Raw genomic sequence first — 72,089 nt, 5'->3', positions numbered from 1 at the left:
TGTTTAAGAGCCTCAAACTCAAGTTGTATGCTAGCGCATGATCAAGGAAACTTAGGGGATGTAAGATATGACCTTGGAATAACGTTTTTGACCATTTTTCCTGGGAGTGTGCGGCCGCACACTCCATGGCCGCACACACCACGCCGCACACCCAATGGGCAGCAGACCTGGTGGCCGCACATGCCCCTGTGTGGCCATACACCTAGTATATGCAACCTTTAGTGCTTCTAACACTTCAATCTAAGTGTTTTCTAAGTCCTAGGGTGTTTTCCATTCACTATTAGTTGTATAAAGACTGATTATATGCATATATGTGCCAATATATGCTTATTAAGATCCGTTGTGCTCGAGTCTTCACTTGGCACTTTGCATCCTACAAACAAAACTTTCATTCGTACCACTCACTGTAGGTGAGTTCATACCCCTACATTTTCCGAGTTTTTAATGTTTTCAGGGGGGAATACAAGTAAAAGCACAAGTAATCTTGTGTTAAAGATATAATTTGGTTTATTTTTGTAAGTCCCTAAATACTTGTGTATCAATCAGATCCGTTTGATGCTGCGGAATCCCAATCAAAATGATGATGTCAGATCAAATAGAAGAGAAGGAGAAGAAGAAGATGATGAATCTTGTATGTATTGATATGAATGAAGATCCGAATACTAGATTCACACACACTAACACACACTCTCTTTTCTCTCTCTCTAGAACACCTTCAAATGCACACACATAAGCTCCTCTATTCTTATGGCAATTATGCACTCCTCACCCTATATATAGTAGACATGAGAAACATGGGCCGTAAATGGGTTTACGGTCGTAAACCTGTTTACGGCCGTAAACACTGACCGTAAACACATATATGGCCGTAAACACTGAGCTGTTTACGGTCCTAGACATAAAAATACATTTTCCTAGAAAAGCAAAGTATAAACCATATTTTTGACCCAACAATCTCCCCCTTGGTTTATAGCTTTCTTTTCTTAATTGACCCAACAAGCTCCCCTAAAAAGTAGCTGGCTTATCTTGTTAATCTTCAGTGTTGGAGATTGGCTTCAGCGTTTATCTTCGATTTCTTCACAGCATCAGGATGAACATATGAATCTTCCATGAATGACTTCATCTTGAGCAGTTTGGGCATTTTCTTCAAAATTTTGGCATTGAACGCCCATTGGGTGAGGAGGCTTGACGTACTGATTCTTGAAAGATAGCGCTTTCAGCTTGAGAATCTTTAGAGAGAACGTCAGAGAGAACAAATCTTCTGGATCACATCAGCAGGTTCAAGATAGCAGCAGACTGATTGAGGAGGCTTCAATGCAATCCGTCACATAATCTTCAATTTCAGCTTCACCTTGCTTCTGGGGTTGAAGGATTGAATGTTGAAAGAATAATGTTCATTTCTTTCTCCTTCGAATGAGAATTCTTCGATGATCACGGATGAAACTTTGGCTTAGAAATATTCGACACAAACTCCATGAGTTTCATCTTCACCTGAATTCACTTTTCAAGACAAAACAAAACTAAAAGAAAATTTAGCACACAATATTTTTGGGTTTTTCATATTTTCTGAAAAATAAATAAAACATAAATATTTTTAATTTTTTTTTTTAATTTTTTTGATTTTTGTTTGGTTTTCGAAATTTTTAATTCTCCCCTAATATTTAAATTAGAAGAAAACTATGAACAAATTTAACAAAAATAAAAATGATATCTAACTTTAAGAGTGATTTGGGATCAAAGTTGTTAGACAACCTTTATCCGTTTATCAGTACCTCTCCCTTCATGAATAGATCTGGTCAATCGTCGGTATTGTGGTCCACTTAAACACAAGAGATTGTGACAAAATTAGGACATACTATAAGTGACAAGACAATGTGATCCTAAGTTCCTAGATAATATTCCTTAAGGATCATTCAGTTGACGACGACCAAAGATATTGTTGTCCACCTAAATTGAGCAGCGAGATCTACAGACAACCTAGTGATTGTTCAATTTTAAATGTACTAGAACATGTTTCCCACTTCCTGACATACCCCAATAATCAGGAACTTCCAAAGTACTCCTTACTTTAGGTGAGCAGACAATTATTATGAGAGAAGTCAGATTTAGAATGCATATGCTATACACCCAGGTCGGATCTCTTCCAATCTCGTGGAGGGTGAAACATATGGCTAACCAAATTTAGAGGGACTGAGAAGTAGAATGGTGCATATGCTGTGTACCAGGTCGGATGTATTTCAATCACGCAAAGGAGACAGCATATGGCTAACAGGCAGGAAGAATTGCATAGATAGAAGATGCATAGAAATAGAGTTGCATATGTTACAGTCCAGGTCGGATGTATTTCAATAAAGGAGGAGGCAACATATGACTAATAGAAAGAAAGCAAGAAAATAATTTTCTACAGACCTACTTTATCGGAATACCCCAGTCGCCCCATCAATACCGGAAATAAGGACAGAGTCCGTACATCGAGGAAGAGTTAAACCACAGTTCTAGATACGGATTACTTTAATGTGACCGGTGGATTATTATGTATATCTCCCTGCTCAACCTATCTGAGTGTCGTATTGTCAGTCTAAATGGATCTATCTAGGTCAAGATTTTTCACGTCTCTAGATTCCTTAAGTTCATTAATGCCTAGTCAAGTCCATTTTAATCTCTCGTGCCTACCAGCGCATCGAACAAGGAGCCTAGACAATTCAGATTCAGTCCCTTACACAGATTCAGATTGCCTGTTATCACGTGATTATATCACTTCCCATCACATCACCTGCAAGCACATTCCATAACCAACATATTTTTGGATTTTTTGATTTTCTAATGTTTTTGGATTTTTTAAAATTTTCTAATTTTTGTTTTTTTTATTTCTCCCCCTAAATTTGTGCATAGGAGAGAAACGAAAATAAATGCACAAATTTAAACTATCCTAAAACAAAAATTAGTCTTTAAAGCGAAGCAGCTTAAGAAGAACTCAGGAGTATCGAGAAGAAAACTTAAACCGTAAGTCGCCGATTGAATTTGCATCCAGAAGGTCTGAGAACAGCACGCATAATCTCAGAACAGATCCAAAAATTATTCACATCGTTAAGCACTAACCCCATGAGTGATCCCTTCCTTTCTTCCCTTCCCGTAAAGGACACATACTCTCAAATAATGTTCTGAGTGTTGTACAGTTGACAGATGTCCCCTATCATGTGCCTGGAACAGCCACTACAAACAAACCGAAGTATGATGATATGCCTCCATAGCTGCTACGACACAGAGCAGGATTAGTTGGTCTTTGGAACCCAGTCCATTTTGAAATTGGGTCGACCTTTATCATCATTGCAGGGTACTCTCTCCCATGACATATCATGTTTATCACAAACAGAAGATGAAGAAATATTAGAATCGTTAGAAGATTTGGGAGAGTGAGCCTTTGGAACCCATTTGTAGTTGGGTTTAACCCATTTCTTTTTCGATCTGATGGGTGGCTCAGTACTTGCTTTTGATCTTGATGTCGTCCGTTGAGATGACTTTGATTTTGGCTTCACGGGAGCATCTCTTGGATTTGTCTTCTTGGCCGGCATTCCCTTCTTGCCCCTGGGATTCGGATTCTTGGCCTTGTGGGTTTGATTCTTGGCCTTCTGCGCGTTCCAATCACCATTGTCTGAACATGACCTTGAGGGGTGTCTTTTGGAGTATCTCCCTCTTGGCGCGTTCTGCCAGCCTTGTGCATAGTAGGGAACATATGCGCGATTAGGACAATTTCTGGCAATGTATCCAGGTGTTCCACAGTGAAAACATGTCTTTTTCTTCACTGTGAAGTTGTTTCTTCCTACCCCTGGTGGCGTGTCCTTGCCTTGTCTCTTATTGTTCCCACAAGCACAATTACAATAGGCACTCTGTTTCACTAGAATTGGTGGCCTGTATTTCTCAACAGCAGGTTGATCAGAAGCAGCTGAGTTCGAAGCAACAGATTCAGGGCTCAAGGAGATGTTGGTTTGTTCAGTGGTGTTCTCCTTGTTCTCATCCTCTGCTACTTTACCAGCACATGAAGTAGATGTGCTAGAAACAGGAACATCAGTATTTTCAAACAAATAATCAAATATGTCAAAAAAATTTAACTCAACATGATCCGATGCAAAAGCATCAAAAACATCACAAGATGTATCATCAACTTTAATATCAGAAACAGAAGATTTTTCATTGGAAACAGAAACATCAGGTTCAGGCTCAGTTTTGTTATCAGAAACAGATCCTTCAACTTTGTGCTTTGACTGATCTAAGGATTGATCTGCAGGGGAAGTAGACACGTTACTACTTTCAACATTATTAAATCCTCCTGAAACAAAACCAGATGGCTTGCCATAAACCATGAATGGTTCGTTGGCAATCTCCTCTTTTGACAAAGGTTGATACTGATATGTATGATTAAAAGGAGGAGATACATTATTGTATCCTAAACCCTTTTGCTGGTTTCGTTTGAACACTGCAGGCAATGGTCAATCATGTTGGCAACTACCTCGCTTGATACATCAAACCTTTTAAAATCAAAATTTGCAGTTTCAAATTGTCTCTTTAATGTATCAAGCTCAGTAATTAACTCATCATTCTGTCTCTTAATATAATCATAAAGTTCACATTTTTCACTGTATTCTGTCTGAATTCTCTTAAAGTCCTTTATTTTTGTTTCTAATTGGGCCTTAAGGGGTTTATGTCCTTTCCTGAGCTGATATCCTTTATATCTCAGGTCCTCAACTTCTCTTTTTAATAAATCAAATTGTTCCCGATAAATTTAATCGTAGTTTCACAAGCTAGAGTACATGAAATTTTATTAACCGGAATGGATTCGGAACTCATTTTTTTTGTTTTATTTAATTTTATATATATATATATATATATATATATATATATATATATATTATTTATTTTTTAAATCTTTGACTAAAAACTCAAAAGTCAACCTTAAAAGTCAAATTTAAAGAGTCAAACTCAAAAGTCAAACATGAAAAGTCAAACTTAAAAGTCAAACCAAAAAAGCTAATTTTGAAAATTTAAAAGTTAAATGAGAAAGTCAAAGTTTAAAGTCAAAGGTCAAACTTGACAGTCAAAGTCAATTTTTGAAGTCAAAAGTCAAAAGTAAAAGTAAAAAATTAAACACTAAAATTTTTGGTTGAAATTGGAATTTAAAATAAAAGAAATTGAATTTTTTGGGCTAAAAGTGTCAATTTGCGAAATTAGGAACCGAAGGGGAGTCCTTTTGAATTAAAAATGGAAGTAGGATATCATCTCGCAATGTAGTTAAGCTGGTAACGCGCTTGGTTGTATTGGCAGGAGACCCCGGTTCGATCCCCGGCACCTACAACTTCGTTTCCTTTTTACTGATGTGAGGATGCTGAGTGCGAAGCCTGTCCGAAGTTGGAACCGATGCTAAGCCGTGAACGAGGTGAGGACCGCAGACTACGACCGTACACATGCGAGCCGTAAACTCCGAGGGCCGTAATCTCGGACCGCAAACTCCGGTCGGCCGTAAACTCCGGCCAGAAACTCCGGCGACCGTAAACTCCGGGAAACCCTAGCCGTAAACTCCGGCCGTAAACCCTTCGCGGATTACGTGAAAAACAACGTTTTCCACCCCTTTTGATCAAAAACTCGATCAAAAACTCGTTTTTATCAAAAACTCGGCCGTAAAATCCTTGTTTGGTTGTGGGCTTAGGGCGGAATCACCCAATCGACTGTCTGTCCGATCTAGATTTCTATAACTCGTATGTGCTAAGTGATCGCATGAGGGTATTCACACTACGGTATTCATACAAAGGTTTTCATGAAAAGGTTTTCAAACAGAAAAATGCTTAAACAACATTGTACCCTACTATATTAAAACAGATAATTCAACAACTTACACTTAGGGAAAATATAGGATTTTCCAGGGTAAACATCCGTACTTTATAAACAGTTGGTTCATTATTCAACTAAACGAATATTCATTATTAATTCCATGACTCCTTAGTTTATGCATCCAGGTTACGTATGAAGAATACCTGATAGACTGTGGAATGTGTGGTTTCCGCCTCATTCCCTGTTCCTTGTTTGGTTGTGGGTTTAGGGCAGATCCACACAACTAACTGTCTATCCGATATTGGTTTATACATAACCAGTATGAACTAAGAAGTCATAGAAGGAATGGGTTAATTATGCTTTACATAAGAAAATATTGGATTTTCTTGAGAAACACTTTCAACAGACATCAAAGAAACATTTTTACTTAACATTCATTACATCAGAAAATATAAGGTTTTCAGGAGAAGCATAACGTACTTTTCGAAAGAACAAAGAATAGTTTTCTAAAACAAAACGCTTATGAATTCACCAGCTTTATGCTGATACTCTTTCAAAACCTACTTGTATTCTCAGGACAGTAGTAGACAGGTACACGCGCCGGGTTCATGAAATGGAGCATCGTAGTTCGAGTCTTTACTTGTTATTTACTTTTGGAGTCAATCATGTATGATTCAAATGTAATGTAAAAACAATACTATTAATCCAATGGTTGTTGTTGCTTTGATTACTAATATTCAATTGTTGTGATACTACGCATGACGTCCTCCGCCCCAAAACGTTTCCGCCGTTCCGGTTTTGGGGTGTGACAGATTGGTATCAGAGCATTGTTTATAGTGAACTTAGTATATCAACCAGTAAAAGATATACAGCTATAAATACAATGGGGCCGGGGTGCTCTGACTAAAAGTATGCTTTTAAAATATAAGTATTTTACGATAAGTATACTAATAAGCATACACACTAATAACAAGTATCACGATAAGAACAAGTAAGAAGAAAACGAATAAAAGTATTTAGATGTTGAATGCTACAGTCAAACCTAAGCAGTTATGTAAATCATATCTGGAATAAATATAACTAAGTACCTAAGAACAACACAATATAAGCACAATAAGTTGTGAAACAACAGAAGTAAAGGGTACGTACCAGCCACAACATCCAGTGCCGCGCGGACCTCCTCCGCCATCAGCTGAAATGCTCTCCCACGGACTCTCGATGCCTCGGCCTTCACCGGCCAACCATCAGTAACACGCAAGGCAGCAGGCACAGATCCCTATGTTGATCCCTGGACGAGCTGTGGACACTCGACCTTCCTACGACCGGTCTGGTTGCAGTGAAAGTAGACTGCAAACCCCTTGGCGCAATCCTTTGCCATGTGCCCTTCCTTGCCACACTTATAGCAAGAGACTGCTCGACAGATCCCCTCATGACTCTTGCCGCACTTCCCACAAGTGCGGCCCTTCTGGCCTCCCGGTCTCGAATCAGCGGGCTTAGCCCGCTTGGCTGCCGGCTGAGACTGTACAAACCGCCTATCCCTCCCCTGAGACTCCGCCTCCTCCCTGGCCTGAGTCTTCAACTCAATCTCTCTTTTCTGGGCATTTTCTTGAAGCTTAGCAAATGTCCGATAATTCGAGTTCGCCACGAACGCACGTATATCCCTCATCAAGATGCTTAGATACTGGCTCATACGGGCCTGCTTGGTAGACACGTGCTCAGGGCAGAACATCGCCCTCTCGTGGAACATCCTCATAATCACTGTCACCGACTCTGTCTTCTGCTTGAGAGACAGAAACTCGTGGGCTAATCGTTCCCTCTCCACATGGGGAACATACTCGACTCGGAACATCGCAGTAAAACTCTCCCAAGTCACTGCAGTGTGCTCTGCAGGAGTAAAATGAGTTGTCACAAACTTCCACTAGTCCTTCGCTCCCAAGCGAAGCTGGTTCAGCGCGAACCGTACCCTCAAGTGCTCTGGGCACGAACAAGTGTAGAAGCACCCCTCGATATCAGAGATCCACCTCATCGCAGCAATCAGATCCTGAGTCCCATCAAACTCTGGTTGCTTCGTGTTGCTGAACTCTCAGTACAGCAACGAGGCACTCCCATGTGGCTTGCCAGCAGCGATAGCTGCGTGGCTGCAGCAGCAGCCGCCTCGGTAACAGCAACATATCGCTCGTCAAACGTCTCTATCAATGTGGTCTTAATAGACCCAAACATCTCCGGTATCGCATCTCGAATAGTTGCGACCACCTCCTCGTGGATCATCCTGCGAATCTCCTCGTCACTGGTACCACTGGTACCGCTGCCCCCTGGGTTGTGGCGCGAAACCACCATGATGTCTCTGAAACACAACATAAAATAATCAGAGACTCGCTCGAGTATACTCACACTCGATCACTCGCCCTACTTGTTCCTTAGCACCCTAAAGATTCTTACTTAGACTGCTCACCGATCCGGTATTTCCAGTAGTACGGGCCCAATACTACCTTCCACACCGCATCCATGTTCATCCCAAGTTTTCCTCCTAGGATTACAGATCACAAGCACTCTATATCTCGTCAAACACAGACTACTCTCTTAGTAGACCTCTCATAAGCTCATCTCTGCTACATACTCGCACTCAAAGCAAATCACAGGTAGCAGTAACCCCTAGGCTAAGGCATCACAAATCAGGCCACTCTAGTCCTAAAATATGAAATACCTAGCCTACTATCTAGCATGCATAATATATCTCATAATATCTCATAAATATCTCATAACACAGAAAGTAAGGGTATGTTGGGAAATCACCGTTCGGGCTCTGGCTGATTGTACACACTGATCTTTCTCCTTTTTCTCTTAGAAACTCTTACTCGTTTTTAGAAAAATCGTTTCTCTTGAAATTTTTTCTCAAATCCTCAGTTTGAGTCCAGACATACCCGAAGGGGCATCCGAATCCCTCAAACCAAGGCTCTGATACCAACTTGAAATGACGTAAAACTTTCAAACCAATTTTTTTTCATTTTTCAAACACGATAAATCACATGTCACATTTTCCAAAAGCCTCAATTATCAATGTCAAACATAATTCAAAAATTGTTTATCATAAATCCAGGATCCAAAAATAAATATAACTCTAGCTCAGATGTGTGTGTACAATCAAGCCGGTGCCTTCCCGCGATCCTCAGAAGTACCTGAAACACATAACATATAACACGGTAAGCACGAAGCTTAGTGAGTTCCCCAAAATACCATACATAAATAATTAGCCACTCGAGGCTATAGCTCTGTAAGACCCTCTGGTCAATGTGTCTCAGTGGGACCCTTCAGTCCCACAACTCTGATGGACCCTCCTGTCCTAACTCTGTGGACCCTCCGGTCCTAACTCTGTAAGCTTAGAATATAGCATAAATATCACGTAGACAAAATGCATAATATCACATAACTCAAGTAAGCACATAAGACCCTCTGGTCACACATAATTACCACTCTAGGTAAAGTATAGTGAGAAGACTCACCTCGTAGCTAGCAATTAATAGACACGTACTCGGAAATCCCGAACTAGCCTCCACCTAACACATTAGATAAGCATAACTAATCAATATCTCACTCTTACTTAAATACACCAAAAGTTCTCTTACTCTCTTTCTAACCCTTCGAATGGGTAAAAGACCATTTTACTCTTCCATGGTCTCAAATGCTCATTTTTGGCCAACCATAAAGTCAACAGAAGTCGATACGAGTCAACAGTCAAAGTTGACCTGACTTGCTGAGTGCACTCTTGTGACTCACCGAGTCCACTCGTATTCTCATAAATCTTGCTAGGGTTTCACTCAGCTCGTCGAGTTGACCCCAACTCGACGAGTTACCACTGGGTCAAGAACGCTGGGACAAACCCGATCCGGCTCGTCGAGTCATCTCATAGACTCGGCGAGTTTAATCAATCGGATTTTTCATTTGGGCTCTTGAGAGCAGCTCTGTGACTCCAACCTCTAGATCTAGCCTCCTAATGTCCAAAAGTCACGTAAAGGTTTGATCTTGATGACCATGCATGGCATATAACGCTCTATATGCCATCACTACTCCATTGATGCTTCCAACACACAAAACTCTTTGGTTGATCAACTATGGTTCTGAACTTTTGGACTCTCTGGACCTCGCAAGGTCCAGATCTGAAGTCTAGACTCAACAAGGGGCTTGATGCATCCAAAGCCCCATCAAAAAGGTGTTACAAGCCCTAAATCTTAAGAACATGAGATCTAATCATCCTTCAAGAAAGGTAAAAGCTTTTTACCTTGATCTGAAGCTTGAGATGAAGAAGAAGCAGATCTACTGGCCCTCCCTTCTTGATATTTGATGAACCTTCCTTCCTTTTCAAGGAAATGAGTCAAAATGAACTCAAGATTAGCTATCCTCACCATTCTAGCTCACTAAGGATGTTAGAGTTTCTCTCAAGGGTGCAAGGGTACTGGTGAGACAAAATGGAGGCTATAAGTGTCCTTAAATAGGTTACAGGCCCGAGAATTTAGGGTTTCCTTCAGCAGCGCTGACTCGGCGAGTCGGCTCACAGACTCGTCGAGTCAGCTCATTAATCCACGTCACCAGCCGCGACTCTACTCGACGAGTTGAGGCACCGACTCGTCGAGTTACTCAGCAAACTTCAAAAATAAATAAATACAATAATATACCTGGGAATCTGGATATTACAATTTCACATTGGCATATATTCCTTCTATAAATCCTTACGATTGGATTTCTTTGCTCAACAATTTTGTCAAGGATATTGGGAAATATGAACCAATTTATCATCATTTGAGGATGAGGACGCGAGCATACATTCTTGAAGTTGCAAAGATGGTGTTAAGGTCGAAGACAGTTGTGAGGTGTCGAATTCTGTCTAAGTCATTGTATGTTTCGAAGTGTGTTTGTTTGTTTATTATAAGGGCATTATGATTCGAAGCTTAAGTCTCTTAGTCCCTTATATTTTTTGTACGCTTTTCTTATCCCTATAAATATGGGATGAATACTAGAGTTAGAGAGTAGCTTTTGCATTCGACTTGTACTCTCTGATACTTCTCTGTATTCTCTGAAAGCGTAATTGAGCCAACTAGATTATATTTAGGTCTTGTGCTCTTAATTCTTACTTTACTCCGATCTCGTATTACATACTCGGTTAAATCACAACTACAATTGGTATCAGAATAGGATTCATTCAGTTTTGATCTTATTTTCTTAAGATTTCAAAAGTTTTTGAGTCTCATTTCAGATTTAAAATTTTAATAGCTCTTTTGATTTAGAAAATCATTGTTGATCATCTGTTTTGATTCGATTCTACATTTTGTTGATCAAATTGAATATTCGTTGTTGATTTCTAAAAGTTTTCATCATTAGATCTCAATTTTTGAAGCATTTCTCAAAATCCTTCCGTACAACAATGGCAAACTTTAACATGAACACCATGACTTCTTACTCTCATCTTATTAGTTCTTCTACTAAGATTCCTATGTTGATTCCTGAGTAGTACGATCAATGGGCTAATCGTATGGAGGACTATTTGAATGAAATATATGAGGATCTCTGGAAATGCATTATTGGTGATGTTCATCCTCCTACTAATGTACAAAGTGTTGGAACTGCTGCTAATAATCGAGATGTTGCAGAACATGCTGAGAAGCTCCAGAAAAATGAAAAAAAAATGTATGCGTGAACTTCGTGGTGCTCTGCCTCCAGTTGTATACAATTATGTGCGCAGTTGTAACACATCAAAGGAGATTTGGGATACTTTGAAGGAGAAGTATCAAGGTAGTGAGAAAAAAAAAAGATTAGCTCAGTCAAACAATGTTTGTTAGAGTTGGGAGAGTTTACGCAGAAGGAAGGAGAATCCATTGAGCTTTACTATGCCCGTCTAAATGAGCTCATTTATAAATGTAACAAATATGGAGTTTCAAGGTCAACAATGTAGTTCAATTTGACATTTATTATGGGTCTTCGAAAGGAATGGTGTAACATCAGCTTGATGTTAAAAACTCAACAGAGCTTCGATTTATTTTCTCTAAGTGATTTGTACAATGTGTTGAGGACACATGAAAGTGAAGTTAATGAGATTTCTGAGGAATCAAGGATTAGTTTAGGAGGTCCTTTGGCCTTGATTTCAAAGGTTACAAAGAAGAAGGTTGAGAAAGAGGCAGCTGAGAAAGAAGGTTCATATAATGAAGGCTTGATCATTAATTCAGATGATGAAGCAGTGGCTTTTTATTCGAACAATCGAGTAAAGAAATTTTTCAAGAGCCATTTAAAGCGAAGCCAAGAGCAAGTGACGCAAAGGGAAGTTTTTTCTAGTAAGATAATGAGTGAGGAAAAGAAAGTAGAGAAGAAGGATGTTCAAGCTGAGGAAGAGAAGAAAGAGAAAAAGCTTAAATGTGATTCTGGATTCGACTGCCATTACTCCAATGGAGCAAATCATATGGCTAGTGATTGCATGTTGTGAAAGAGGGATGAAAAGAAGAATAGGGTTACAGATGAAGCCTATTATGTTGAGAGGTTGGAAGAAGTGAGAGAAAATACAAAGGGGATGTCTCTTGTGGCAAAGGGAATGGATGAGGAAAAAGGCATGTACCAAATCTGGTCATCAGGTTCTGATGATGAAGAAATGTGAAACCCTACTCATGGGGCAATGTTTGCAAAGTATGAGGAAGAGGATGAGGAGAAAGTCATTGGGAGGTGTCACACCCCGCTAAAGCGGAAACATAGGGCGTGGCAGTACAAAGGGTTTCATATCAAAAGTTAAAAGACAACACCAACCATTGTATTAAAAAGCATTACAAATTTACAATGAGTTTGAACAAATTTATAAAAGAAATTACAATGTAAACTGAAATACAACACATGCGAATGCTCCTAAAAGTGAAGTGTCCCTAAGTGCCACTTACTCGATGATACCTGAAAAAGCATTTAAAATGAGCGTCAACTATAAAAATAGTTGGTGAGTACTCACATGTTTATAACATAATATAGTTTGAATTCATGATAATCAGAATATTGATAACAGTTTCCATAAACAATGTTGATTTCTAAAATAAGTAATTAAGTTTTCATGAATAGAAATATATTGCAAAAATGAGTAAATAAGTTTCCATAAACAAAGTTCGTTGTCATCAAGAGAGATAAAGTATGTTGCCCAAATGATATGCAACGTTCATATTCTCATGGGAAATAAAGTTCGTTACTCAACGAGTAAACAAGTTTCATTGCTAAAATGAGCAATCAAGTTCGTTGCTACAAGGAGTAAACAATTTCACTGCTAAAACAAGTATATAAGTTTCCAGTAATAAAAGTTCGTTGTTGTAATGAGAAACAAAGTTCATTTCTATAATGAGAAAAAAAGTTCATTGCTATAATTAATAAACGAGTTTTTATGTATATAAGAAAACAATAAGTTCACAACCAAGCCTATGACTGATGCCGTATCAAGATCTATGCTTATCGTTCCATAGATTATATGGTATCATGCACTCAAGCAATCGGGCGAGTGAGGAGTTGTTAATTCCTAATAGCGCTATCCATAATGACCATCGTCTCAAAGAGTTAATGGTTGGATTAAAATGTAAGAGAAGGGACTTAAGCCGATAAGGCCTCATGTTTCGTATTGCATAGACATACATAGTGTTGGAATATTTGAGTTGTAGATCGATACATTCCAAACAGAAAAACAATATTTAATCAAGTAAAGAAGACAAGAATGGATCAATGGTGTCGAATGATTAATAACTCACACCTCAGAAGAGCTCGATGAAGAACTTCAACTGTAGAGGTGTGCTAGGGTTACAATGCAAGTAATTAATGAGAACGATCCTTATAAAAGCTATACATGCATGCAATATTTATCTGCTAACCCTAATGTTTATCCACGGTTGGACAGGACCAAACCGGGTTAACTAAATGGACTTATAACCGAGCCCAAAGACGCAACACCCGACCCAACAATCTCCCCCTTTGCGTCAATTGAGGCGAGAGACTACTTCGGTTGAGTGACCTTGGTTTTCTTTACAACCTTGAACAGCCGAGGGATGATCGCAAGAAGCGTCTGTTGAAACTGAATATACCACCGAAGCATATCAGTGAACAACTTCTTGTCAGCTTCACTGTTCAGATTACACCTATGTATGATCTCCAAAATATGCTCCAAACAGGAAGTGGAAAATAGGTGTTTGTCAATCAGAGCAAATAAGCATTTCTAACCTTCGCTTCTCGTGAACATAACTATGTGAATCGGCTTCACAATAGTCTTCTTGTGAATAGCGGAAGCGATCTCCTGATCCATCTTCGCGGCCTCATGAATATAACAAACGAGCATACGCTTGATGTGATCGATGATGGGCTGATACTCCTGTGGATTGGTCAGCAAAATATTATTAAGGAGTATCCATTCGTGAGGGTTAAAGTTCGTCAGGTCAGCCAGGGAAATCATATGGACCGAGCTATCAGTGCCTCGGGTCACTTTGAATTTAATGTTGATAAATTTCCCTGCCGAAGTGGGCTTCAACACCTTGACCGTTGTGATTTTCTGAGTGCTCCAGGTCAGGTATTGTGGCTGAGCAAATCCCGATCTACCTTCGGGTCTGGTGTAGCACCTGGTTCCTGGTATGTATTTTATTTAAGTATTTTTGCATTCTTGACCTTGGACTCGGCGAGTTGAAGGACCAACTTGTCGAGTAGAAGCGGGATGAGACGCGGGATTTAAGTGATGGACTCGTCGAGTCGGGTCCCGGACTCGACGAGTAGGCTCTGTATGGACAAAACCCTAATCTGAGGGTTTGCACCCTATTTAAACAACCTTATACAGCCTCCATCGCCCCTTTATGCTCCCATAAACCCTCTATAGCAAACCCTAAGTGTTTTGGTGCAAGATTTAAAGCTTTTGAGTGATTTTTGGTGGTTTTGTTCACAAGGAAGAAGGAAGAGCATAGAAGGATCAAGAGGAGACTGAAGGATTCGAGTTTGGCTCATCATTTGCAGTCTTTGAGAGGTATAAAGTCTGTATCTTGCTCTTTCATTTGATAGATCCCTTTTTGGGGAGATTTAGGGATTTTATAAGCCATTTTGGTAACCAACCATGATTGCAAACATGGTTGGGGGTCAGGACTTCGGATCTAGCACTTGGGAAGAGTCACAAGGCAGATTTGGGTTGCTTTTACACCCAAGAAAGGTCACATGTATCATAGGAGCTTATTTTATGTCCTTTTGAGCTCAAAGTCCCATGCTTGCACGTAAAGTTTGTAACTTTACGTGCTAGAACGATTGAAGGAGCTTAGATCTACCTTTTGGTCAAGTGTTGTACATCATAAATCGAGGATTTAGGGTGTGGATGTCATCGACTCGGCGAGTTCGTTCTTGGGACTCGACGAGTCCAAGGCTTTGAGTCCCATATCTGTTGAGGGTCAAAAGGACTCAGTTGGGTGTTAGAAGGATTGTAGTAGGACAGAAAGATTGACCCAACGCATTGGACTTAGTTTTAGACCTGGAGTTCATGGGACTCGACGAGTGCTAGAACAGACTCGGCGAGTCCAAGGCAATCTCCTTATGTTTGAAGATGAACTCGACGAGTTATTCATCAACTCGGCGAGTCAAGGTCAGGACTTGTTCATCGGTTGAAGGTGAACTCGACGAGTTGTTCATACAACTCGGCGAGTCGGATGAAGGTTCATTAAGGTTCGTAAAGAAGGGGAACTCGTCGAGTCGTTGCCAAACTCGACGAGTCGAGTCGTGGATAAGGACTAGTGAGGGGAAGGGACTCGACGAGTTGACGGCCCAACTCGGCGAGTCGGGTCAACTGGAAGTTGACTTTGACTTGGACTTGGTTGGGGGTAAAATGGTCATTTTACCCTAAGAGTAGATATCAGTTTCTAACTGAGTGTTTTGTGGGGATTGTAGCCGGAGGATTTCCGGAGCAGCAGCGGATGAAGGTTTCCCGCACAGATTATCAGCAGCTTCTCGTACGAGGTGAGTTACCTTCCAGCAGGGGTGGGTCTAAGGCCACAATGCCGGCCCACCATGGAGGAGTATTTAGAAGATGATTGTCTTTGTGATAATTATCTTAGTCTGGTTATGTGCTTTGGTCACGAGTTTTATCTATATGATATGTTGCGTGTATAGTAGGGATTAGTTTCCCTGATAGCGGTCCTTTGGACCGAAGGGTAGGTCAGTACCCGGATATGCCTGACTATATGTTTGTACCTTGCTATTGTATGCTAGTGGTAGGGGTGGAATAGTCCCCAGTTACCGGTTGAAAGATATCGATGACAGTTACCGGTTGAAAGATACCGATGATGATTACCGGTTGAAAGATACCGAAGATGATTACCGGTTGAAAGATACTGACGATGATTACCGGTTGAAAGATACCGATGATATGGTATGGTATGTGGTATGATGGGGGAACTCACTAAGCTTTGTGCTTACAGTTTTAGTTTTGGTTTCAGGTACCTCTTCGTCTAAGGGGAAGGATCCGGCAGTGTAGCAGCGCATCACACACTCACATGATTTCCGCATGGAGTTTTCTGGGATTGTACTCTAATATGCTATTATTTTATGACTTGGGTTTTCAGACATGATACATTGTTTTACGAGATGATGTGTTTTCACAGTATTTTCTTATGAATGTTTTTATGAGTCAGTTAATTTAAAAGAAATTTTTGGACTTGAAAATTGGGATGTTACAAGTTGGTATCAGAGCCCTGGTTTGAGGGATTCGGACACACCCTCGGGGGTGTTTGGACTCAAACTGAGGAGCTAAAAGGTTTTTACAAGGAAAAATGATTTTCTAAAATCTAAATGGAAGGATTTTAAGAAAGAAGAAGTGTGTGATGCATGCGACCGGCCGGGCTCATGTAAGTTTTCCCCAAGATACCCATACTTGCTATGTTATGCTATATGGTTTTGATTCAGAAAATTGCATGCTAGAATAGGACTAAGGATCTAGGAGGATACCTTGTGTGCCTGATATATGATTCTGAGAATTGCATGCTAGTTAGGGCTAAGGATCTAGGAAGGATGCCTTATATGCCTGTTGTATGAGCTGTATGCTAGGACTGTTTAGTCAGCAGTAGGATGGCCAATGTAGGTTATGCTTGATTTGGGTACCCAATGCACGAATGCTGTTTGCTTTGTGCTATGGGGGTTCGGGCCATCTTCAACTAGCTAAGGAACGGATATGTAATAGTATCTGCAAGTTATTTAGGGGGAAGTGGCGGGGACTCCTAGTGCAGTTGATGGCGGAAGGGTAGGTCGGAGAGTGCCCTAGGGAAGCCTAGGATGAGGTCAGTGGAAAGGGATATTGGGCAAGGGACCTGGTGAAGTCGAGACAGTCCTTGAGGAAAGTACGGATAGATGTGAAAGGTAGTATGGGCCCGTACTACTGGAAGCAGAGGATCTGTACTCGAATCAAGGAAGGTTGAGACAGAACTGGGAACCTTAGAGAGTGTGTTAGACCTCTCGAGAGTATGTATGATCCTGACATTTATGTGTGTATTTTCAGCATGGTGACCACACGACATGGAGCAGGAGGTTCCGGATCAGGATCAGGATCGGGCTCGGGTGCAGGATCCGAGCAGGTTGATGACGGGCTGCCGCATCGCGTCTGAGATCACGAGAGGCATTCTTGAGATCACCGCCAATTTCCGGGAGAGGGCATTGCTGGTGCCCCAGTATGCGGGTGATGAGGACATGAGGAGGACCCGCTACCATGATATGTTACGAGCTGACATCCGGGAGCATGTCAGTTTCTCAGCTTGCCCTACCCTGGATTCCATGATTGCCAGGGCTAGGGAGAGGGAGATTGATCTGGAGCACATCCGGAAGAGGAAGGCAGCGGAGGGGTTGACGACGGGGGCTTCGGGGAAGAAGCCCAAGGGATCCGATCGTAGGCCGAAAGGACAGTCAGGGCGGGACCGCTGTGGGAAATGCGGTCGGTCACACGAAGAAGCTTGTCGCACTGGGCCGGGTTCAGGCTGCTATAAGTGTGGCAAGGTTGGGCATTTTGGCAGAGATTGTACTGCCCCTACTCCTGCGATTCAGATATCAGACCTGATTTGCTTTCATTGCAATCAGAAGGGCCATAAAAAGACCAATTGCCCTAGATTGACAGCAGCAGCGGCGCCGGCAGTGGCGCCCACTCCAACGACAACACGGGTTGTGGATGGCCGGAAGGCCAAGTTGGAGGCTCCAGTGGTTCGGAGCCGAGCATTTCAGCTAACAGCGGAGGAGGCACGCGCTGCACCCGATGTGGTGACGGGTATGATTTCTTATTTGTATGCTGTTATGTTATGTCGTTGTGATTTTGATATTATGTGCCTTGCTTAGGATCGTTCCATGTCAACGGTATCCCAGTTCAGGTGTTGTTTGATTCGGGTGCCACCCGATCATTTGTATCTCTTGCGCTTAGCAAGAAGTTTCTTGAGTCGTCAGGCACGTTGGATTGCCCTCTAGAGGTCGAGATTGCGAACGACCGGTCAGTGCGAGCATCAGAGGTCTATCGAGATTGCGTCATGCGACTGTTTGAGGAGCGTTATCTGGTAGATCCGGTTCCCATACCTTTGCGGGGGAACAAGGTTATTATCGGCATGGATTGGCTAAGCCCCAATGGGGCAGTGATTGACTGTGCGCAGCAGTTGGTGTGGATCAGGACCCCAAGTGGGGGAGAGCTGGTGATTCAGGGCGAGAGGCCACAGCAAGGACCAGCTTTATGTTCAGCAGCGAGAGCTAGGCGTTACCTTCAGCAGGGTTGCATGGGATTTGTCGCCTATGTTATGGATACCCGGGAGGCAGGTAGGACGACGGTGGGCGACGTGCCCGTGGTACTAGAGTTTGCGGACGTATTCCCCGAGGATTTGCCTGGGATACCTCCGGAGCGACAGGTGGAGTTCAGGATCGACCTAGTCCCTGGTGCGGCTCTGATAGCCAAGGCACCGTATCGGTTGGCTCCTTCTGAGATGCAGGAGTTGTCTACACAGCTGCAGGAGCTGTTAGACAAGGGATTCATTAGACAGAGTAGTTCTCCCTGGGGAGCCCCGATTCTGTTTGTGAAGAAGAAGGACGGGTCGCATCGGATGTGTATAGATTATCGAGAGCTGAATAAGGTAACAGTGAAGAACCGTTACCCACTCCCGAGGATTGATGACCTCTTTGACCAGCTACAGGGAGCATCTTGGTTCTCCAAGATTGATTTGCGTTCAGGGTATCATCAGATGAGGGTCATAGAGGAGGATGTGCAGAAGACGGCGTTTCGGACGCATTATGGTCACTATGAGTTTGTGGTGATGCCTTTCGGGCTCACCAATGCTCCTGCCGCGTTCATGGACCTCATGAACCGTGTGTGTAGACCGATGTTAGACCGGTCTGTGATAGTATTTATTGATGATATCTTGGTTTACTCCAAGACGCGAGAGCAGCATGAGGAGCATCTGCGAGAGGTTCTGGAGACTTTGAGGAGGGAGAGCTTGTATGCTAATTTCTCCAAGTGTGAGTTCTGGTTGCGCGAGGTGCAGTTTCTCGGGCACCTTGTCAACCAGAACGGGATATCGGTGGACCCGGCCAAGGTTGAGGCCGTGATGAGGTGGGAAGTCCCGAGGTATCCATCTGAGATTCAAAGCTTTCTGGGTTTGGTAGGCTACTATCGGAGATTCATTCAGGACTTCTCCAAGATAGCCGTGCCCCTGACCAGGCTGACGAGGAAAGTCATGGTCTTTTGCTCGGGGCCTGAGCAGCAAGCCGCATTCGAGACACTGAGACAGAGATTGTGCGAGGCGCCAATCTTAGCCATGCCAGAGGTCATGGAGGATCTTGTTGTATATTGTGATGCGTCCATATCAGGTTTAGGCGCAGTATTGATGCAGAGGGGGCATGTCATTGCTTATGCTTCGAGGCAGCTGAAGCCTCACGAGGAGAACTACCCGACTCATGATTTGGAGCTGGGGGTTGTGGTGTTCGCCCTCAAGATTTGGCGTCATTACCTCTATGGTGTTCGTTATACCATCTACACGGACCATAAGAGTTTGTGGTACCTCATGGATCAGCCTAATCTAAACATGAGGCAGCATCGGTGGTTGGATGTGGTGAAGGATTACGATTGCGAGATCCTTTACCACCCGGGGAAGGCCAATGTCGGGGGCGACGCGCTTAGCCGCCAGGAAACGCCGATCAGGGATATCTGTCTGAGGATAACAGTGGTGACTCCGCTGTTGGAGCGGATTCGGGAGGCCCAGCAGGAGGCCATGAAGGAGGAACATCGGAAGAGCGAGCGGATTGTGGGGCAGGTTTCCTCCTTCGACTATGATAGCCGAGGGTTATTGACTATTCACCATAGGGTGTGGGTCCCTTATCATGGAGGCATGCGCCAGATCCTGATGGAGGAGGCACACAAATCCAGATTCTCTATCCATCCCGGAGCGACGAAGATGTATAGAGATCTTCGTCCTGATTATTGGTGGCCCTACATGAAGCGGGACGTAGCATGGTATGTGGAGCGGTGCTTGACTTGCAGGAAGGTCAAGGCCGAGCACCAGAGGCCACACGACAAGATGCAGCCGTTGGATATCCCGCTGTGGAAATGGGAAGACATTACGATGGATTTTATCACAAAGCTTCCCAGGACCGCGCGAGGGGTGGATTCGATTTGGTTCATCGTCGATCGATTGACCAAGAGCGCTCATTTTATTCCGATTCAGGAGAGCATCTTGGCCAAGAAGCTGGTCGACATTTATATCAGAGAGGTGGTGGCGAAGCACGGGGTGCCAGTGTCGGTGATTTCAGACAAAGATGTTCGGTTCACTTCCAGGTTTTGGAAGAAGTTTCATGACGAGCTGGGTACTCGCCTGCATTTTAGCACTGCCTTTCACCTGCAAACGGATGGTCAGAGGGAGCGGACCATCCAGACGTTAGAGGATATGATGCGGGCATGTGTTTTAGACTTCGGAGGTAGCTGGGATGCCTACCTTCCGTTGGCGGAGTTCTCGTATAATAATAGCTATCATGCGAGTATTGACTGTCCTCCCTTCGAGATGTTATACGGGAGGAAGTGCAGAACCCCGATATGTTGGGGTGAGGTTGGCCAGAGGGTCATGGGGAGCACCGAAGTGGTGCTCAAGACGACAGAGAGGATTCAGCAGGTTCGGAGCACACTTCAGATTGCTTAGAGTCGGCAGAAAAGTTATGCCGACAAGCGCCGATCGGACCTGGAGTTTCAGGTCGGGGATATGGTTCTCCTGAAGGTGTCACCATGGAAGGGCGTCATCCGATTCAGGAAACGGGGCAATTTAGGTCCCATGTATATTGGACCCTTCAGGGTTATAGCCCGGGTGGGCAAGGTGGCATATAGGTTGGATCTGCCAGCCGAACTCAGTCAGATTCATAGCACTTTTCACGTCTCCCATCTACGGAAATGTTTGTGGTGGACGACTCGGCAGTGGTACCATTGGAGGATATTCAGGTCGATGACAGCCTGAATTACATTGAGCGGCCTGTAGCGATTCTCGACCGGAAGTCGAAGGATTTGAGGAACAAGAGGGTAGAGCTGGTGAAGGTGCAATGGCAGCACCGGAAGGGCTCGGAATGGACCTAGGAGCCGGTGGATGAGATGATGGAGCATTACCCAGAGCTACTCCAGGATCGAGCAGCAGACTTCGAGGACGAAGTCTAAAATAAGTGGGGGAGATTTGTAGCACCTGGTTCCTGGTATGTATTTTATTTAAGTATTTTTGCATTCTTGACCTTGGACTCGGCGAATTGAAGGACCAACTCGTCGAGTAGAAGCGGGATGAGACGCGGGATTTAAGTGATGGACTCGTCGAGTCGGGTCCCAGACTCGACGAGTAGGCTCTGTATGGACAAAACCCTAATCTGAAGGTTTGCACCCTATTTAAAAAACCTTATACAGTTTCCATCGCCCCTTTATGCTCCCAGAAACCCTCTATAGCAAACCCTAAGTGTTTTGGTGCAAGATTTAAAGCTTTTGAGTGATTTTTGGTGGTTTTGTTCACAAGGAAGAAGGAAGAGCATAGAAGGATCAAGAGGAGGCTGAAGGATTCGAGTTTGGCTCATCATTTGCAGTCTTTGAGAGGTATAATGTCTGTATCTTGCTCTTTCATTTGATAGATCCCTTTTGCGGAGATTTTGGGCTTTTATAAGCCATTTTGGTAACCAACGATGATTGCAAACATGGTTGGGGGTCAGGACTTCGGATCTAGCACTTGGGAAGAGTCACAAGGCAGATTTTGGCTGCTTTTGCACCCAAGAAAGGTCCAATGCATCATAGGAGCTTATTTTATGTCCTTTTGAGCTCAAAGTCCCATCCATGCACGTAAAGTTTGTAACTTTACGTGCTAGAACGATTGAAGGAGCTTAGATCTACCTTTTGGTCCAGTGTTGTACATCAGAAATCGAGGATTTAGGGTGTGGATGTCATCGACTCGGCGAGTCCGTTCTTGGGACTCGACGAGTCCAAGGCTTTGAGTCCCATATCTGTTGAGGGTCAAAAGGACACAGTTGGGTGTTAGAAGGATTGTAGCAGGACAGAAAGAGTGACCCAACGCATTGAACTTAGTTTTAGACCTGGAGTTCATGGGACTCGATGACTGCTAGAACAGACTCGGCGAGTCCAAGGCAATCTCCTTATGTTTGAGGATGAACTCGACGAGTTGTTCATCAACTCGGCGAGTCAAGGTCAGGACTTGTTCATCGGTTGAAGGTGAACTCGACGAGTTGTTCATACAACTCGGCGAGTCGGATGAAGGTTCATTAAGGTTCGTAAAGAAGGGGAACTCGTCGAGTCGTTGCCAAACTCGACGAGTCGAGTCGTGGATAAGGACGAGTAAAGGGAAGGGACTCGACGAGTTGACGGCCCAACTCGACGAGTTGACGGAGGATTTCCCTAAGATTAGGTTGACTTTGACTTGACTTGGACTGGAAGTTGACTTTGACTTGGACTTGGTTGGGGGTAAAATGGTCATTTTACCCTAAGATTAGATATCAGTTTCTAACTGAGTGTTTTGTGGGGATTATAGCCGGAGGATTTCCGGAGCAGCAGCGGACGGAGGTTTCCCGCACAGACTATCAGCAGCTTCTCGTACGAGGTGAGTTACCTTCTAGTAGGGGTGGGTCTAAGGCCACAATGTCGGCCCACCAAGGAGGAGTATTTAGAAGATGATTGTGTTTGTGATAATTATCTTAGTCTGGTTATGTGCTTTGGTCTCGAGTTTTATCTGTATGATATATTGCGTGTATAGTAGGGATTAGTTTCCCTGATAGCGGTCCTTAGGACCGAAGGGTAGGTCAGTACCCGGATATGCCTGACTATATGTTTGTACCTTGCTATTGTATGCTAGTGCTAGGGGGTGGAATAGTCCCCAATTACCGGTTGAAAGATACCGATGACAGTTACCGGTTGAAAGATACCGATGATGATTACCGGTTGAAAGATACCGACGATGATTACCGGTTGAAAGATACCGACGATGATTACCGGTTGAAAGATACCGATGATATGGTATGGTATGTGGTATGATGGGGGAACTCACTAAGCTTTGTGCTTACAGTTTTAGTTTTGGTTTCAGGTACCTCTTCGTCTAAGGAGAAGGAGTCGGCAGTGTAGCAGCGCATCACACACTCACATGATTTCCGCATGGAGTTTTCTGGGATTGTACTCTGATATGTTATTATTTTATGACTTGGGTTTTCTGGGATTGTACTCTGATATGTTATTATTTCCGCATGGAGTTTTCTGGGATTGTACTTGATGTTTGTCTCACAAATGGTATATTGATAATTATGTGTAGAATATTGAAAAATATCTCTGTAATAGATATATTGTAAATATCTCATAAATTGTATTTAATATAATTTATATAGTTATTTTCATAAGTTACTCTGAATATATAGAAAGCATATGTATTTCCATAGTGTATTGATAAATATGCATGAATCATAAATTATAACTATTATAATCTATATGTTTATTGTTGTAATAAATTCTGAAGCGGTAAAATAGTTTCTTTATAACAATCGTAAACTAAATGAATAAAATTTGTTGTTTATACGAGAATTCTTTGTAATTTACGTGTATTTTCCCCCTTAAAACATTAAAAAAAATAGTGAAAACATAGGGGTATAAACTCACTTGATAGTAGTGAAGAATTAAGTAGCACTTTGTTGCTAGAAAGGCTTTATTTATGAAAACCGGGCCTTGCGTGGGTCGGGTTTAGAAACCGAAAGACTATTTTTGCTGACTTCTGGCGTCTCGGGATGTTCTTCGAGTGTTGGATATGATATTGGGGTTTCGGGGGGTTGTAAGGAGGTTTATGGAGGTGAAAGAAGTGAAAGAGTGTGAAAAATGGAGTAAAAGTGGTGTAGGAACCGGGAGGGTTCACACCTTCTATTTATAGCTGCGAGAGTTCTCGGTCGGAAGGGATAAGAAGCCACGCGTCGGACTCGGAAGGGAGGTACGCGTCGGACCTCGGACTCGCCACAGAAGCAACACGCGTCGGATCTGGATTGGACCTGCACTTCGGATACGTCATCTGGTCGGAACACGGGGCGCCTGTGAGGATCAGGTGACGTGGCCGGTTCCTAGCCATGCAAAAATTCCCGGTTTTCGTGATTTTTCGGTTTTTGTGCCCAAAACTTCCGAAATTCATTTCTTTCGCATACGAGCTCCGTTTTCGACGTTCTTTATATTCACGCGTAGGCTAGATTATACTCTACAACTTTCGTTTAGACCCTGTCGGCTAATTTTGACTTTATTTTTAATATTATTATTTTTAACAGACCGGGACAGGAAAATCCGTTAAAAATTCTTAACTTCTTCATCTGTTGTCCATTTTCGTCTGTCTTTTTACCGTTGTAATACTATTGACGAGACCTTCGATTCTCGTTTAGGTTGTGTCGGCTAAATATCGTTCGATTTTTATTTCGAATTTCTGGCTGTGTACTGCTATGTCAAATCTTAGAAAAATCAAAACTTCTTCATACGAAGTCAGATTTGGTCGTTCTTTTTATGGAAATTGTGACAACCCGAAAACTTTTTGCTTTAAAAACTCAGTTAGTCAACGCAACTGAGTGTCATACTCATTGGTAATGAGTTCTAGCATGGTTAAAGGTCATTCTAAGGAGTTTTAAGCCTAGTAAACTTAAGGAATGAGTGTTAGAATGTACCTGCTAGAGACACTGTCCAACAAATCAAGACTTAACCTCTTTAAAAAGAGTTCACGGCCACAACACTTGAGTTTATGGCCGTAAACTCAAGGTGGACCGTAAGCTCCTCCTTAAGTCTCATATTCTTCCATTTTCATTCATTATCTCATTCCAACCTCAAGAACACTTCCAAATCCTCTCAAGTATCATCCCGATTTTCGTCCTAGATCATCAAAAGTTGTAAGTGTTCTTCCTTTAGCTTGATGTTAATCCTTCTTAACTAGAATCATCTCATGATTTCATCCATGAAAATCATCTTTTCATAGATCTTCAAGAAACACCAAAAACACCAAGAACACACACTAGTGTTTTTGGACCTTAATCACCATTTCAAGCCTCTATATCGTAAGTACTCTTCCCTACACTTGATATCTAGTTAGGACTCATACTTAGAGCCTTGAAAACATCAAAAACACAAGAACAAAAGGAGTTTACGGCCAAGCCATCTCCCATGGTCGTAAACCCCTTTAAGGGTGCCATTTTGTCCATAAACCCTCCTAGTTGCAAAGCTTGTGACCTAGAACCCTTCCTTGATGAGAATAGGACCTTAAACTACTCTCAAATGCATAATGACCATGAGTTTACGGCTGTAACCTCCTTTGGTTCATAAACTCATCATCAGCCTCCATTGAGTTGGTCTTTCTCATCCTTGTGTAGAGCAAAAGTCCCTAAAACTTCCCTAGCCTTCAACCACACACTTATGCATGTTTGACCACGAGTTTACGGCCGTAAACTCCCTTTGGCCGTAAACCCATGGTAGTAAACTCATGATAGCACCATTCCACTTCCCTTTGATGAATCACATGTGATTCCAACACTTAGTGAAAGTGTTTCCTAGTCCCGGAAGGTGTTTCCTTTCATATAGTTGCTTATAAACACTATATTGATGTCACCTGTCACACCCCGCTAAAGCGGAAACACGAGGCGTGGCAGTATAACGGGTTTCATAGCAAAAGTTAAAAGACAACACCAACCATAGTATTAAAAATCATTACAATTTTACAATGGGTTTGAACAACTTTTAAAAGAAATTACAATGTAAATTGAAATACAACACATGCGAATGCTCCTAAAAGTGAAGTGTCTCTAAGTGCCACTTACTCGATGATTCCTGAAAAAGCATGTAAAACGAGCGTCAACTATAAAAATAGTTGGTGAGTACTCACAGATAAACAAAATAATATTGGTTCCATGAATTGAAATCAAAGTTTTGATAAAAGTTTCCAATAATAAAAGTATATTGTTAAAATGAGTAAATAAGTTTGTAAAAACAAAGTTCTTTGTCATCATGAGAGATAAAGTATGTTGCCCAATTAAGATGCAACATTCATATTCTCATGGAAGATAAAGTTCGTTACTCAAACGAGTAAACAAGTTTCATTGCTAAAATGAGCAATCAATTTCGTTGCTACAAGGAGCAAACAATTTCATTGCTAAAACATGTATATAAGTTTTCAGTAATAAAAGTTCGTTGTTGTAATGAGAAACAAAGTTCATTGCTATAATTAATAACAAGTTTATTGCTATAACGAGAAACGAGTTTGTATGTGTATGAGCAAACAATGAGTCTCAACCAAACCTATGACTGAAGCCCTATCAAGATCTATGCTTATCGTTCCATAGATGAATATGGTATCATGCACTCCAGCAATAGGGCGAGTGAGGAGTTGTCAATTCCTAATAGCGCTATCCATAATGACCATTGGCTCAAAGAGTTAATGGTTAGAGATAAGGGAAGGGCCTTAGTACGATAAGTTCTCATGTTCCGTGTTGCATAGACATACATAGAGAGACATAGCAATAAAATAGCAATCATGTTTGATACAAATCAATTTAAATACAACATTCAAATAATAGTTTTTCGGGACATGCTTTTCCACCCCAAAACATAAAAACTGAAAATAGGGGAGTACGTGAATACTCACAATGCATTGAGATGATGTAAATGGTGCCTTGAACTACGTTCCACGAGTACCACTACCGATTCCTACAATAATGGTATTCGCTAGTGAGTCTCTAATCGAAATCTAATACTAGTATACTTACTACTACAATAGAATTATGCCAATAATGTGTCAAAATTTAATATTGATAAGTTACAAACATTTTTCTGTGGAAATTAAGTTTCAAAGAATCAATTGTTATATAACAATTTAAGTGGGAAATTTCGATTATTGAAATGTTAATATTTAACATTTTAGAGGTGTTCCAATGATTAAATATTCAAAACGAAATCAATTTAGTTCTAAACTTTCCCAAACTTTGTATTTCATTTTTAATTGAAGTCAAAGACCTTAAGGTAAATTTTCTTGAATTTTTGATTTGTCTAACTATTTTTCACCATTTAATTCCTTGAATAATCATAAAATCATGGAAAAATAGTAAATTATCATGAAAAAATCTTATAATTTTTGTGTAACTGTTTTACAGTGTACATAATCTGGGAAAATTATTAATATGTGTTTTCAAAAATTTTAACACAATTTTTATGATTTTTGTACATTTAAGTGTATTAAATCTTGGGAAAATAGAAGAAAAATAGCATACAGAAGATAAAAATCATCAAAATTTTTATTTATCATCCTAACATATTATAAGAGTTTCTGGTAAATTTTTATTAATTTTGGATGAGTAAAACTATTTTTCCTGTTTTTAATCCATTATAAACACAAAAATCATGGAAAAATAGATATACATTTTGAAAAATTCTCAAAATATTTTTCTGAGCTTTAAATACAGGGTACAAGCTGCGAAAAATAAGAAATAATATTTTCACATTCCCTAAAGTGGTTTTATGATTTATTAGAGCTAAATAAAAAGAAAATTAAAAACAATACTAAACAGTAACAAAAGTCATTGAAACTTCATGGGGAATGTTTATTAACTTAAAGGATCATCCAAGAATTTTTCCAGAACTTATTTACTAGCGTAAGTATTTTATATGATTTAACACTCTATTTTCTTATTATTTTCATATAAAAATAAAGAAAATATATATTGAGCTAAAAATTCCCAGAATGCATCTTCATACAATTTAATAACAATGAAAAATTGTTTTCTTATTTTTGATGTTGAAAACCATGCCTAAAGGCTCAATAAATTATAGAGAAAAGTTGGTTCTTGTGATTTATGTAAAGATTATTGATGTTACTATGACAATTTTTGCAACATGTTACAAAGACTTTTGAATCAAGATCTTTTTGTACCTATTAATACATGATATTAAGAGTTCAAAATAATTTTTGAATGACTTTTAGTGATGAATAAGTCCTTTGAACATGCAACACAAAACAAATGTTCATAAGGAAAGTGCTGTTTGAGCAACAGTTTTGTAAAAATTGGTAAAAATCGAAATATTAGAATTTTCCAGTGAGGTCAGATGGGTTTGAAAGCTAACTCAAAATATTATATTGCAGGAAAAGAATCACGAATTTTGGTTAAGAAATGAGTGAGATATGACAGTTTAAAGTCAGGTAAAGAAATCTGGCAAATTGCATGCATGATGATTGGTTAGAAAAGTGAGTTTTCATCATTTCCTTGAGTAAATCTTTTGAAGTATTTTAAATATATCATGATAAACTCATATTTTAGTCATGTTTCCAGAGATCAAAAGATTAAAACTTATCAAAATGTATACATGCATTTATGAACAAAATTTTGTTTCTCAAAAACTCTTAACTTGAGTTTGATGTTTTAATCCTTAAAATCGATTTTTGCACTAAGATCATGAACATGCAACCTTGTTTATCATACATGCATGGTGTTAAAACACATCCATCATGTTCTAAAAACCATTTTAACAAAAATAAAACAAGTTTGAAGAAGATGAAGAAGGAGAAAGTGTAAGAAAAAGAGCAAAACTTGAAGGAAAAGTGAAGTAGAAATCGATTTTACCTTCAAGAATACCACAAGATGATGAAGATTTCGAGTTTGAGGAGTGTTCTTGGGTTTGTTTTCTGGAAATTTTCATGGTTCTTAGAGGGAGGAAGAGAGAATGGAGTAGTGTTTGGAGAGAGAAATTAGAGAGAAGGTAGAGAGAGTTTTCTAGAGAGAGAAAGAAGAGAGATGTGTGTGTGTTGGAGAATGAGAGTGTGAGAGAGAGATATGGGGAGAGAGGGATCCGAATTTTTTAGTATAATACCCCTTTCTCATTCATTTTCTTTTATAAAATTTAAGTTCTTTTATAAAATATCTCAATTTTTATATAAAATGTGCACTAAAATCAAGTTTTTATTCATAAAACCTTGATTTTTGATTTATAAATTAAGGGTAAATGTTAATGAGTTAAATTTTATTTTCCTTGATTATATTTCCCTGAATTTAATTGTTTTAGGATAATATTATGAGTTTCATAACTATTTTTATAGAATTCTTGATGTCAAATTTTATAAAATTTAGGTTTTAGGGTTTTTAGGGTTTTGAGAATTAATAAATCTTTAGATATCAAAATCAATAGAATCTTTGAGACTTCAATTTATCTTATGGTATTATAACTCTTTTATAGTTATAAATAATATTTGTAACTTATTTTATCGGTTTATTGGCATTCTATGTAGTGGTTTCGAGATTCAAACGAAATTGAGGAATCAAGTATACTAGTCATAGTTTTCAACTCTGACTTAAGTTTCTATGAGGCTCCAACCTAATTTCTACTGCTAGGTCAAGTGCATAATATATGTATATGATTCATGAAAAGGTGTTTGACTCAAAGAGTGACCCAAATATGGATAGTCACTACAGTTAAGTAGTAGTAGAATTCACATATCAATGTGAAATCTAAGTACACTATCATCCGATCCTACTTGTTTCCAAGTTTCTAGTAGGTTATAACTTAGCTTCTAGTTACTAAGTCTATTATGTGTCGTGCCTATATGTGCAACTAAGTTTATTCAAATCTAGAACCGACTCGAATTTTAACGGTTGTCACATTCTCCCCCGGTTGAAAGAATTTCGCCCCGAAATTCAATTCGTGACGTATTCTATTTGAACTCAGTCGAATACAATTATATAGCTGGAGAGGTGGTGACTTGCAATGTTCTTTGATTATTTCGGGTTTATTTCCTCAAGGGAAAAGCCCAATTCTTTAGCTATAGTCAAATTAATGTTTCCTTAATTCGAGTTCTACAATTTAGATTGCGAGAAATTAGGATCATGGAAATCATGATCCAAACATGGCGACCTAGTCGAAAAAGATCATCTGGTTAGATATTATCTGAATTAAGAGAGCTATAAGTTTTGCTGAAGCACTAACTGCACTGAGCGTTAAATCCGCATTGATCCTTAAGTCGCGTTCTAAATTAGCACTAAGTGTAAATTCGCCGCCTAATAAAGAAGAGATTAGGAACAATTTGTTCACTTCCGGGTTGGCTACTACATCTGGAAAGGATATATTTTGAAATAAGAAGGGGTAGCACGAATGAAAGAGAAGCGATTGAGGGTAAGTTCCTAAAAATACGTACTAAGGGTAGACAACGAAGTTTTGTTACATCTCAAATGTAAAGGCTATTTAAGTGTCGTCTATAAAATAATTTACGAAACGATCGAGGATTTCCGAAGCAATATTTACTACCACGTTACTCTTACTATAATAAAACAATATTCGAAGAATATATATATTTAGAGAGTCATTGTCGCAAATGGAGGCGATGCAAGTTTATGATAAATTAAACCACCTTGTCTAGATAACAATTTGAGTGATTAGAAATGATAAGTAATCTCACTATTATCAAAATGTGTAATAATTCCAAGATAATGAAAATACATGTGTGGCGATCAAACGAAGTAGTAAAATAATAAAAAGATAAATTAAAGTTAAATGTTTAAGTCGTCATTAAGGGGAAATTTTTTTTATAGAAATATTAATATTAGGCTTTTTGTAAAATTGACTAATTGTCTAAGTCAAGACAAATACAAGTTTAAGAGGAGTCAGAATATTTATGAAAACAAGTTTGAGAGTTTAGGAATTTACTGAAAATAGCAAAGTAGAATGCTATTTTTAAGAAATGAATAAAAATACCGATCATTGAAAATAGTGCATTCTTAGTTTAGTGTTTCTACAAAAACAATCATTTAGAAAATAGATAATCGTAAAATTCAAAACTTTTGATGTATTTAAAGAAAAGGAGAAACATAAGGATACATATCCTTCACATATATTTTTCAGATATAGAAAAATTATAAGCATAAGGGTATTCATCTTTGTATTACTTATAAGGAAAAATACAATGAAACTTGCATTTTAAATCAAGTTTCCGAATTTAGAACGAAAAGGCAAATGTAAATAAGGAATACTTGTTTATTGTAGATTTCAAAATAAAAACAAGATGTATATGGTAAAAGGCGTAATTGAATATATCAAAGTTGACTAAATCAAAATTATGTCTCACGACTATACACGTATAAATTGCTCAAAACGAAAAGGGTAGACTTCTAGTCTGTATGTGTACGAACATGATACTAGGAGAAGCAAAATAGAAAGAAACAAAATTAGACAATGTATTATGTTACTATTCTGGACGTGCGAGATCTAAAATCATAAGGAGAGCAAGAAATCAAGTGCGGGGGAAAGAAAAAGGAAGGTAGCGGCGGCAATGATTGTTATTGTTAAAATTATAAGAACAATACCTATAGGTAGATTAAAACCAGGTTGAGATATATTTCAAACTTCAATATTTGATGTATATTGATGATTAAATAGAAATGAAGAAGTTTTAAAGTGTTTTCTAAGATTTGCTAAAAATTCACGAGTTATCTATTAAGTTAAACTCCCTTTGTGAAAAAGAAGAAACACTAAAACTTGTAATTGAAAATCTGACAGTTTTGACCTTTTTTGACTGGGGTCCAACAATGGTTAAAACGGATAAGGTAAAAACTTACATATTTTGAATGAATAATTGTGCATTGTCGAAAGTGCGTCACTGGAATCTTAAAAGTGAACACTAAGTTTTGCAATGTTGTAAGTTTTATAAACACAGATTATAAAACTAATTTGAAATAAAATAAACAAATAAGGTGTGTTTTGAAATGTAGGCATCAGTGATGTCTTGTAAACACATTTGGATTAGAAAGTTGTAAAAATAGCATGTTGGGTTTCAAGAAAACACATTTAAGTAAAGTACGATGCCTAAATGGGGAAGTAGTCAAAAGTCTTAAAACAAAAGTGGTTTGAAGATCCGATGAAGCTTTTACACATAATATGAACTTTAACGTCATATGTTTAAGTTTTATAGTAAAGAGTTTAAACACGATTATAAAAGAAAATGTTTCTAGTTTTTCGAAGACGTGTCAAAATGGTAAGCAATGTTTAAAATGGTTTATATGCCCTTAAAAGCACATCAATCCATTGAAATGAATTTGAAATGAAATTGAAATAGCAAGGTTAAAACCAATATTGGTTAAATTGAGTTTTGAAGAAAAGTGTTAAGTTAAAGCAAGTTGTCAAAAGATTTTTAGCGAGAATATGGCTTACATTGTTAGGAAATGTCTAGTAAGTTGTATGAAGTGGTTATAAAGTATTTTATCGATGATAAATAAAACCGATGAAACAAAAAAAAATTTCGATGGAAGATTAAGAAGTAAGGAATAAGTATATTAGTGTAGCTGATCGTACCTAAATACTAAGGCGAGTACAAGGCGAGTATAATACGAGTATAAGGCGAGTACCGATGTCTTTTTCCCCAAGATAAAGGACAAGAAGAATTGTTTGAAAAACGTTTTATGGCGTCAATGCAGTTTACGACCTTTTATAGAGGTCAAAGGGGCATCCTATGTTATGTTTTAAGCTCAAGGTGGAAACAACGTAGAGCTAAATCATAGCGTAGTAATAAGGTCTCACGTATGGGTTAAACCTCCGTGTCTCCTCGTGAGTCGAATCCGGAATGCCCGCCAATGGTATCCAAGTGATTACTTAGTGGCGACTCATCTACCTCCTTACGCGATGCTCCAATTATCATTCGTGTCGGTATCGAAACGCTTTTTCCTAGTTGTAACTCTAGTAAGAAGACGATGAAGTGGTATCGAGGAATAATTGATATAGGTTTCGACTTAAGATTATTAGTAGTGTGTATCTAGCTGCTAACCTTACATCTAAAGTCAAAATCTACCGAGGAATACTCATTCTCAGTACTAAGTGCATTGCTCCTAGAGTGGAAAGTGATATAACCTAAGTGGTTAACCTAGCACTTGATAAGGGATAAGAATATTTCTGAATAAAGGCATTGTTATAAAAGTGCACTTAGTTTCTAAGTGTATCTAGATGAATGCCTATAATATGCAATGCCCGTACGCACACCAAAAAAATTTTGTTTTTCAAAAGTTTAAGTTGAAAATTGTTTTGAACATAATTCTACTATAACCGTTTCTAGCCTCACATTAACTTTCCTTAATTAAGCATAGTTGGCCAGGCTATACTTAGTTAAAGTCCAATAATGCGTACTCGAATTAGTTATACTAGTAGTATGTTCGGTATTTTAAAAACATTTTGAAAATTTTTGGCTATAGTTGTGGTTCTCCAAAGGAAAACCGGTATTCTCTATAACCTTCGGCTCTGATACCATTTCTTGTCACACCCCGCTAAAGCGGAAACACGAGGCGTGGCAGTATAACGGGTTTCATAGCAAAAGTTAAAAGACAACACCAACCATAGTATTAAAAATCATTACAATTTTACAATGGGTTTGAACAACTTTTAAAAGAAATTACAATGTAAATTGAAATACAACACATGCGAATGCTCCTAAAAGTGAAGTGTCTCTAAGTGCCACTTACTCGATGATTCCTGAAAAAGCATGTAAAACGAGCGTCAACTATAAAAATAGTTGGTGAGTACTCACAGATAAACAAAATAATATTGGTTCCATGAATTGAAATCAAAGTTTTGATAAAAGTTTCCAATAATAAAAGTATATTGTTAAAATGAGTAAATAAGTTTGTAAAAACAAAGTTCTTTGTCATCATGAGAGATAAAGTATGTTGCCCAATTAAGATGCAACATTCATATTCTCATGGAAGATAAAGTTCGTTACTCAAACGAGTAAACAAGTTTCATTGCTAAAATGAGCAATCAATTTCGTTGCTACAAGGAGCAAACAATTTCATTGCTAAAACATGTATATAAGTTTTCAGTAATAAAAGTTCGTTGTTGTAATGAGAAACAAAGTTCATTGCTATAATTAATAACAAGTTTATTGCTATAACGAGAAACGAGTTTGTATGTGTATGAGCAAACAATGAGTCTCAACCAAACCTATGACTGAAGCCCTATCAAGATCTATGCTTATCGTTCCATAGATGAATATGGTATCATGCACTCCAGCAATAGGGCGAGTGAGGAGTTGTCAATTCCTAATAGCGCTATCCATAATGACCATTGGCTCAAAGAGTTAATGGTTAGAGATAAGGGAAGGGCCTTAGTACGATAAGTTCTCATGTTCCGTGTTGCATAGACATACATAGAGAGACATAGCAATAAAATAGCAATCATGTTTGATACAAATCAATTTAAATACAACATTCAAATAATAGTTTTTCGGGACATGCTTTTCCACCCCAAAACATAAAAACTGAAAATAGGGGAGTACGTGAATACTCACAATGCATTGAGATGATGTAAATGGTGCCTTGAACTACGTTCCACGAGTACCACTACCGATTCCTACAATAATGGTATTCGCTAGTGAGTCTCTAATCGAAATCTAATACTAGTATACTTACTACTACAATAGAATTATGCCAATAATGTGTCAAAATTTAATATTGATAAGTTACAAACATTTTTCTGTGGAAATTAAGTTTCAAAGAATCAATTGTTATATAACAATTTAAGTGGAAAATTTCGATTATTGAAATGTTAATATTTAACATTTTAGAGGTGTTCCAATGATTAAATATTCAAAACGAAATCAATTTAGTTCTAAACTTTCCCAAACTTTGTATTTCATTTTTAATTGAAGTCAAAGACCTTAAGGTAAATTTTCTTGAATTTTTGATTTGTCTAACTATTTTTCACCATTTAATTCCTTGAATAATCATAAAATCATGGAAAAATAGTAAATTATCATGAAAAAATCTTATAATTTTTGTGTAACTGTTTTACAGTGTACATAATCTGGGAAAATTATTAATATGTGTTTTCAAAAATTTTAACACAATTTTTATGATTTTTGTACATTTAAGTGTATTAAATCTTGGGAAAATAGAAGAAAAATAGCATACAGAAGATAAAAATCATCAAAATTTTTATTTATCATCCTAACATATTATAAGAGTTTCTGGTAAATTTTTATTAATTTTGGATGAGTAAAACTATTTTTCCTGTTTTTAATCCATTATAAACACAAAAATCATGGAAAAATAGATATACATTTTGAAAAATTCTCAAAATATTTTTCTGAGCTTTAAATACAGGGTACAAGCTGCGAAAAATAAGAAATAATATTTTCACATTCCCTAAAGTGGTTTTATGATTTATTAGAGCTAAATAAAAAGAAAATTAAAAACAATACTAAACAGTAACAAAAGTCATTGAAACTTCATGGGGAATGTTTATTAACTTAAAGGATCATCCAAGAATTTTTCCAGAACTTATTTACTAGCGTAAGTATTTTATATGATTTAACACTCTATTTTCTTATTATTTTCATATAAAAATAAAGAAAATATATATTGAGCTAAAAATTCCCAGAATGCATCTTCATACAATTTAATAACAATGAAAAATTGTTTTCTTATTTTTGATGTTGAAAACCATGCCTAAAGGCTCAATAAATTATAGAGAAAAGTTGGTTCTTGTGATTTATGTAAAGATTATTGATGTTACTATGACAATTTTTGCAACATGTTACAAAGACTTTTGAATCAAGATCTTTTTGTACCTATTAATACATGATATTAAGAGTTCAAAATAATTTTTGAATGACTTTTAGTGATGAATAAGTCCTTTGAACATGCAACACAAAACAAATGTTCATAAGGAAAGTGCTGTTTGAGCAACAGTTTTGTAAAAATTGGTAAAAATCGAAATATTAGAATTTTCCAGTGAGGTCAGATGGGTTTGAAAGCTAACTCAAAATATTATATTGCAGGAAAAGAATCACGAATTTTGGTTAAGAAATGAGTGAGATATGACAGTTTAAAGTCAGGTAAAGAAATCTGGCAAATTGCATGCATGATGATTGGTTAGAAAAGTGAGTTTTCATCATTTCCTTGAGTAAATCTTTTGAAGTATTTTAAATATATCATGATAAACTCATATTTTAGTCATGTTTCCAGAGATCAAAAGATTAAAACTTATCAAAATGTATACATGCATTTATGAACAAAATTTTGTTTCTCAAAAACTCTTAACTTGAGTTTGATGTTTTAATCCTTAAAATCGATTTTTGCACTAAGATCATGAACATGCAACCTTGTTTATCATACATGCATGGTGTTAAAACACATCCATCATGTTCTAAAAACCATTTTAACAAAAATAAAACAAGTTTGAAGAAGATGAAGAAGGAGAAAGTGTAAGAAAAAGAGCAAAACTTGAAGGAAAAGTGAAGTAGAAATCGATTTTACCTTCAAGAATACCACAAGATGATGAAGATTTCGAGTTTGAGGAGTGTTCTTGGGTTTGTTTTCTGGAAATTTTCATGGTTCTTAGAGGGAGGAAGAGAGAATGGAGTAGTGTTTGGAGAGAGAAATTAGAGAGAAGGTAGAGAGAGTTTTCTAGAGAGAGAAAGAAGAGAGATGTGTGTGTGTTGGAGAATGAGAGTGTGAGAGAGAGATATGGGGAGAGAGGGATCCGAATTTTTTAGTATAATACCCCTTTCTCATTCATTTTCTTTTATAAAATTTAAGTTCTTTTATAAAATATCTCAATTTTTATATAAAATGTGCACTAAAATCAAGTTTTTATTCATAAAACCTTGATTTTTGATTTATAAATTAAGGGTAAATGTTAATGAGTTAAATTTTATTTTCCTTGATTATATTTCCCTGAATTTAATTGTTTTAGGATAATATTATGAGTTTCATAACTATTTTTATAGAATTCTTGATGTCAAATTTTATAAAATTTAGGTTTTAGGGTTTTTAGGGTTTTGAGAATTAATAAATCTTTAGATATCAAAATCAATAGAATCTTTGAGACTTCAATTTATCTTATGGTATTATAACTCTTTTATAGTTATAAATAATATTTGTAACTTATTTTATCGGTTTATTGGCATTCTATGTAGTGGTTTCGAGATTCAAACGAAATTGAGGAATCAAGTATACTAGTCATAGTTTTCAACTCTGACTTAAGTTTCTATGAGGCTCCAACCTAATTTCTACTGCTAGGTCAAGTGCATAATATGTGTATATGATTCATGAAAAGGTGTTTGACTCAAAGAGTGACCCAAATATGGATAGTCACTACAGTTAAGTAGTAGTAGAATTCACATATCAATGTGAAATCTAAGTACACTATCATCCGATCCTACTTGTTTCCAAGTTTCTAGTAGGTTATAACTTAGCTTCTAGTTACTAAGTCTATTATGTGTCGTGCCTATATGTGCAACTAAGTTTATTCAAATCTAGAACCGACTCGAATTTTAACGGTTGTCACATTCTCCCCCGGTTGAAAGAATTTCGCCCCGAAATTCAATTCGTGACGTATTCTATTTGAACTCAGTCGAATACAATTATATAGCTGGAGAGGTGGTGACTTGCAATGTTCTTTGATTATTTCGGGTTTATTTCCTCAAGGGAAAAGCCCAATTCTTTAGCTATAGTCAAATTAATGTTTCCTTAATTCGAGTTCTACAATTTAGATTGCGAGAAATTAGGATCATGGAAATCATGATCCAAACATGGCGACCTAGTCGAAAAAGATCATCTGGTTAGATATTATCTGAATTAAGAGAGCTATAAGTTTTGCTGAAGCACTAACTGCACTGAGCGTTAAATCCGCATTGATCCTTAAGTCGCGTTCTAAATTAGCACTAAGTGTAAATTCGCCGCCTAATAAAGAAGAGATTAGGAACAATTTGTTCACTTCCGGGTTGGCTACTACATCTGGAAAGGATATATTTTGAAATAAGAAGGGGTAGCACGAATGAAAGAGAAGCGATTGAGGGTAAGTTCCTAAAAATACGTACTAAGGGTAGACAACGAAGTTTTGTTACATCTCAAATGTAAAGGCTATTTAAGTGTCGTCTATAAAATAATTTACGAAACGATCGAGGATTTCCGAAGCAATATTTACTACCACGTTACTCTTACTATAATAAAACAATATTCGAAGAATATATATATTTAGAGAGTCATTGTCGCAAATGGAGGCGATGCAAGTTTATGATAAATTAAACCACCTTGTCTAGATAACAATTTGAGTGATTAGAAATGATAAGTAATCTCACTATTATCAAAATGTGTAATAATTCCAAGATAATGAAAATACATGTGTGGCGATCAAACGAAGTAGTAAAATAATAAAAAGATAAATTAAAGTTAAATGTTTAAGTCGTCATTAAGGGGAAATTTTTTTTATAGAAATATTAATATTAGGCTTTTTGTAAAATTGACTAATTGTCTAAGTCAAGACAAATACAAGTTTAAGAGGAGTCAGAATATTTATGAAAACAAGTTTGAGAGTTTAGGAATTTACTGAAAATAGCAAAGTAGAATGCTATTTTTAAGAAATGAATAAAAATACCGATCATTGAAAATAGTGCATTCTTAGTTTAGTGTTTCTACAAAAACAATCATTTAGAAAATAGATAATCGTAAAATTCAAAACTTTTGATGTATTTAAAGAAAAGGAGAAACATAAGGATACATATCCTTCACATATATTTTTCAGATATAGAAAAATTATAAGCATAAGGGTATTCATCTTTGTATTACTTATAAGGAAAAATACAATGAAACTTGCATTTTAAATCAAGTTTCCGAATTTAGAACGAAAAGGCAAATGTAAATAAGGAATACTTGTTTATTGTAGATTTCAAAATAAAAACAAGATGTATATGGTAAAAGGCGTAATTGAATATATCAAAGTTGACTAAATCAAAATTATGTCTCACGACTATACACGTATAAATTGCTCAAAACGAAAAGGGTAGACTTCTAGTCTGTATGTGTACGAACATGATACTAGGAGAAGCAAAATAGAAAGAAACAAAATTAGACAATGTATTATGTTACTATTCTGGACGTGCGAGATCTAAAATCATAAGGAGAGCAAGAAATCAAGTGCGGGGGAAAGAAAAAGGAAGGTAGCGGCGGCAATGATTGTTATTGTTAAAATTATAAGAACAATACCTATAGGTAGATTAAAACCAGGTTGAGATATATTTCAAACTTCAATATTTGATGTATATTGATGATTAAATAGAAATGAAGAAGTTTTAAAGTGTTTTCTAAGATTTGCTAAAAATTCACGAGTTATCTATTAAGTTAAACTCCCTTTGTGAAAAAGAAGAAACACTAAAACTTGTAATTGAAAATCTGACAGTTTTGACCTTTTTTGACTGGGGTCCAACAATGGTTAAAACGGATAAGGTAAAAACTTACATATTTTGAATGAATAATTGTGCATTGTCGAAAGTGCGTCACTGGAATCTTAAAAGTGAACACTAAGTTTTGCAATGTTGTAAGTTTTATAAACACAGATTATAAAACTAATTTGAAATAAAATAAACAAATAAGGTGTGTTTTGAAATGTAGGCATCAGTGATGTCTTGTAAACACATTTGGATTAGAAAGTTGTAAAAATAGCATGTTGGGTTTCAAGAAAACACATTTAAGTAAAGTACGATGCCTAAATGGGGAAGTAGTCAAAAGTCTTAAAACAAAAGTGGTTTGAAGATCCGATGAAGCTTTTACACATAATATGAACTTTAACGTCATATGTTTAAGTTTTATAGTAAAGAGTTTAAACACGATTATAAAAGAAAATGTTTCTAGTTTTTCGAAGACGTGTCAAAATGGTAAGCAATGTTTAAAATGGTTTATATGCCCTTAAAAGCACATCAATCCATTGAAATGAATTTGAAATGAAATTGAAATAGCAAGGTTAAAACCAATATTGGTTAAATTGAGTTTTGAAGAAAAGTGTTAAGTTAAAGCAAGTTGTCAAAAGATTTTTAGCGAGAATATGGCTTACATTGTTAGGAAATGTCTAGTAAGTTGTATGAAGTGGTTATAAAGTATTTTATCGATGATAAATAAAACCGATGAAACAAAAAAAAATTTCGATGGAAGATTAAGAAGTAAGGAATAAGTATATTAGTGTAGCTGATCGTACCTAAATACTAAGGCGAGTACAAGGCGAGTATAATACGAGTATAAGGCGAGTACCGATGTCTTTTTCCCCAAGATAAAGGACAAGAAGAATTGTTTGAAAAACGTTTTATGGCGTCAATGCAGTTTACGACCTTTTATAGAGGTCAAAGGGGCATCCTATGTTATGTTTTAAGCTCAAGGTGGAAACAACGTAGAGCTAAATCATAGCGTAGTAATAAGGTCTCACGTATGGGTTAAACCTCCGTGTCTCCTCGTGAGTCGAATCCGGAATGCCCGCCAATGGTATCCAAGTGATTACTTAGTGGCGACTCATCTACCTCCTTACGCGATGCTCCAATTATCATTCGTGTCGGTATCGAAACGCTTTTTCCTAGTTGTAACTCTAGTAAGAAGACGATGAAGTGGTATCGAGGAATAATTGATATAGGTTTCGACTTAAGATTATTAGTAGTGTGTATCTAGCTGCTAACCTTACATCTAAAGTCAAAATCTACCGAGGAATACTCATTCTCAGTACTAAGTGCATTGCTCCTAGAGTGGAAAGTGATATAACCTAAGTGGTTAACCTAGCACTTGATAAGGGATAAGAATATTTCTGAATAAAGGCATTGTTATAAAAGTGCACTTAGTTTCTAAGTGTATCTAGATGAATGCCTATAATATGCAATGCCCGTACGCACACCAAAAAAATTTTGTTTTTCAAAAGTTTAAGTTGAAAATTGTTTTGAACATAATTCTACTATAACCGTTTCTAGCCTCACATTAACTTTCCTTAATTAAGCATAGTTGGCCAGGCTATACTTAGTTAAAGTCCAATAATGCGTACTCGAATTAGTTATACTAGTAGTATGTTCGGTATTTTAAAAACATTTTGAAAATTTTTGGCTATAGTTGTGGTTCTCCAAAGGAAAACCGGTATTCTCTATAACCTTCGGCTCTGATACCATTTCTTGTCACACCCCGCTAAAGCGGAAACACGAGGCGTGGCAGTATAACGGGTTTCATAGCAAAAGTTAAAAGACAACACCAACCATAGTATTAAAAATCATTACAATTTTACAATGGGTTTGAACAACTTTTAAAAGAAATTACAATGTAAATTGAAATACAACACATGCGAATGCTCCTAAAAGTGAAGTGTCTCTAAGTGCCACTTACTCGATGATTCCTGAAAAAGCATGTAAAACGAGCGTCAACTATAAAAATAGTTGGTGAGTACTCACAGATAAACAAAATAATATTGGTTCCATGAATTGAAATCAAAGTTTTGATAAAAGTTTCCAATAATAAAAGTATATTGTTAAAATGAGTAAATAAGTTTGTAAAAACAAAGTTCTTTGTCATCATGAGAGATAAAGTATGTTGCCCAATTAAGATGCAACATTCATATTCTCATGGAAGATAAAGTTCGTTACTCAAACGAGTAAACAAGTTTCATTGCTAAAATGAGCAATCAATTTCGTTGCTACAAGGAGCAAACAATTTCATTGCTAAAACATGTATATAAGTTTTCAGTAATAAAAGTTCGTTGTTGTAATGAGAAACAAAGTTCATTGCTATAATTAATAACAAGTTTATTGCTATAACGAGAAACGAGTTTGTATGTGTATGAGCAAACAATGAGTCTCAACCAAACCTATGACTGAAGCCCTATCAAGATCTATGCTTATCGTTCCATAGATGAATATGGTATCATGCACTCCAGCAATAGGGCGAGTGAGGAGTTGTCAATTCCTAATAGCGCTATCCATAATGACCATTGGCTCAAAGAGTTAATGGTTAGAGATAAGGGAAGGGCCTTAGTACGATAAGTTCTCATGTTCCGTGTTGCATAGACATACATAGAGAGACATAGCAATAAAATAGCAATCATGTTTGATACAAATCAATTTAAATACAACATTCAAATAATAGTTTTTCGGGACATGCTTTTCCACCCCAAAACATAAAAACTGAAAATAGGGGAGTACGTGAATACTCATAATGCATTGAGATGATGCAAATGGTGCCTTGAACTACGTTCCACGAGTACCACTACCGATTCCTACAATAATGGTATTCGCTAGTGAGTCTCTAATCGAAATCTAATACTAGTATACTCACTACTACAATAGAATTATGCCAATAACGTGTCAAAATTTAATATTGATAAGTTACAAACATTTTTCTGTGGAAATTAAGTTTCAAAGAATCAATTGTTGTATAACAATTTAAGTGGAAAATTTCGATTATTGAAATGTTAATATTTAACATTTTAGAGGTGTTCCAATGATTAAATATTCAAAACGAAATCAATTTAGTTCTAAACTTTCCCAAACTTTGTATTTCATTTTTAATTGAAGTCAAAGACCTTAAGGTAAATTTTCTTGATTTTTTGATTTGTCTAACTATTTTTCACCATTTAATTCCTTGAATAATCATAAAATCATGGACAAATAGTAAATTATCATGAAAAATTCTTATAATTTTTGTGTAACTGTTTTACAGTGTACATAATCTGGGAAAATTATTCATATGTGTTTTCAAAAAGTTTAACATAATTTTTATGATTTTTGTACATTTAAGTGTATTAAATCTTGGGAAAATAGAAGAAAAATAGCATACAGAAGATAAAAATCATCAAAAATTTTATTTATCATCCTAACATATTATAAGAGTTTCTGGTAAATTTTTATTAATTTTGGATGAGTAAAACTATTTTTCCTGTTTTTAATCGATTATAAACACAAAAATCATGGAAAAATAGATATACATTTTGAAAAATTCCCAAAATATTTTTCTGAGTTTTAAATACAGGGTACAAGCTGCGAAAAATAAGAAATAATATTTTCACATTCCCTAAAGTTGTTTTATGATTTATTAGAGCTAAATAAAAAGAAAATTAAAAACAATACTAAACAGTAACAAAAGTCATTGAAACTTCATGGGGAATGTTTATTAACTTAAAGGATCATCCAAGAATTTTTCCAGAACTTATTTACTAGCGTAAGTATTTTATATGATTTAACACTCTATTTTCTTATTATTTTCATATAAAAATAAAGAAAATATATATTGAGCTGAAAATTTCCAGAATGCATCTTCATACGATTTAATAACAATGAAAAATTGTTTTCTTATTTTTGATGTTGAAAACCATGCCTAAAGGCTCAATAAATTATAGAGAAAACTTGGTTCTTGTGATTTATGTAAAGATTATTGATGTTACTATGACAATTTTTGCAACATGTCTTTTAAAAGTGATCAAAACATTTCAAAAACTCTTTTAAAGTTATGTTACTTTATAGTTAATCAAACTTCGTTTTTAAAGTACAAGCATAACTTAGTAGTAAAATGAGTCTTTTCAATAACAGTTCAAGTAAAACGTTAGTAAACCATAATAGGTATAGTTTAGGAAGATACTATTCATTACTTCTAGTACAATGAAGCATACAAAGAGTCAGTTCATACATGAATCAAAGCATACTATGATGAGAAACAAACAAGAACATACATACATACTAGACAGAGAGAACATACAATACAGCTAGTACATACATTACATATACAAGTATACAATAACATAAATGTGAACCATTGTTCGGGGCATGGCATCACCTGTCATGGCTCGATTTGTAGCCAAAATCTCCTAGAGGGAGAGCGTGAATTTGCGTATAGATCTATACTGGATTGACTATCCTACACCTTGCTGTTAGCTACAGTGGGACTTGCAAGCCTACGGGTGCCAAATGTCATTTCTTCCGACGTCTTTCATCGTCGTGTTTTTAGTCGATAGTATGGTGCAACCATTCCACATTTAATCTTAATTAACGGCCAGATTAAGGTAGAAAGTACAGCAGTAGTTACCATAATACAACACTACAAAACTTTATTATTTCCCCATTTCATTCACATTGTGATCTTCTCACAATAAACAGTAATGTAAAAACTATATTTTTGATTAATGATAGTCTCACTTGGGAAATTACACAACTCATGCAAGAAACAAACATAGATAACATTAGATGCCTTGGTAGAAGGCTACGTTTAGTAGAGAGGGCCATAATGCTAACATTATGATTCCTTAATGTATACATCAAAGGATATATATATATCAATAGGATCCGACAGGTAATAGGATGTGTGCTCTCCGCTTCATTTCATGTTCCTTGTTTGGTTGTGGGCTTGGAACGAATTCACCCAGTCTATTTTCTATTCGATTCTAGATATATATATATATATATATATATATATATATATATATATATATATATATGCTTAGTATACATTAAGTCATCATAAGGGTACCAAGTATGGGTCAAGTCATTGGACACAGAGTCAATGCACAGTTTTCTAGTACAGAACATACTTCCCAAATCAGAACTTTTGGTATACAAAACTAAAAACTTACCAGTTAAAGGTTTAATCCATTTTATTAAACCAGTATAAACCTAAAAGACTTTAGGTGATTAACTCTATAATACTTTAGTTCATACATCATGGTTATATATAATTAATACCCAATAGGTAGTTGGATGTGTGCTTTCCGCCTTACTTCCTGTTCCTTGTTTGGTTGTGGGCTTTGGGCAGATTCACCCAATTAACTTTCTATCCGGTATTAGATCATATATATCCAGTAACTAAGTTATTATAGAAGTAATCACTGTGGTCACCATTTTATTATAAGAAATAAGGGTTTTCTTAAAGAATCTTTTCATTAAATATAAAGGAACCATTACAATTAACTCCATGAGTAACAAGTGAATACACCAGGGTTATATACCACAATGATCAAACAAACAATGGGATGTGTGCTTTCCGCCGTAGGGCAGATGCGCACAATCGATTGTTTGTTTACTCTGAGTCTTATATAACCTGTATCCATTTAGTACTCATAGAAGGGATTGTAGAGTCGTTTTTACTTAACTTCCATTAAAGTAGGAAATATAGGATTTTCTAGAGGAACAGGCGAACTTTTCTAAACAGAACTTACAACTTATAACATTTTACAACTACATTTTCAAAAACATTTTCAACTACATTTTACAACAACATTTTAGAACTTACTTACATCACTAAAATCTTATGAATTCACCAGCTTAATTGCTGATCAACTCTTTCAAATAACTTGTATTCTCATGAACCTAGTAGATAGGTACTCGTGCTGGGAATTCAGAAGATGGAGCATAATAGCTTCAAGTCTTGTTTTGATATTTGCTTATGAATTCTATGTTTTGTGAACACACACATTGTAAACACTTTCTTTCTAATGAAATGGTTGTTCATTACTTGCTTACTATAATGCATATCTTGTGATACTAAACATGACGTCCTCCACCCCCGAACGTTTCCGCCGTTCCGGTTTTGGGGTGTGACAGAAATTCACGGTTTAACATATACTACAACTTTCATTTAGATACCTAAGACTAAAAATCACTTTATTGAAATTTCGCTTTTTACGTTTAACAGTGTTTTGCCGGTTTTGACGCGGATCTTCGATTGGTCATAACTTCTTCGTTATAACTCGCATTTAGGCGTTCTTTATTTTTTGGAATCCTTGTTAAAATCTCTATCACTTTATTCATCCCAAATAATTTATGTAATACTTCATTTTTTATGCTACTTTTCATCTCAATTAATTTTTATTTTTATTATTTCAAAATAAGTTACAATAGTTGACCTAGACTATTACATTGTGAATTCACAAGTATCTAGGTAAAATTTAGACTCTACTAACTATAGAATTTCTCCAGTTATGACATCATCCACCCGTTAAAGGGAATTTCGTCCCGAAATTAAAAACTATAGAGATACTCTAGGACTTAGGGAAAAAGATGTGGATATTTTTGTATCATTTGATCATCTCGCTCCCAAGTGAATTCAGGTCCCCGCTTTGTATTCCAGTGAACCTTCACTATCAGGATACGACTTTGTTTTGTACTCTTTACTTCCCTGTCTAGGATTTCTATTGGTTCTTCCACGAAATTGAGGCTCTCATTTATTTCGATTTCATCGAGTGGAATTACAAGAGTCTCGTCGGATAAGCACTTCTTTAAGATAGACACGTGGAAAGTAGGGTGTATGTTACTAAGTTCTTGTGGTAGTTTGAGTTTGTAAGCTACTGGACCGATTCTAGCAAGAATCTCGAATGGTCCAATGTACCTTGGGTTTAGTTTTCCACGCTTTCCAAAGCGTATCATGCCCTTCCAGGGTGAGACCTTTAACATGACACAGTCACCAACCTTGAATTTCAAGGGTTTTCTCATCTTATCAGCGTAGCTTTTCTGTCTGTCTCTGGAAGATTTAAGTCTTTCTTGTATTTGTACTATCTTCTCAGTAGTCTCTTGAATGATCTCTGGACCAGTGAGAGTGCTTTCTGGAACTTGACCTCTAGCCAATTAAGTGTCACCTACTTCAGCCTAGCACAAAGGTGATCTGCACTTGCGACCATAGAGTGCTTCGAATGGAGCAACCTTGATGCTAGTATGGTAACTGTTATTGTATGAGAACTCGACTAGAGGTAAATGAGTATCCCATGCTTTACCAAAATCATTTACACATGCTCTCAGCATGTATTCTAACGTTTGAATTGTTCTATCACTCTGTCCGTCAGTCTGAGGATGATAAGTTGTACTCATATCCAGCTTAGTTCCAAGAGCCTTCTGTAGTGACTGCCAAAATCGTGAGGTGAATCTACTATCTCGGTCAGAGATAATTGATATTGGTACACCGTGCAGTCTAACTATCTCTTTGATGTACATCTAGTTAGTTTCTCCATCTTGTCTGTTTCCTTTATTGGTAAGAAGTGTGCGGATTTGGTTAATCTGTCGACGATTAACCAAATGGTATCATGACCACCTGTTGTCATGGGTAACTTAGTTATGAAATCCATTATAATCCGCTCCAACTTCCATTCGGGGATTTCTGGTTGTTGTAGAAGACCTGAAGGCTTTTGGTACTATACCTTGACTTTGGCACAGGTAAGACATTTGCCCACAAAGGTAGCAATCTCAGCCTTCATGTTAGGCCACCAATAAAGTTTCTTAAGGTCCAGATACATCTTGTCTGAACCCGGGTGAACAGAATATCGCGTCCTGTGTGCTTCATTCATGACAACCTCTCCATAACCACCGAACTTTGGTGTCCAGATCCGGTTCATGAGATGTCGGGCTCCATCACCTTTGATTTCTAGGTTCTTATCTATTCCTCTTAAAAATTCACCTGTCACATTTTCGGGTTTTAAGGCTTCAAGTTGAGCCTCTTTGATCTGTGTGGACAGGTGTGAATGGATAGTCATGGTTAACGACTTTACTCAACGTCCCAAGTATTCTTTTCTGCTGAGGGCATCGGCTACTACATTGGCCTTGCCGGGGTGATAGAGAATTTCACACTCGTAATCGTTGAGTAGCTCTACCCATCGTCGTTGCTTCATGTTTAGTTCTTTTTGGTCGAAGATATGTTAAAGGCTTTTGTGGTCTGTAAGGATTGTACATTTGGTACCATACAGATAATGTCTCCAGATCTTCAGAGCAAAAATCACTGCTCCCAGTTCGAGATCATGCGTTGTATAGTTGACCTCGTGTGTCTTAAGTTGTCTTGAGGCATAGGATATTACATTTCCTCACTGCATAAGAACACAGCCTAGCCCTTGGTCAGATGCATCACAATATACTATGAAATATTCTGTCCCTTTTGGTAGAGACAAGACAGGAGCGTTGCATAGGGCTCGCTTCATTGTTTGGAATGTTGTTTCTTGTTTTTCTCTCCAGCTAAAATTTACACCCTTCTGTGTCAGAGTGGTAGGTGGCTTAGCAACTAGGAAGAAATTCTGAATGAATCTGCAATAATAGCCAGCAAGACCTAAGAATTGACGGAATTCTATAGGCATTTTGGGTGCTGACCAGTTCTTGATTGCTGTAATTTTGGAAGGGTCCACGTGTATTCCTTCTGCACTGACCACGTGACCTAAGAAGTCTACTTTTCTAATCCAAAATTCACACTTTGAGAACTTCGCATATAGCTTCTCTGCTCTCAATGTTTGTAAGACTTGTCGGAGATGTTGGCCACGTTCCTCTTTGCTTCTTGAGTAGATAAGGATATCGTCAATGAAGACTATTACGAATTTGTCCAAATAAGGACGGCACACTCTGTTCATCAAGTCAATGAACACTACAGGTGCATTCGTTAATCCAAAAGGCATCACTACAAACTCGTAGTGACCATAACGAGTTCGAAATGTTGTTTTGGGAATATCTTCATCCAGAACTCGTAGTTGGTGATACCCAGATCTTAAGTCAATCTTTAAAAAAACACTTGCACCTTGTAGTTGGTCAAAGAGATCATCAATACGAGGTAGAGGGTATCAGTTTTTGATAGTAAGTTTATTTAGCTCGCGGTAGTCTATACACATATGGAAAGATCCATCTTTCTTCTTTACGAACAAGACCGGTGCTCCCCACGGTGAGAAGCTTGGCCTTATGAATCCTGTCACACCTCTGAACCAGACAGCGGAAACGTCTGAGGGCTCGCGTGACTTAAATTGAAATATCATCACAATGAATATACATGAAACATAACACGTTCATCACCAAACATTACATAGTACAACTGGCATTGTTTACATCAAGTACATGGTTTACATTACATGATCCCAAAATATAAAGTGTTTGATGATTAGCAACTACAAAAGAAACTTTCAACACACTGCATGCTTCCTCGTTCTAACGGTTACCTGAGAATACAAGTTATTTTGAAAACGGTCAACATATATAATGTTGGTGAGTTCATAAGTATTTTTGATGTAAAATAGTTTATGTCGTTTGTAAAACCCAGAAAATCCGATATTTTCTCTAATAAGACTTTTCGCGAAAATGTTGTGATGATCCTGTAAGTATATGCGTGAATGATTTCAGAACGTGTATAAATGAGAAGTTTTGCATTATAGTTATTGAAAGTACAAGTGAATAAGATTGGTTTCCCCGGAAAACCCGACGTTCTCCGATAAAATAGTATGATTGTTTTGTATTATTGTATCGTCACAGCGAATGAATGTGATTTCCCATGATTACGTAGATGGTATTGGATCTCTATGTAAGTCGTTATAACCATGCATGATAATGACTAGTTCGTCTGTCTTGGCATTCTAGTGAATGCCGAAATTGATCTTAAGATTTTGTCACCCTAGACTGGCCGAGTCTAACTGTAGAGAACAACTTTGGTGTGGGGGAGTCACCCCCGTATAAATCTATACACAAACTCTCGCTCTCCCTCCAGGAGACTTTGATTATAACTACAGACTACGACCGACACTTATTTGTGTCGCCCGTTATTACTCACTTAATCCAAATGAATTTGATTACCCTTGATGAACGACCTGATTTTGTTTACTTGAATAGAAGGTAAGCCTAACAGACAAGGAGAAGAGAACTACGAGGTCCTACTAATCACGTATGTTATTTAAGGCTATCGAGTATACGAAGAACGCGTTGTCCCATTCCGCATATGATTTATTTGGACCTTACTAGTAATGCTAATGGGCCACTGAGGCCCAATAGCATGTAAAAGCCATTGAGGGTCCCTTAAGCATGTAATCGGGTCACAGGAGGCCCAATAACATGTATTATTTATGTTAGGCCCAAAAGTCATGTTAATGGGTCACGAAGGCCCAATAAGCATGATTAGAATCTTTCAAGCCCAACAGTTAGAATGTTTACTTGTTTTGTATAGTATTAGTGGTGCGAAGTTGTTTAATCGATATGTCGTAATAATCACCAAATTGTTTTATAACGATTCATAGATTTATAAAAATAGATATTTTTTCTATTTAACCCATAATTTATAAAGTTTTGTATATTTTGACCCAATTATTTTATTATTAACATAAGTGACCAAAACTTATAGTTTGACCTATTCAGCCCCTTATTTTGGTAAAGTTGGCAGTTTTTAGCCCTTTTTATGAAAAATGACATATTAGGTCCATGAACTATTTTTCTTGACATTTTTGGCCTAAACACTTAATTAAATAATGTTTTAAGCCCAAAATTTTATTTTGGACAGTTTCAGCCCCTTAGTTAAAAGAATGGCATTTAAATCCACACTTTTCGCAATTTTTACAATTTTTACCCAAAATCCAAAATCTTTGCATTTTTAGTCCCTTTTGATAAATAAGACCATTTTAACCCCTGAAATAGGTTTATTTATGTTTATAGCCACTGTTTTGAGAAAATTTTCCAATTCATCCCCCTTAAATTTGATTTTTCGCATTTTTTTGGGCCTAAATAGCCGAAAAGCCCAAATTTTAGCCAATTAGGCTAAAATTTACATTTTTAGTCCTTTAAAAAGCCTAATATTTATAAAAACTCTTATTTTAGCTGTTTTGACCTTTTGATCCTTGTAGAATTCGTGAATGACATCTTTTTCCCCATCTTTTGTTTATTTATCAAAAATAGTCCAATAACAAATTTTATGTTGTAGTATGTTTATTATAAACTTTGTATGGTAGTTTATCTTGACATGTTAAGTGAAATATATCCTAGATCACATATTTTTCCTTCTTAAACTATAGATCTCGAAATATCTTTCATTTTTAGCACATATTTACCACATAAATACAAGAAATCACACATAACATACAAATACACATAGATCTTCACATTTTACTTGTATTCTCCCCCATAAATCATAAGAAAACCAAAAATAGAGGGGTATGAACTCACCTTGAGTTTGTGGATTCGGTTTTTGAAGAAGATGTGGAAAGATGAAGTGATTTTCGGCCCTAGCAACTCCCTTGAGTAGATCTCGAACTCAAGAAGATTTCTAGGAGTATGATCACCAAACAGTTTGTTTAAAAGAGTGATCTATCATGAAGATGGAGTTATGAGACTTGAATGTGTAAAGGCTTACCAATAATGATGATTATCTTGTGAAGATCCTCTTGAAACCTAAGTAAATCTCGAAAATGTGATGAAAGTGAGGAAATGTTCTTATAAGATTTGAGAGAGTTTGGGAGATGATTGAAGAGGGTGGTGGGGGTTTGTGGTCTCGGCCGAGGATAGAGAGGAGAGGGAGAGAGAGATGAGTTGACTTGCATGGAGATATGAGAATGGTGCATTGATATCCTATGTACATTTATGAGGTGGTACCATTAATGTCAACCCTCATTTCATCCTTTCTTTTTTTTTATGCTTGGGCTGAAAACATAGGCTAGAAGAAAAGAGTTGCTTAGTTTGGGCCATTATTTGCCTCATTTCGAAATTCTAAGGCCCAAAGAGTATTTCTTGGCCCATTGGGTCCTTGTGAATGTTCACGGCCCAATGTGATATTAAGGGGATGGATTTATGGCTCATTAGGGCTAATTTGATTAGTTATGGTCCAATAAGGCCCAAAAGAGGTACACCATTCCATTTTAGGCCCATGATGGCCCAACAGGTTAGGTTTCATGAATGTGGGTCCAATTATGGCCCATTTGAAGGTTCTAAGCCCAACAAAGTCAAGTTGGGGGCTTATTGGCCCATTAGGCCTAATAAGAAAATTCTAGTCCATAATGAGCTTAAATCGGGATTTTTAGGGTTTTCAACTTTACTTGATGAATCTAGGTTTGAATTTGTTTCCATAGGTTGAACTTCAAGCATAACATGAATTAGGGTTACGAGTGTACAGTAGATAATGTTTACAAGAGTACAGAATTTCCTAGCTAGAATGCTAGTTGTGACAAATCCTTTGCTTAAGAGTTCATTTGATTGACTGGATAATTCCTTCATTTCTGATGGTGCAAGACGATATGGAGATTTGGCTATAGGAGTAGCCCCATGAATTAAGTCGATTCTGAATTCAACTTGTCATTTTGGTGGAACTCCTGTAAGATCGTCTGGGAAAATATCGGGGAAGTTACAGATTTCGGGGATACTCTCTAAGTTTTTCACCTCTTTCTTCTTGTCTACCACTTGAGCTAGAAAAGCACAGTACTCCTTGCGAAGAAACTTTTGCGCCTGGATACAGGAAACTTTTGCGCCTGGATACAGGAAATGATTTGTAGAAAAGCACAGTATTGAGTTTGTCGCCTGGATACAAGAAACTTTTGTTTTTTTGTTTTATGCTTGGGCCAAAAACATGGGCTAGAAGAAAAGAGTTGCTTAGTTTGGGCCATTATTTGCCTCATTTCGAAATTCTAAGGCCCAAAGAGTATTTCTTGGCCCATTGGGTCCTTGTGAATGTTCACGGCCCAATGTGATATTAAGGGGATGGATTTATGGCTCGGGGAAGTTACAGATTTCGGGGATACTTTCTAAGTTTTTCACCTCTTTCTTCTTGTCTACCACTTGAGCTAGAAAAGCATAGTACTCCTTGCGAAGAAACTTTTGCGCCTGGATACAGGAAATGATTTGTAGGTTTGTATTGAACTTCAAGCATAACATGAATTAGGGTTACGAGTTTACAGTAGATAATGTTTACAAGAGTACAGAATTTCCTAGCTAGAATGCTAGTTGTGACATCATCCCCCCGTTAGAGGGATTTCATCCCGAAATTCTTTTTGAAGCTAGAGTTTAAGAATGCGAGAATAAGTGAGGGTACTTTTGTTTCATCTGGTCTTCGCGTTCCCAAGTGAATTCCAGTCCACGCTTTGCGTTCCATCGAACCTTCACTATTCGAATGCGACTTTGCTTAGTATGCTTCACCTCCCTGTCCATGATCTCGACGGGTTCTTCCACGAACAGGAGATTTTCGTTGATTTTGATTTCTTCCAACGGGATGACGAGAGTCTCGTCGTATAAGCACTTTTTCAAATTTGAAACATGGAACACGGGGTGTACACTGCTAAACTCGGTAGGTAGCTGCAGTCTATAAGCCACTGGACCGATTCGGGCAAGAATCTCGAATGGTCCAATGTATCGTGGGTTTAGTTTTCCCCGTTTCCCAAAACGAATCACCCCTTTCCAGGGAGAGACTTTTAACAACACCCGATCCCCGACTCGGAATTCCAAGGGCCTTCGCCGTTTATCAGCGTAGCTCTTCTGTCGGTCTCGTGATGCTTGAAGTCGAGCTTTGATTTGAACTATCTTCTCTGTCGTTTCGTGTATGATTTCTGGTCATGTTAATGCATTGCTTGGTGTCTGTTCTCTTGCTAGCTGGGTGTCACCTACCTCAGCCCAACACAACGGTGATCTACATTTACGTCCATATAAGGCTTCAAAAGGAGCAACTTTGATGCTTGAGTGATAACTTTTCTTGTACAAAAACTCAATTAAAGGCAAGTGGGTATCCCACGACCTTCCAAAGTCTATCACGCATGCGCGAAGCATATCTTCAAGCGTTTGAATGGTTCGCTCACTTTGATCATCGTTCTATGGGTGGTAAGCAGTACTCATGTCGAGTTGTGTTCCCATAGCCTTTTGAAGCGATTGCCAAAAGCGTGAAGTGAACCTACTATCTCGATCTGAGATGATAGATATTGGTACTCCATGGAGTCTCACAATTTCCTTGATGTATATTCTCATCAATCGTTCCATCTTGTATGACTCATTTATTGGCAGGAAATGAGCGGATTTTGTCAATCTGTCGACTATTACCCATATGGCATCCAATCCGTCCGCTGTCTTGGGTAATTTGGTCACGAAATCCATGGTAATCCTCTCCCATTTCCACTCAGGTATTACTGGCTGTTGTAATAGTCCCGAGGGTTTCTAATATTCTACCTTCACTTTAGTACAAGTGAGGCACTTGCTAACGTAAGTGGCAATTTCTGCCTTCATGTTAGGCCACCAATACTGCTGCTTGATATCCAAGTACATTTTATCTGAACCCGGATGGATGGAGTATCGTGTCTTATGGGCTTCATTCATGACTACTTCTCTGAATCACCCAAGTTTAGGGATCCAAATTCAGTTCATGAAATAATATGCTCCGTCCTCCTTGACTTCAAAGTTATTTTCCATTCCACGTAACGCTTTCGCTTGTTCTATTTTCTATCTTCATGTCATCGAACTGGGCTGCTTTATTTGCGAGGACAGATGGGATTGAATGGTTATTGAAAGAGTCCTCACACGACGATTTGAGTATTCTTTTCGACTCAAGGCATCAACTACCACGTTAGCCTTGCCTCGGTGGTACTTGATTTCGCACTCATAATCGTTTAGCAGCTCAACCCATCTTCGCTGCCTCGTGTTTAACTCCTTTTGATTTAAAATGTGTTGGAGACTCTTGTGGTCGGTGAAAATGGGCACTTGGTACCATAAAGGTAGTTCCTCCAAATTTCCAAGGCGAAGACCACAGCTCCCAATTCGAGATCATGGGTGGTATAATTCACCTCATGTGTCTTTAGTTGTCAAGATGCATAAGCTATCACCTTTCCACGTTGCATTAGTACAGAGCCTAAACCCTGATTCGAAGCATCGCAGTAAACTACGAAGTCCTCTGTTCCCTCTGGTAGTGATAGCACTGGTGCACTACAGAGAGCTCGCTTCAGAGTTCGGAAAGCGACCTCCTGCTTTTCAGTCCATTCAAATGGCATGCCCTTTTATGTAAGCATGGTAAGTGGCTTGACTATTTTGGAGAAGTTCTGAATGAATCTCCTGTAATAGCCTGCGAGACCTAAAAATTGACGAATTTATGTGGGTGTCGTTGGGACCGCCCATCCTTCTATGGCTTTGACCTTAGAAGGGTCCACATGTATCCCTTCTTGACTGACAACGTGACCCAAAAATTTCACACTACGGAACCAGAACTCACACTTAGAGAGTTTTGCGTATAACTTTTCGGTTCGTAGGATTTCCAAGATATTCCGGAGATGTCGGCGATGCTCCTCTTCGCTTCGCGAATAGACTAGGATATTGTCGATGAAAACAATGACAAAATTGTCGAGGAATGGTCGGCAGATTTGATTCATCAGGTCCATAAATACGGCAGGGGCATTCGTTAGACCGAAGGGCATTACAACAAATTCATAATGTCCATAACGAGTTCGGAAAGCGATTTTAGGGATATCCTCTTCCCGGACTTTGAGTTGGTGGTATCCGGATCGCATATCTATCTTAGAGAAGTAACTTGCTCCTTGGAGCTGGTCGAATAGATCGTCGATTCGCAGAAGTGGGTAGCGATTTTTGATAGTGAGCTTATTTAGTTCTCTATAATCAATACACATCCTAAAGTATCCGTCCTTTTTCTTAACAAAGAGGACCGGAGCTCCCCAGGGTGAGAAGCTAGGTCGGATGAATCATTTGCTCAAGAGTTCGCTAAGTTGGCTTGACAGTTCTTGCATCTCCGTAGGAGCCAACCTATAGGGTGATTTGGCAATGGGCGTAGCTCCCGGCACCAGGTCAATTCAGAACTCGACTTGTCTTTCTGGGGGTATCCCTGGAAGATCTTCAGGAAAGACATCCGGGAAGTCGCAAGCCACTGCGATGTCTTGAATATTGACCTCTTCCTTGGACTTATCCACTATGTGAGCCAGAAATGCCAATTCCTTCTTTTGTAGATACTTCTGTGCCTTAATGCACGAGATAAGACGAAGGTTCGTACTGGGTTTGTCCCCGTATATAATTAGGGTTTCGTGGTTAGGGAGATGAAGGCGAACGGCCTTCTCGCAACACATAATTTCGGCATGATGGGGGCTCAACCAGTCCATGCCGACAATCACATCAAAACTCCTAATAGTTACAGGCATCAAGTTTATTTGAAAGGCGTGATGATTTAAAGTTAGGGTACATCCTACATAGATTTCCCCAGCTGATTCTATTTTCCCATTAGCCATTTCCACCGTAAAGGTTTAATTAAGCTTTTGGGGTTGTTGTTTTAGCAAGTGTATGAATTTATTACTCACAAAGCTTCGCTCTGCCCCGGTATCAAACAGGATGCATGCATATGAGTGGTTAAGGAGAAACGTACTGGTGACAACAGCGGGATCCTAAACCGCTTCTCCTTGACCCATAGTCAGCACTCTTCCTGCTGCTCCTGTCGCCTGGTTGTTTGCATTGGGATAATTTCGCCTGAAATGTCCGGTCTTCCCACACCCATAACAGCTATAACTAGCTCCATCTTTTGTGGTGTTGTTGTTGTTGTTGTTGTTGGGCATCTGGTTTTATGGAAACTAGGGCCTACAATACTTTGCTGTATGGCCCTTCCGGTTGCATCTTGTGCACATCATCTCTCTGCATTCCCCGTGGTGATGGTAGTTACATTTGTTACACTTGGGAAGATTCCCTGTGTACTGTTTCGGAGCATTCGGCGTGGATGAGGCTAGAGCATGTGGTGTGGAGGGAACTTGGGTGGTTGCAGCATTATCTGTCACTGTTTGTTGTTTCTTTGACGACTCTGAGCCTTGTCGTCCCTTCCTCTTGTTATTATTTCCTTTCTTGTTGTCACTCTCTTTCTTGTTTTCAGTTTCTCCTGGCTTCTCGCCCTTCTTGGTGCTGTGGTCGTATAACTTCTTGGCCAACCTTTTGGCATTGTCAAAAGTTTCGGGATTCGCAGCAATCACGTTTCCTTGAATTGGGGAGGTTAATCCCCAGATGAATCTTTCGATTTTCTTTCCTTCGGAAGTAATTATGCCAGGGCACAACAGAGACAGTTCGCTAAACCTCGTTATGTAGGCATCGATGTCGGAGTTTCAGACAGTGAGATTCCATAGCTCTTGCTCCATTTTCTGAATTTTGCCACGCAGGCAGTATTCAGCGATTAGAATTTCCTTTAGTTCCGTCCATGGCATGGTATTAGCCACTGGAAGAGTCATAGCCTCCACATGCCCATTCCACCAGGTGAGAGCTTGATCAACGAATGTACATGCTGCAAACTTCACCTTGACTTCATCCGGGCATCCGCATATCTCGAACATTGATTCTACCTTTTCAATCCACCTTTTCAGGGTTATCACTCCCCCTGTACCATTAAAGGTCCGTGGCTTGGCGTTGGTAAAGTCTTTGTAAGAGCATGTCTTGGTAGGTCCTTGATTTATTCCATTGTTTGAACTTCTAGCCCCCTGCCCGTTTCCTCCGCCATTGTTCCCTTGGTGGATTTGCGTCATGGCTGCTGTGACTGCAGCAGATACAGCTACTTGAAACGCAGCTGAGTCGATTTCCGGTGGTGTCGGTGGTTGGTTATTTCCGCGGTTTGCTCTCCGCGGCGTCTTGCTGTTACGGAACAGAAAGATGTTGAGTATGTATTGTTTTTAAGTTGGGAATTTTGTGAATCGGTTCGCGCATCTAAGTGTTTCCATAATTTACACTAAGCAATAATAACATAAAACACATAACAGATAACAACATCACAAATAAACACATAATATTTTCCACTAATATTATCCACACTTTGATACATGAAAATTTGCTCAAAAGAGCATACATAGAGGTACAAAGTTCGACAGCATAACGACTCTATGAGTAGTGTAATCACTTAAACATGAAGTTGGTAGTATAGTGCGTACAAAAGAAACCTAGCACTAGTAGAGAGGTCTACTGGTCCGAAGTGCTCTGAGATGCGTCGGGTGGTGGGGTTGATGATGTGGATGTGCCCTGAAGACGTGTCACCTGCCGCTCTATGGCTCGTAGTCGATCCTCCAAAATTGCTTGACGTACTTGAGAGTTATGGATTACTTCTTGAGTTTCTCGTTCCGCTCTTTCCACTGCGGCGCGCATCTGATTCAGTTGCTCGGCCGTGTCCTGGGCTAGATCGCCCGTGTTCCGTAACCGCCTCACCATGACAGGAAGAGCCTGGTCGGCTGGCCCTCCGTCTCTCAGATCATAAAATTCCCTGGCCATCCCATATGGGGGTCGCTGCCCCTGCTGCCTGCTCCATCTCCAAATATCCACGCCCTATGGAGGCGTGGGGCCATTTGGGCCCATCCGATGAACGGGCACCCTAATCGGGTAAGGTGGGTTGATGACTTCGGACTCCTCGTCCGAATCGTCATTGCCGTCATCACCGGGTTCTTCCTCGGACTCCCCTTCGGGGTCTTCTTCAGCCTCCAAGTCTACCACTGGCTCGGCGGGTCCGCCCTCGACTTCCGCTTCAGGTTCCTCTTCATACTCCTCCTCGGGCTCTTCTTCAGGTTCCTCTTCCATCCATCCGTTATTTCCCTGGTTAGGGAAATACGGATCTCAAGGATGATGGAAGTCGGCCATACTGTCTGCGAGAGGGTATTTAAATAAACTATTATTACTCCTAAGATTTGTTATTTATATATAAAAAAAATTGAGTTGATGCGTTCTCCTTGTTTAACAATAGGGTATGCCTTAGGTTTACTGACCATCATGATCGTCCCAGGGCATGTGATAGTTGTATTATGAAGAAATGTAGTTGATTAGGCTACATTCATCCCTAATACAACTGTGAACAGTCCTGGCTTAACCGGGATGTCAGGTTCTCCCAATCATCTTATTTGATTTGTTATTATGTTCATTTTTCTAAGTCGCACAAGTAAGGGTGTTTATTAGCACATTTTATTTGTTTTGTTCAGAGTTATTTAGTCCCTTGCTGGGTTTATAGTTGCATATCAATGTGTGGTTAGATATGCCAGTTCACTATAAACAGAGCTCTGATACCAACCTGTCACACCCCCAAACCAGACGGCGGAAACGTCCGAGGGCTCGCGTGACTTAAATTGAAATATCATCACAATGAATATACATAAAACATAACACATTCATCACCAAACATTACATAGTACAACTGGCATAGTTTACATCAAGTACATGGTTTACATTACATGATCCCAAAATATAAAGTGTTTGATGATTAGCAACTACAAAAGAAACTTTCAACACACTGCATGCTTCCTCGTTCTAACGGTTACCTGAGAATAAAAGTTATTTTGAAAACGGTCAACATATATAATGTTGGTGAGTTCATAAGTATGTTTGATCTAAAATAGTTTATGTCGTTTGTAAAACCCAGAAATCCGATATTTTCTGTAATAAGACTTTTCGCGAAAATGTTGTGATGATCTTGTAAGTATATGCGTGAATGATTTCAAAACGTGTATAAATGAGAAATTTTGCATTATAGTTATTGAAAGTGAAAGTGAATAAGATTGATTTTCCCGGAAAACCCGATGTTCTCCGATAAAATAGTATGATTGTTTTATATTATTATATCGTCACATCGAATGAATATGATTTCCCATGGTTACGTATATGGTATTGGATCTCTTTGTGAGTCGTTATAACCATGCATGATAATGACTAGTTCGTCTGTCTTGGCATTCTAGTGAACGACGTGATTGATCTTAAGATTTTGTCTGTTGGATTAATGTCTAAGTCCATAACTATATTTGGTATGTACTTGACCCGACCCGGCATGGTCCATTTGGGTTGCACTTCACCGGCACAATTTATATGGATAGTCTTTTGAGAATAGTATATTTATGATTTATATTAATATATTATAAGTTCTAATATATTAATATGGAATCATATTATTTAATTAGTATTGATCAAGAATTAATTAAGTGATCAAAAAGAACTAATTAAATATGGACTCTTATATATATGGAATGGGCCAAGTTCATTTAGGTTGGGCTAAGCTTTCATGGATGGTCCATGGAGCTTTTAACCCATGGATCCTATGTAAATGAAAGGTCATGGGTATTAGGTTTTACATGGATGTAACCCTAATCCTCCATAATATATAAAGGGGTCCTTGGCTCACAAAATTGGCACAAGTGTGTGAAAATAAGAGTGGGCCGATTTTAGTGTGAATACATATTCTCTCAAGTTCTTCCAAGGTGTTTTGGTGATTTGTGATTCCATTTGAGGCTTCTACACTATTGGGGCTAAGCTCTTAAAGCTTGAAGACATCAAGCTACATCAAAAGGTATGTCATCTAACTAGAACTTTGTAGTATAGGTGCTTCATAATATGCTAGTTAGGATGAAACCTTGGAATAGTTAATATTTGCATGTATAATAGAGAAAACATAGATCCAAGGTTTATAGGGTTGCATGTACACCATAGCAGTGTTAGAATGCTTAAAACCCAACAGTGGTATCAGAGCCATGGGTTGTTTTCTGTTATATTGATGCAAATGTTTTATTTTCAAGTTGGAAAAAAAAGGAAAAAAAAACATGACGTTTGTCAAATTTTAAGATAATTACTTGTTTTGTGAAAAACGAATTATTTGTAAAATTTGAATCATTTGCTATATGAGTTGAATTAGGTCAAATTTAGTAAAAGATAAAATGATATGATTATTTTATTAGTTTTAAAAGTTTGATCTAAAGAGTTTTTTGAAACCTCCATAAGTTATGGATATGAAAAGGTTTTTAAAAAAAAATTGATTCAAAGTTTTTTATGGAGTTACAAAACTTGGTCTTAATGTTTTAAAGAATTCCATAACTTGTTCTTAAGTTATGGAACATGAAAAGTTTCATCATAAAACAAGTATTTAACTCCATAAGTTATGGAATCCAAAAGTTTTCAAGAGTTACAAAACTTGCCCTCAAGTTTTGGAATTTGGAAAAAGTTTTTTTATGATAAAAAAAAAGAATTGAATTCTAAAACTCTTGGGTTCATAACTTAAACAATTAATTAGATGGTTTTAATTTTGAATTTAATAATTGGAATTATGATGTTTTTATTGAATAATTCAATTAACTCTTATGGACTTTATTAATAGATAATTAAAGTGTTTAATTAAAAGAGAATTAATAATTCCATAATGACATGGTTTAAATTTAATTAAATTAAGAGTATAGTTTAATTAATAGATTAAACCACCAAGTATTTTAAATGTCTAAAACACACCCTTATACTATTATAATATTAAAAGTTTAATATATTATATGTATAAGAGCAAGTCGTCTTACCATTAGTATGCCTCATTCACGAAGCAGGTCTATAAGGAGAGTATAAGGTTACTGTCTATAAAATGACAGTTTAATGGGTGTCCACTCTCACCCACCGCTTCCTTGACTGGTGGAGGGTCGTTAGCCGAACAGGTAGGACAAGGACCATAATTCTCCCTTCATTATAAGTATAATGATAAATACTAAGTAACTAAACACTTATAAATTCCCAATCTTAGTTACTTAGGAAAATGTGAATAAGGTGCTAATCCATGAAATTACACTTTGCACTTTGTTTAAGCTGTTAGTGGAGCGTGTGTGGTTAACCGGCACACTAACCTGGACTTAACAAGGTAGGCAAAGGGTAACTTAATGTTTATCATAGTATCGTTGGAGCGTGTGTGGTTAACCGGCACATCGATTGAGGGGTAAATATTAAGGGTACCAAGTATATTTGCATGGTTACTTCACACCTTGTTTTGTGATCCTCGGCATCCCAGTCACAAAACCTGAAGGGCACACTCGAGATTGAAACATGCCATTGAAAAGTTCAATGAATCTCAAAAGAATCTAGGAGTTTCAAAACCAATTAAAACCTAATAATACATTTCGTTTATCTTGGTGGAAATTGGTGAATCGTCATTCACCTACCTTCAAATATTTTATAGCTTGGATTACGGCATCCCTCTTCCAAGTTATAAAATAGTTTGTTGGGTCCTAGCCTTAATATATCATATTGGGTGTTATATTAAGGACTTAAATCAACTTTACGTGAATTTCTCCCATTGTTGATGTCTGGTTTAGACACCACTGATCTTCCCAAACCAAGCTTTCCTAATGAATATGACTTCCCGAGTTTGGCTCATGGAAGTCATACTTCTCTTCTTCCAATTATTCTCCCTAACCCACAAGTTCAAGGTCACTCAAGCCCTAATGGCAAGCAAGGTCTATGTGTGATCACATCTTAGAGATGAAGTCACATATTGACAAGCCGGGAGAGTTGGGTGTCAAAGTCTTGAGAAAGTTGTATGTCCAATCACTTTCTAAGTCACATAGTGAGTTCCTTTGGGACTACTATGAAACAGACTATGACATGAACCTTAATGATCATATCTATTTGCTTGGTGCTGCTGAATCAGCAATGATTTGGAACGATAGTAAAGCAAATTTGATTAGAAGATCAACTTCCCAAAAACTTTATGGACAGTGACAATGGTGACACTGGAAATCCAGAAAAAGCATTCTCTTCCCAATGGAAAGGGATTGGCCATAGTCAACCCGGTTGACCAAATGGTAAAGAGAAAGGCTAAGTCTGAGATAGTCCCATTACCAAAGGGTCCATATGTTTATTTTGCCAAAGGAAGGGGCATTGATTGCAAAGCTGCCAAATTTACCTAAGGATGTTAAAGTCAATAAGTTTGACTCTACATCAGGTAGAGCCCATTATCTAACTCTGTGTAAGTTCTATTCTGAGATCCTCATTACATGATGTGACTGGGTCACATGTTGATGTTTTAAGAATCAAAGAATAGAGAGAAATCTTAAAGGAAGTATATTCTGATTCTGATCGCGAAGGTGGATTTCGATCGCATCAGAATTTTGAGCAGTTGCTTAAGAAGTTATGATATATTGCTAAGGAATAGATAACAACAATTTTCCATGTGGATTGTAAGGATAAGTTTTTCCCCAAAGTTTTAAAATAAAAGAAAATTGTTTAATTTTATTTATTTGAAGTATCCTTATAATGGCATTTGTGGAAAATTGTTGCTTATATGATTCCACTGACAGCAATATTGGAAAATGGATTAGATTCTTTCATTTGTGGTAGTGTTTAAATTTACCAAATCAGGAAAGTTCCTCATCGCCCAAGTTTCAATTGGACCGAAACTTGGAATCATGCAAGTTGAATAGTATGATGAATGAGAACTTTCAAGCATTGGAAAATCAAGACTAATTACTTGTTCACATGGATGTGTGAGTCAAGTGAAGGAGTAAGGGATCGAGTACACATTCTTGTGCACTGGTCATCTCCACCACAAAGCTCTTTAAGAGTATTTGATTTACTAAAGTTTAGTAAATATGGTTATACTTACAAGTTTAAGTATAATTCTGAAACATTGGAAAAGTCTCAATGTATGGCAGAACGAATGGGAAGAATCAAATTAGGCAGAAAGATAAAAGTTTCTCAAATCTGAAAAGATGGGAGAGTAGTTTAGTATCATGTTTGTGATCATCTTAATGATTTAGAAATCATATCACAATTAGTCCTCTAAAGGTCATCTTAGTGCATTCTTATGACTAAGAAGAGGAGTCATGAATTGTTGAAATGGTTAAATCAAGAAGATGAGTCATACTTCGTTTCAAAACAAGTCTTAGAGTCATACTCCAAGACTATAAGTTGAGTGACATATCTTAAAGAAAGGTTTATAACACTTGTCAAATGTAAGAGTAAAAATGTCCTACTCTTGTACATTTGAAGTTGGTAAGTTGTGATGTTTTGGATTAAACAAAGACCAACTAAGGCCAATTGTGTGAAGTGTTTGTCTTGATAAAGAATCCGCACTATCTCTTGAATATTTGGCAAGATAGTCTTATATGTCAAGAGGACAGTGGGAGTCTTAAAGATCCTAAAAAGAATTTCAAGAACTAATCAAGAATAAAACCTGAGGTTCTTCACTAGCACACGACTTGAGGTTTATAACCTATCATGTTGACATATTCTGTGCCCATTCCAGTTAAAGTTGGCTTTGCATAGGAGTTCTGAAAGTTCTCAATTGGTTGCATAACAACTTGGAAGCAATGGCAGGCCCTGTACTGCCAGGTGGCAAGAAGTTAAGATTGCATAAGTTCAGTCCATATGAGTTTGGATTTGTCATTATCCTTGTCTTGTGACTATGGTTTTGACAATTCACATGGATAAGAACACATACACCATAAAATCTAAGGGTCATAAGGTTTCTCTCTGATTCATGAAAATGATGGTGAGGAAACACTTCCACCAAGTAGATTTGAAGCAGATGGCAAAAGGTCTAAACAATTGAGACTATGATTACGGCATCCCTTTTCATTGTTCTGAAATTGTTTAGACACACATGCATGCTATCTAAGGAAAGGTGTATGATTTTGATAAAGTTTTATCAAAGCATCTCGTATCAGAAATCTGAACTTTGGTAAGGAAGTCAATAAAGTATTGATTTCTAGAAGTCCAGCTGATTTCTGAGTACATGTCAAAGCTAGTGGGAGCATAAGTGTTATGCTAATAATCATCATGTTAGTGGTAGCATGATAATTGTTGTTAGTGTTGCAAGTTAGCAATGTTAATTATAGAAAACAAAAGTTTCAATTCGTGAGGCTGCAGGGATTGAAAAAGTTGTTTTGCTATAATTAAGGGAGAGGATATACTTCATTTCAGTTCTAAAGGCTTAGATTGAGACCTTAATCATCTTTAGTCAAGAATATATATATGAATTTCATGTTGGATTGGTTCAACTTAAGGAAATTCTATATATTGCGTTCTCAAAATTCGATTATGATTACGGCATCCCTCTTCATAGTCAAATTTTGAAAAAATGGCAAATAAAAATATTGTAGCAAAAGACTAGTCTAGAATCATGTCTTTATGTGAGACATCATGAATCGTGTACCATTTGCTGTGGGTACAGGATCGATTGCATGTTCTATAATATTTGTCATTTCTAAATTTTTCCAAATGCCCAGAGGAATTAAGAAGGGAAAAGGTCTAGAATTGGATATGACTAAAATGATTAAGCAATTGTCGAGGACAATCTGAGGTTTACCAAAGATTGGTTGCTCAGGGACAGTTGGAAGTATAGTGTTAATTTTGGAAGGACCATATTGACATATTCTGAAAAGATGCATCTCTTATTTAGAAGTGATAGTCAAAATGAGAATATGGAGTTGTCTCCATAGGTGGAAGTTATCTATGTAAGATTAGAAAACTTAATGCAAGAAGCATGTCCAAAGCAATGTACTTTGAATATGAGACTTAGTTTCCATGGAGTTGATCTCCATTGGAATACCTTATAATCACTGTTGACAAGTCTTTGTGACTTTGTACATATTCATTACATGAGGGTCAGTGCATATAAGTTTAAAATCTAAAAAGATTTCGATAAATGATAGGAATTTGAAATTCTTACATTTTTCGATAAGGATTTGGGAGTGTGAAATTAGAATCATTGAAATTATGTTCAATTGGTTTATTTCACAAAGTAAGGATCATAAACAAACATAGAGTGCATACTTGGTGTATGGCAAAGCTATTGTTTAAGAAAAACATAGTGTACATGCTTGGAGCATGGCACAACTAGTGTTTTTAATTCAAGTATAAAGTTGATAAAACCAAAACAATGAATAATGAGTAATCAGTATGGTGATAAATAAAAGTGTTTATTTATATTCATAGGGTTTGATACCATATTTGATTCATTTATTCTTGTGTTTCACTTTGCATGTTTTGACTTCCAGAATAACTAAGTCGCTCTTCCTGAATGATTAAGTTATTCAAACCATCCACAGTCGGTCATATGTTGGAAGTAGATATGAATCAAGACTGTCATGGGTTGGTTTGTAGAGGTCCAAGTTGGTGGACAAAGTGGTGCTACAACACTCATGAGTGCTCATAAGTTCTGAGTATTGGATTCAAACCGCGCTCATTTGAATCACTTCATGGATTTTATCACGAGTGATCATGAGACGATAATATCTTATATTCTTCAAACCTAGAGATATGAGTTGTTACTATGAGTTGGTTATACATTGATTGCACGAAAACGCATTTGGTAACTCGATGTTATAAAACGTGCCTTTGTGTATGATTCAACAAGTAGTAGAATAAGCCATATGAGTCGAAGTTTATCCATTCCTTTTACCTTCGGGATAAAAGCGATATTTGTGGGCCCCTCGATGATTTAGCGATGACACATGTGAGTGCTTGGCCAAGCCAGGACTGATTTGATTTGTTCAATCAGTCAGTCATCATAAATCGAAAATCGGGAAACAAAAAATGGACAGAGAGAATGATTATAATCCATGTCTCAGTCCATATGATATCTAGAATATATGATCCCTTATCTAATGGACAAGTCATTGACAAGGTCAGAGTTCGACAGCGGCTTTAAGAGCTACGATTGCCAGTTAGGTTTTGAAGTCATACTCAATAATAGTTTTAGACTTATCCAAGTGGGAGACTGTTGGATTAATGTCTAAGTCCATAACTATATTTGGTATGTACTTGACCCGACCCGGCATGGTCCATTTGGGTTGCACTTCACCGGCACAATTTATATGGATAGTCTTTTGAGAATAGTATATTTATGATTTATATTAATATATTATAAGTTCTAATATATTAATATGGAATCATATTATTTAATTGGTATTGATCAAGAATTAATTTAGAATTAATTAGGTGATCAAAAAGAACTAATTAAATATGGACTCTTATATATATAGAATGGGTCAAGTTCATTTAGGTTGGGCTAAGCTTTCATGGATGGTCCATGGAGCTTTTAACCCATGGATCCTATGTAAATGAAAGGTCATGGGTATTAGGGTTTACATGGATGTAACCCTAATCCTCCATAATATATAAAGGGGTCCTTGGCTCACAAAATTGGCACAAGTGTGTGAAAATAAGAGTGGGTCGATTTTAGTGTGCATACATATTCTCTCAAGTTCTTCCAAGGTGTTTTGGTGATTTGTTATTCCATTTGAGGCTTCCACACTATTGGGGCTAAGCTCTTAAAGCTTGAAGACATCAAGCTACATCAAAAGGTATGTCATCTAACTAGAACTTTGTAGTATAGGTGCTTCATAATATGCTAGTTAGGATGAAACCTTGGAATAGTTAATATTTGCATGTATAATAGAGAAAACATAGATCCAAGGTTTATAGGGTTGCATGTACACCATAGGAGTGTTAAAATGCTCAAAACCCAACATTGTCACCCTAGAGTGGCCGAGTCTAACTGTAGCGAACAGCTTAGGTGTGGGGGAGTCACCCCCGTATAGATCTATACACAAACTCTCGCTCTCCCTCCAGGAGACTTTGATTATAACTACAGACTACGACCGACACTTATTTGTGTCGCCCGTTATTACTCACTTAATCCAAATGAATTTGATTAACCTTGATTAACGACCTTATTTTGTTTACTTGAATAGAAGGTAAGCCTAACAGACGGGGAGAAGAGAACTACGAGGCCCTACTAATCACGTATGTTATTTAAGGCTGTCGAGTATACGAAGGACGCGTTGGCCCATTCCGCATATGATTTATTTGGACCTTACTAGCAATGCTAATGAGCCACTGAGGCCCAATAGCATGTAAAAGCCATTGAGGGTCCTTTAAGCATGTAATCGGGTCACAGGAGGCCTAATAACATGTATTATTTATGTTAGGCCCAAAAGTCACGTTAATGGGTCACGAAGGCCCAATAAGCATGATTAGAATCTTTCAAGCCCAACAGTTAGAATGTTTACTTGTGTTTGTATAATATTAGTGTTGCGAAGTTGTTTAATCGATATGTCGTAATAATCACCAAATTGTTTTATAACGATTCGTAGATTTATAAAATAGATATTTTTTCTATTTAAACCCATAAGTTATAAAGTTTTGTATATTTTGACCCAATTATTTTATTATTAACATAATTGACGAAAAATATTAGTTTGACCTATTCAGCCCCTTATTTTGGTAAAGTTGGCAGTTTTTAGCCCTTTTTATGAAAAATGACATATTAGGTCCTTGAACTATTTTTCTTGAGATTTTTGGCCGAAACACTTAATTAAATAATGTTTTAAGCCCAAAATTTTATTTTGGACAGTTTTAGCCCCTTAGTTAAAAGATTTGCATTTAAATACACACTTTTTGCAATTTTTACAATTTTTACCCAAAATCCAAAATCTTTGCATTTTTAGTCCCTTTTGATAAATAAGGCCATTTTAACCCCTGAAATAGGTTTATTTACATTTATAGCCCCTGTTTTGATAAAATTTTCCAATTCAGCCCCCTTAAATTTGATTTTTCGTATTTTTTTGGGCCTAAATAGCCGAAAAGCCCAAATTTTAGCCCATTAGGCTAAAATTTACATTTTTAGTCCTTTAAAAAGCCTAATATTTATAAAAACTCTTATTTTAGCTGTTTTGACCTTTTGATCCTTGTAGAATTCGTGAATGACATCTTTTTCCCCATCTTTTGTTTATTTATCAAAAATAGTCCAATAACAAATTTTATGTTGTAGTATGTTTATTATAAACTTTGTATGGTAGTTTATCTTGACATGTTAAGTGAAATATATCCTAGATCACATATTTTTCCTTCTTAAACTATAGATCTCGAAATATCTTTCATTTTTAGCACATATTTACCACATAAATACAAGAAATCACACATAACATACAAATACACATAGATCTTCACATTTTACTTGTATTCTCCCCCATAAATCATAAGAAAACCAAAAATAGAGGGGTATGAACTCACCTTGAGTTTGTGGATTCGGTTTTTGAAGAAGATGTGGAAAGATGAAGTGATTTTCGGCCCTAGCAACTCCCTTGATTAGATCTCGAGCTCAAGAAGATTTCTAGGAGTATGATCACCAAACAGTTTGTTTAAAAGAGTGATCTATCATGAAGATGGAGTTATGAGACTTGAATGTGTAAAGGCTTACCAATAATGATGATTATCTTGTGAAGATCCTCTTGAAACCTAAGTAAATCTCGAAAATGTGATGAAAGTGAGGAAATGTTCTTATAAGATTTGAGAGAGTTTGGGAGATGATTGAAGAGGGTGGTGGGGGTTTGTGGTCTCGGCCGAGGATAGAGAGGAGAGGGAGAGAGAGATGAGTTGACTTGCATGGAGATATGAGAATGGTGCATTGATATCCTATGTACATTTATGAGGTGGTACCATTAATGTCAACCCTCATTTCATCCTTTCTTTTTTTTTATGCTTGGGCTGAAAACATAGGCTAGAAGAAAAGAGTTGCTTAGTTTGGGCCATTATTTGCCTCATTTCGAAATTCTAAGGCCCAAAGAGTATTTCTTGGCCCATTGGGTCCTTGTGAATGTTCACGGCCCAATGTGATATTAAGGGGATGGATTTATGGCTCATTAGGGCTAATTTGATTAGTTATGGTCCAATAAGGCCCAAAAGAGGTACACCATTCCATTTTAGGCCCATGATGGCCCAACAGGTTAGGTTTCATGAATGTGGGTCCAATTATGGCCCATTTGAAGGTTCTAAGCCCAACAAAGTCAAGTTGGGGGCTTATTGGCCCATTAGGCCTAATAAGAAAATTCTAGTCCATAATGAGCTTAAATCGGGATTTTTAGGGTTTTCAACTTTACTTGATGAATCTAGGTTTGAATTTGTTTCCATAGGTTGAACTTCAAGCATAACATGAATTAGGGTTACGAGTGTACAGTAGATAATGTTTACAAGAGTACAGAATTTCCTAGCTAGAATGCTAGTTGTGACAAATCCTTTGCTTAAGAGTTCATTTGATTGACTGGATAATTCCTTCATTTCTGATGGTGCAAGACGATATGGAGATTTGGCTATAGGAGTAGCCCCATGAATTAAGTCGATTCTGAATTCAACTTGTCATTTTGGTGGAACTCCTGTAAGATCGTCTGGGAAAATATCGGGGAAGTTACAGATTTCGGGGATACTCTCTAAGTTTTTCACCTCTTTCTTCTTGTCTACCACTTGAGCTAGAAAAGCACAGTACTCCTTGCGAAGAAACTTTTGCGCCTGGATACAGGAAATGATTTGTAGGTTTGTATTGAGTTTGTCGCCGTAAATGATAAGGGTTTCATTACTAGGTAGGTTAAGGCGAATGGCTTTTTCGTAACATAGTATGTCGGCATGATTAGGGCTTAACCAACCCATACCAATGATGATGCCGAAACTTTTTATGGAGACTGGCATAAGGTCAATTTGGAAGGAAAAGTTATTTAGTGTAAGGGTGCATCCAATGTATATATCGTTAGTGTACTCGGTTTTACCATTAGCCATTTCTATAGTGAAGGTATCTTTTAGTGGATGGGAATTTTGTTTAAGTATGTGTTCGAATTTATGGCTTACGAAACTTTTCTCAACACCACTATCAAATAGAATGCATGCGTAAGAATTGTTGAGAAGAAACGTACCCGTGACTACTATAGGATCTGCCACGGCTTCATCATGCCCAATAGCCAGTATTCTTCCCACACCACCAACATTCCTCGCCTTTGGACAATCCCTCTTGTAATGTCCAGTTTCACCGCATCCGTAGCATGCTTGTCCTATTCCCACGCCAGGAACTTGAGTGATTGGCTGCGCTGGTAACTTACAGAATCAGGCAGTATGCCCTTTTCTGTTGCAATTTCTACATTGCATTTCACGACAATTTCCTGTGTGATGGAAATTACATTTATTGCAATTTAGTACGGTTCCATCATACTGCTTTGCTGGAGTAAAAGTAGTAGGAATAGCAACAGGAACATTAGCAACAGGAACAGTAGCAACATGAATTGCTACTAATTGTTGTTTCTTTGAGGTCTCTTGAGAAGATTGGTCCTTCCTTTTGTTCCAGAACTTTTTCTTGCTGTTGTTGTTGTTGTTGTTGTTTGCTTTGGGTTGTTTTGGGACAGCAGTCATGAAGCCTTGTCGGACTCCATGATCTATTAGTGACTGTGCCAGTTCTTTGGCATTATCGAAAGTAATCGGTTTAGAAGCTAACACACTTCCTTGAATCTGAGGTGATAGTCCCTAGATATACCATTCGATCTTCTTGCTCTCCAGAGCAACCATTTCAAGACATAAGATCGCTAGATCACTGAATCTATTGGTGTAAGTGGTTATGTCTGATCCTACCATAGTAAGGATTCAAAACTCTTTCTCGAGCTTCTGTACTTCTCCCGTTGGGCAATATTGTTTTATCAGCATTGCTTTCAGATTCTCCTAGCTCATTGAGTTAGGCACTATAAGAGTTAGTGACTTTACATGGCCATTCCACCATGTTAGAGCTCGCTCAGAAAAGGTACAGGCAGCAAATTTCACCTTGCTCCCTTCAGGGCATGAGCAGATATCAAAGACTGCTTCTATTTTCTCTATCCATTGAGATAGAGCCATGACTCCTCCAGTCCCATTAAAGATTCCGGGTTTTCCATTTGTGAAGTCCTTATAAGAACACTCTCGTTGGTGTCCATGACTTTCACCATGATTGGTGGGATGTGCACTAGTCCCTGATCCACTAGCACCATTTGTATTAATTTGTGACATGGCGGCTGCCACAGCTGTAGTGACCGCTGCTTGAAACATAGCAGCGTCAAACTGTGGGTGTGGTGGTGGTAGAGTTGGAATTGGTGGAGTTGGAGTTGGTGGATGTCTGTTTGACTTACGTATTGGCATCTTTTAACTATATAATTAAACAACGAAAAGATGAAAAGTTTTTATTACTTATTACAAATCGAAAAATAAATAACTAATCACATTAGTTTTTATATGTATCATTATTTGATTTGAAAAGTATATTGAATTCAATTCATAACAGAGGTTTATGCAAACATAAACTTATGAATTACTGATAGTAGTATACTCGATGTAATTTGTTTCGTACCAGGCCTTTCTATAATCATTGAGTGTATACAAATTATATGTAATTAAAATTTTGATAGACTGTTGAATTTAATGGGTCTGGCTTAAATTCACAACCAAACAAGGAACAGAATAAATTGCAGACCCACCATTTCTAAATCAATAAAATTTTAATTACATAAAATTATAATAGATAAACTAAATAATCATAAATTACCATTTGTAAATAGGTCATGATAACAAAGTTGTAGTATTTTCTATTGAAATACTTGTTACTTTTATTGATATATATTATACATAAAGTTGGAAAACTTTGACCTTGTTACAGGTCTACATAATATATCACATAAAAGGAAATCTTACGATTCTACGAATAATGTACTCACTTAATCGTAGACGAGAAGTTTTACATACATA

This window comes from Lactuca virosa, chromosome 2 (assembly GCF_052849685.1).
Source record: "Lactuca virosa cultivar CGN04683 chromosome 2, Lactuca_virosa_CGN04683_v6, whole genome shotgun sequence".
NCBI lineage: Eukaryota > Viridiplantae > Streptophyta > Magnoliopsida > Asterales > Asteraceae > Lactuca > Lactuca virosa.
Note: the sequence above shows the minus strand (reverse complement) of the source record.